Consider the following 71,850-nt stretch of genomic DNA (forward strand, 5'->3'; position numbering starts at 1 on the left):
GGGGGAAAATAGAGACGGGGGAGGGTACCATACAATCGAAGTGCAGAAATACCACAGAAGTCTCTGGAGCAGTGTCCATCACATGATTCTCGTGTTCAAGGCGTGAATGTATTTCTTCCCTGCCTCGTATAGAGCATGACACAAGTCTTGGCTCGAGTGGCTACAACTGCTAAACAAATGAATGCATGATAGTAAATGTGAATGTCTCATTCAAAGCTTGAAAATTCTCTAGTACACGTCTTTCTCTTTCTGTTTTCCTCAGGCAGCTAATAAGTACTTGAGTAATTCCCCTGGGAAGCAATGGGGTTGTAACTGGTGTTGGAGACACAGTTTGGTTCAAATCCCAGAATGACCGACCACATACTAGACTGACCATGACAGTTAACAATAAAAGTCCTTTTCCCCTACCTGCTCCATCTCCTTGTCTTGGGAATTCAAGTATAGTGGAGAACAAGGCTTTCCTCCAGGTGTTGGCTTTACCTCCCAACGTGGTCTTATTTTTAAATTACTATGTGCAAAGTATAGGGAGTTACTAATTCACAAGGATGAATTAAAACAGGTTTTACTCTACAGGAATGTTTGAGCATGGTGGCGGAGCCAGGCATAGATATCAAACTAACCTGTAAGCATTCTATTTATAAGACATAATTGTTTCTAAGAGGTGGGTAAGAATAGGGAGGTTTTCTGAAGGAAGTGCATTTGAACTGGACTCTGAAAGCAGAATTTCAGTGAGAGGCAAGGAACAGTTCGGGTCGTATAACAGTCTAAGGAGAGGTTTACACAAAGTTGGGAAACTATTGAAAAATAACATCATTAGAGATCTAATAATGTAACAATTCCTTGTTTTGCTCCTGCCTTTAGAAGCTTCTTTCAAGTTGAGTAAGGAAACAAGCACACAGACACACACAAAACAATACTCTTCAAAAGAGGAGAGATGACATTGTTTTGGAGATTCTTCTGGCTACAAAGTCCTCCTGTGGAATCCCAGCTAACAAGTGCCCCGAATCACTCGTTCGAATTTGATTAATAGGGGGCCTTAGCAACAGCAGAGGGGGCGGGGTTCAAAAGAGGAAAGAAAAGAAAATGATCAATAAGAAGACAGTACTTAAGAGGTCCTGCATATTCATCCTGCATATTCAATATCATGCAGGTTCAATATCATATAGGTTCAACATCAAATTACATAGCTTCTATGTGCCCTAGTTAACTTTTAAATAAAATAAGACTTACGTGAAATAATTATTAAGAATGACCCTGGATGAGGAATGCATGGCAAGCAGAGCACCAAGTATCTATGCCCTAAATTGTATATTTCATAAATCAGTGGAAATGTATGCGCAGTATTAAGTGTTTTCACCAGAGAGCACTCTCTCACTGGCTGCAAGCACTAGACCACACCCTCCTAAAGAGAGGCCCCGCTGCCCCAGTTTTTGCGGAAAAAGCAGTTCAAAACTTCCTGCAACAAAAGCACATAGTCTCCGCCCCCGCCCCACCCCACAACAAAAAAATCATTGATGTTGAGCGTGAGCACCTCGTGGTAAGGGCTCGATTTTTAATTTCATTTGAAATGACCAATCAAAGGCCGCAGCGCCAGTGCGCGGAAGCGGATTGGCCCACCGTTGCTTATAGCAACCACGAAAGGTTTGCCGGCCGCTCCGGTCATGAGCAGAAACCGGCGCGAGGGAAACGGGTGGCGGCCGCGGATAGTTTGAGTTAGGAAAGGGGCTCCGAGTCTCGGAGGCTGCACCGGAATCCGAACCTTTGAGGAGTGTGTTTCTTTTTGGGCCGGCAAGGTGAGCGTCCTGCGTGGGTCCCGCCACGGCGGCGGGCGTGGGGGAGGCGCTGGCTTTGGGCCGGAGGATACTGGCAGGGGATGCCTGTGGCAGTGCGGCTCCCTGACCGCCCCTCCTACCTGACCCGACTGTAGAATCCGGTCCAGGTAAAGCTGTGCTACCGCTAGTGTCCCGAGACCATGCTGGGTCATGAACTCGCACTTTGGGGATCGGTTTCCAAGTTTGTAAGGTCAAAGAACTGGAGATCAGCCGCTCTTTCCCGTAACAGGAACCAGTGGCTCCTATGGATGTGTGGACCTGGGTCCTTTGGTGCTTGGCGGAGCTGCCAGCTTGGATTTTGGTCTAGGCGGCGGCGGGTTGGTGTGCTTATTGTTAGTCTCGAGAGCATTTCTCTGTTGCCTTTCCTTTTATTTATTTGGACGGACCTGTGCGCCTGCGTCTGTTCTATTATGAGGACCCAGGAACAGACGAGCCGAGTCCTATCCTTGAGCGTGTTCTAGAGGAGCGGGCAGGTTTCATGCTCAGGCTCAGCCTTGGCACTCTAGGCAGCAACGCGGGTTTCTCGGCGGAGGTGGGGGATTCTGATGAATAGAAAGCCTGAAAACCGGCTGGCAGTGCTGGGGGGGGGGGGGGGGCGTGGTCAGACGAGTCACACCTCACACAAGAGATTCCTTGGGCACTTTACAGGGTTGGGTGATTCCGACCTGTTCTCCCTGTATCTGGGATAGAAAGAGCATTTTATGGAAAGGACAAAAGTCCTGTAAATCCTCTTTGGGGGAACCTTAACCTCCAGGGCTTTACTTCACCACGCCCCCGTGCCCCGCCCCATCCTGTGTCCCTTTACATCTTACTTTTTAGGTTTATATATTTTTTGGCTCTTTTTTCCCCAGTGGCTCCATACAGATTCTTGATGCCTTAATCAGTCGAAGTTTGTTCTAATCAAAATTAGTTTGGGTCGAGTAATTGCTTTAACCACTTCTTTATAGCTGTATTTTAGGTTGTGAAATGGAAAAGCATCCAACTTGCCAGCCTTCCTTGACAATTTCATAAGCTCATCTTTGTGTCTGTCTAAATCGCTCCTTTTTATATTATGTTGGCTGTCGTGTCTTGATGTAATAATTTCAGTGACCGGCAGAATTCTTGCAGTCAGTTCCACTGTGTGCCTCTGGGGTGCATACAGTCATCCCTGAATGAGCAAGCTATGGGTAGATTGGAATGGGCAGAGTGGTCTATTGGGACAGTGCAAATTGCCTATTGTAGGCAGAGAGGCTTGAGATGTCCTTCAGGAGTTTTTTGGGGCAAATCAGAGTGGAGTTTAAGATGCTGTGTTCAAAGAACTGATATCTGGGAGCAAAAAAAAAAAAAAAATTAAACCAGCAGAGAAAACACCGCTTTCCAAAGCTTGATATCTGAATTGTTTTCCCAGACCTTTGCTTCTCTCTTTCTCTCTTTTTTAAAGATTTTGTTTATCTACTTTTAAAGAGAGGGGAAGGGGAGGCAGAGAGGGAAAGAAATGTCACTGTGTGAGAAATAACATCGGTTGGCTGCCTCTCACACACACCTCGACGGGAGACCTGGCCCACAGTTGGGCATGTGCCCCAACCAGGAATTGAACCAGCAACCCTTCAGTTTGCAGGCCGGTGCTCAATCCACTGAACCACACCAGCCAGGGCTGCTTCTCTCTCTTAATAATTGAAAATCTTTTTTAATTATTCTTAGTACTTTCATCTACTATTTATTAGTTGTGCTGATAACAAATTTCACTGATGAAGTCAATTGAAACAAACCACTAAAATGGTTGTAGACTTCATTCTCATCCCCATTGCCAAAATAACTGGAAAATGAGTGCTCTTTTTGCACTTAAGTGCAATTGCCTTGCTTCTCTCCCAGCTGATTTAAATGTCCTAAGACGTGGCTGAGAAGGAGGTACCTCACTTGCCTCTTGGTGCCGTAGGTTGAAATAGAGAAATGGGAAAGCGTTCTGAGGCTTTAGGACACAGGTGGCAAACACAAGGCCCACAGGGCAGAATCCGGCCCTCCACCTTGTCTTATCTGGCCTGACACCGTGTTTCTACCTGGTGACAGTGCTGATTTCTCGCTTAACTGTTAAGGAGTAGTTACATTTATACGGTCCTAAAATTACATTCGGCCCTTTGAAGGCAACTGCAAGGCTGATGTGGCCCCCAGTGAAAATGAGTTTGACACCCGTGATTTAGGACGTTGCCACCGTAATTATCACCATTATGAAAATGAGGAAACCAAGGCGCAGAGCCGTTGAATAGCATGCCCGAGCTCACAGGTCCTGTAGGTGACTGAGCTGGGGTTTGAATCACTGAGGTTATGTGCCTGTTTCCTGGTCAATATCTGTGTGGAGCCTGACTTTACTGCATTTTGCAGTGACTTGAGTACTAACTGTAGTGATACAGCTTTGTTCATTCATGCATTGATTCAACACATGAAAGCTACTGGAAGGTGAGGGTGTTCTTGTGTCACGAGACACTGTGAGCAGGAGATGTGACCGGGTGGTGGACCTCCCAGAGGAAGAGCAACCAACAGGCAGTGGGAATTAAGGACGTGAAGAGGGGAAAGAAGAGTATTTACGGAAAGCTTGTGTATTTTATCTGTTTATAGGACTACTTCACCTAACACCTCATGGCCAAATAGTCATATTTTGTATAATGGAAACAAACTGATCCGTAGAGAGCACACAGTCCTCTAAGAAGTCAAAAATGGGAACTAAGACAAACAGAAAGCAAGGGTATGCTGAACTAGCCTGTGACACACTTCCCCATCAGTGTTATTGGTAGTCACCGTTCAGAGGATGGGAAGACAGATGTTATGCATACTTCATTGTGGTTTGAAATAAGGAGTTTTCAAACTTGATGTTAGAAATGGTTCTGTAGACTCTGAGACTTTTTTTTAAGATTTTATTTATTTATTTTTAGGGAGGAAAGGGAGGGAGAGAGAGAGAAATAGAGAGAGATAGAGAGGAAGAGAAAGATCAATGTGCGGTTGCTGGGGGTTATGGCCTGCAACCCAGGAATGTACCCTGGCTGGGAATCGAACCTGGGACACTTTGGTTCCCAGCCCGCGCTCAATCCACTGAGCTACGCCAGCCAGGGCTTGACTCAGACTTTTAAGGGTCCTTCTACTATAGTAAGACTAACAGTCTGCTTATTTTTTTTTTCACTTTATTTACAAATGTTTGAATGACAAATAAAAGAGAGCGAAATGAGCTGGGTGGTGGAAGAATGGAAAGAAGGCCTGCCCACCAGAGCTCTTCAGAAGATTCAAGAACTCGAAGGGCAGCTGGACAAGCTGAAGAAAGAAAGGCAGCAAAGGCAGTTTCAGCTGGAAACTCTGGAGGCCGTGCTGCAAAAGCAGAAACAGAAGGTAGCCGTGAAAAGCTGGGGTTTACAACCGTCCACTCGTTGTTTGTGTGAATTATTTTACCTTGGCCTGTTCAATTTAGAGAAAAATGGATTTGCTATCTTTAGGTGGTCATGATCTGTCTCCTTTTTTGATTCTTTTAAAAAAAATAGCTTTTATTTATTTATTTTTAGAGGGAAGGGAAGGGTGCAAGACAGAGCAGGAGAGAAACATTGTTTTGAGAGATAAACGTAGATTGGTTGTCTCCTGTGTGTGCCCTGACCGGGGCGCAAACCCACCAGCCAGGCGTATACCCTGACCAGGAATTGAACCCTAGACATTTTGCTTTGCAGGACAATGCCCGCCAACTGAACCACAGTGGTCAGGGTCTTTTTTGAGACATTTAATTTCATTTACCTTGTTTTTTCATCCTCTGTCCTCCTTTCTGCTTACCTGCTAGGATTGGAGGGGGACAGCATAGAACACTTTGTGGTCTAAATGGCTGTCACTTTTTGAGAGTGGGCTTTTCACCTTGATGTCCCCAGACCTCATCTCTTCAGGACTAGTAAAGGAAAACTTCAACAGTGCTTCCTTCTTACCATGTCATGGACCAGTATAGTAGTGATACTGTCACTGCTTCTGAAAGGTCTTTGCTAGTGGGGGGGTTTTCCTGTTCATTACACTCACTGGCTTTAGCAGTCCAACTTGAACATAAGCTGCTAAGGAAGATTTACAGAGCTTAATTTTATTTTTATTATTTATTAATTCTTTTTTAAAAATATATTTTATTGATTATGCTATGACAGTTGTCCCATTTCCCCCCTTCACTTCCCCTCTACCCTGCACACCCTCTCCTACCCACATCCCCCCTTTAGTTCATGTCCATGTGTCATAAGTTCTTTAGCTTCCACATTTCCCATGCTATTCCTACCCTCCCCTTGTCTATTTTCTACCTACCATCTATGCTACTTATCCTCTGTACCTTTTTCCCCTCTCCTCCCACTCCCCTGTTGCTAACCCTTCACGTCATCTCTATTTCTGTGGTTCTGTTCCTGTTCTAGTTGATTGCTTAGTTTGCTTTTGTTTTTGTTTTAGGTGTGGTTGTTAATAATTGTGAGTTTGCTGTCATTTTACTGTTCATATTTTTATCTTCTTTTTCTTAAATAAGTCCCTTTAACATTTCATATAATAAGGGCTTGGTGATGATGAACTCCTTTAACCTGACCTTATCTGAGAAGCACTTTATCTGCCCTTCCATTCTAAATGAAAGCTTTGCTGGATGGAGTAATCTTGGATGTAGGTCCTTGCCTTTCATGACTTGGAATACTTCTTTCTATTTCTTAATTCTTGAAAGAATGCTGAAGCCTCTTTTTCTATGATGGGTACCTGTAGGCCTGGGCAAAGATAAACAGTATGTGACTTTGTAGAACTTTTCTCTCTGGACACTTTAAAGTGAGGTCCTGAAAATGCCTGCATTCAGCAGATATATTGATACCTGGGTCGGTACAGCCCTTTCTCAGAAAATCGGTTATCCATGATAAGCTCAGTTTTACAAAGAGTACCTTGTAAATTCACAAAGTAAGAGAAACTCTTTCCTTTTGAACAACCCCCACAAGGTCGAGAATGAAAAAACGGAGGCCACAAACCTAAAGAAGGAGAATCAAGGTTTGATGGAAATATGTGAAAACCTGGAGAAGGCTAAGCAGAAGATTGCTCATGACCTTCAGGTCAAGGAGGCACAAATGAATTTGCAAGAAGGACAGCTGAGTTCAACCAAAAAACAAATAGAGAAATTGGAACAGGAACTGAAGAGGTAATTTTTTGAATGGTGTTTATATAGATACCTGTGTGTATATTCATCGGATACTTTTATCTTTTTCTTTAATGATGTAATTATACATTGCAATATTTTTTTTTCTAGTGGAAAAAACAATGATCTAAGGAAAATTGATTCTGACATACTTGAGTCCTTTCAGTGCATAACTCAGTGCAATAGAAATTTGTTGAATGGTTGCTCACTTCATTCTGTCTGTGTTCATTAAGTTTCATGAACCAGCACTGCGCTACTGTGTGATATCATACAAAATAATACCAAAACTGTCCTCAATCCTGTGAAGGTTGGACACCAGGGAGGAATTTCTAGTGGGACCCATCTATACAGCTGTATGATTTATTTTTCTTTAACATTTGGGGTATGAATGCTGAGAAGGTGGACAGGAGGGTTGATTTAGGATTGTTTTTGGCCAGGGTAATGGGACAGAAGACATGGAATGATTGAGGACATTGGGAAGAGAGTGATTAAAGTCCTGGATGGTGGCATCTGAGCAGGAAAAGGAGGGAGGGAAGCAAAGTCAAGAAGAGGTTCCTCCTAAGATTTGCATCTGAGAGGGAGCTTCAGCATTCCTTAGTGAATTTGCCAATTTCAGTGTCCTACTGAAGCAATAAAAAGTGCTTATTACTTACTTTTCCACTCACAAAACAGTAGAGGCATTATCAAAATATATTTAGATGGGCCTAAACACTGCTAGTTTATAATGGTAACTTCTTGTTCTAAGACAGGAGTTTTGTCCAAATAATGGGAATGATAGAAGCTAAACACAAAAAGTACTTGAGGAAATTGTTCCATTGTGGAGCCTGCAAATGTGCACCCATAAGTTTGAAAAAGAATCCTTTAAATAACAGTAGACTTACAGAAACAACTGTTAACATTTATACAACCAAGGACAATGACCAAAGCAGAAATAAACATTGATTCAGTGCTGTTAACTACAGACTTGATTAGAATTTGAATAGTATTTCCAGTAATGTCTTTTTTCTGTTCCAGGATCTGACCCAGGATTCCACATTACATTTAGTTGAGGCATTTTTAGGCTCAGAGATTTTTTTTTTCCTATTTTGTTTCCTATCCACGTAGGAAGGTGGCACGTTAGGAGTAAATCACTCCTGTAAATCACATTAGGAGTAAACTTGTATCTTGTTAGTTTTTCATTTTCTTGTTTATTATCCGACCTGCCAAATTCCATGAGAACAGGGATTTGGTCTATCTTGTTCGTCACTGTATCCTCAGCATCTGGCAATTGTAGGTCCTCAGATATTTCTTGAATGAATGAATGAATGAATGAAAGATAAGTCATTCATTTTGAAAAATAGGTGCTAGGAAAGTAGGAAGCTCACCTCAGTATGCTGGAATATTCATTTCTTTGGAAAGCATATTTTGGTTGCTGGTTTTAGAAGTACTGGTTTTAATAACTTAGTCAGAAACGCTTGTATTTTTAACATGTTAGGGCAGGGCACTTTTGTATGCATTCCTATATTTCATTGCAAAGTGCTTTGGCACTTTGTGGGATTTACACTGCACAGGGTTGGACGTGGCACAGAGCGACTGTTAAATGCCAGCGTTACTAGTATCGTTGTTATCCATTGTCTCCATCTTCATGGGGTTAGAAAACCCCTGTGGCACACTCAGTTTGAAATATTCGTATTTTCTAATGTGGATATAGATGTTCCTAAAAGTTTATAAGCTATATAAACTTCAGACTGTAACAACTATGAAGAGCATCGCTGTCCTGAGTGTAACAACTGTTAAAGAGTGTAAAAACAAGACCACAAAAACTGGTGAGTGTAGAGCTGAAGTTCTCACTGATAACCTTCCAGTGCAAGGCAGGAGCTTCTTTTCTCCATCAATAGCCACTGATTATGTTTCAGGAACATCTCCACCAAGTTTGGTTCGACCATTTGAAAGGTTGATCAAAAACTGTTGAATATGGTAACCTTGTGTCGTCAAACCTAGCCAAAAACAGTTTATTTTAGTGCTTTTTCAGTGGTAGTGGTTTGTGTCTTTGTCCCTAAGAGAAAGGAGAAACAAATGTTTATAAAGGAAATAGTAGCACTATGTACTTTTATTACTTAAAATAATAAGCTATTTAATAATCCATTTAAAATAATAATTTTGTTTTTTAATGAAAAATAGGAAAAGTGGGGGTAAGAGCTGAATTTTGAAAGGGAAAAGAAACCTCAGTTATGCAAGACCCTTCGAAATTCATTTCCGAGACTTCCGGCCAAGATGGAGGCACACGTAGATACACTTTGCCTCCTCACACAACCAAAAAAAGGACAACAACAAATTTAAAAATTCTGCAACCAGAATTGCAGAAAATCAAGCTGTATGGAAGTCCAACAACCAAGGAGTTCAAGAAGATACATTCATTCATACAGGTGGGAGGGACAGGGATGGGCAGCTGGCCGGAGAGGGCACACGGCAGGATGGCAGCTAGAGGACCTGGGAGTGGGGTGGGGGGTGATGCAGTGGGTGGCGGTCCCACATTTGCATCCAGATAAACCGGGAAGAACAACTGGGGAGCCAGATGGTGCAACCCAGGGTTCTATCACGGGAAAAGAAAGCCTCAAAACCTCTAGCTGTAAAAACCTGTAGGGGTTTTAGTGATGGGAGAAAATCCCAGCCTCATAGGAGAGTTGGTTGGAGAGGCCCTCGGGATCCTAGAATGTACATAAACCCACCTACCTGGGAATCAGCACCAGAAGGGCCCAATTTGATTGTGGGCAGCGGGGGAAGTGACTGAAAACCGGCGGAGAGCAGAGCAAGCAGCACTGTTCCCTCCCTGACCCCTCCCCCACATACAGCATCACAACGCAGCCACGTGGGTTGCCCCACCCTGGGGAACACATGAGGCTCCACTTCTTAACGCAACAGGTGCTGCAAGCCAAAAAAGTACGACCCAAATGAAAGAACAGATCAAAACTTCAGGAAAAGAACTAAGCGATGAAGAGATGGCCAACCTATCAGATGCAGAGTTCAAAACACCGGTAATCAGGATGCTCCCAGAAATGGTTGAGCATGGTTGCAAAGTAGAGGAAGAAGTGAAGGCTATGCAAAGTGAAATAAAGCAAAATATACAGGAAACCAACAGTGAAGGGAAGGAAACCAGGACTCAAATCAACTATTTGAAGCAGAAGGAAGAGGTAAACATTCAACCAGAACAGAATGAAGAAACAATTCAACAAAATGAGGAGAGGCTTAGGAGCCTCTGGAACAACTTTGACCATACCAACATCCGAATCATAGGGATGCCAGAAGAAGAGGAAGAGCAAGAAATTGAAAACTTACTTGAAAATATAATAAGGGAGAACTTCCCCAATCTGGCAAAGGAAATAGTCTTCCAGGAAGCCCAGGAAGCTCAGAGAGTCCCAAAGAAGTTGGACCCAAGGAAGCACACACCAAGGCACATCATAATTATATTACCTAAGATTAAAGATAAGGAGAGAATTTTTTAAAGATTTTATTTATTTATTTATTTATTTTGAGAGATGGGGAGGGAGAAAGAGAGGGAGAGAAACATCAATGTGTGGTTGCCTCTCATGTGCCCTCTTCTGGTGGACCTGCCCCACAGCCTAGGCATGTGCCCAAGACTGGGAATCGAACTGGTGACCCTTTGGTTCATAGGCCAGCATTCAATCCACTGAGCTATACCAGCCAGTGGAGGAGAGAATCTTAAAAGCAGCAAGAGAAAAGGAGACAGTTACCTACAAAGGAGTGCCCATAAGACTGTCAGCTGATTTCTCAAAAGAAACCTTACAGGCAAGAAGGGCTTAGAAAGAAGTATTCCAAGTCATGAAAGGCAAGGACCTATATCCAAGATTGCTCTATCCAGCAAAGCTATCATTGCTAGAATGGAAGGGCAGATAAAATGCTTCCCAGATAAGGTCAAGTTAAAGGAGCTCATCATCACCAAGCCCTTATTAAATGAAATGTTAAAGGGACTTATCTAAGAAAAAGAAGATAAAAAATATGAACAGTAAAATGACAGCAAACTCACAACAATCAACAACTGAACCTAAAAAAGAACAAAAACAAAAATGAACTAAGCAGACAACTAGAACAGGAACAGAATCACAGAAATGGAGATCACATGGAGGGTTATCAGTGGGGAGCGGGTAGGGGGAGCATAGGGGAAAAAGTACAGGACATAAAAAGTGTAAATGGTGGGTACAAAATAGACAGGGGGCGGTTAAGAATAGTATAGCAAATGGAGAAGCCAAAGAACTTCTATGTGTGGCCCATGGACATGAATTAAGGTGGGGGGATGCAGGTGGGAAGGGGTACAGGGTAGAGGGGAATAAAGGTGGGAAAAAATGGGACAACTGTCACAGCATAATCAATAAAATATAATTAAAAAACAAAATAAAATTCATCTGTGGACCTCCATTGTCCAACGTGGCAGCTGCTGGCCACAGGTGGCTGTTGTGCCCTTGAAGTGTAGCCATGCAAACTGAGATGCACACCAAATTCTGAAGAGTTAATAAAAAGCAATACAAAACATTTTGTTGATTATAAGTTGAAATGACGGTATTCTGAAAACTTCAAATTAAATATTAAGGTGAAATTCACATATTTCTTGTTACTTTTTTCATGTTCGTAGAGCACTTTTATTGGACAGTGCTGTTACCTACAGTGAGCTCCAAGGTGATGCTGTGGTTTGCTGAGTGGCCGTTGTCAGCCCGGGTATTGCTGCTTCTGAGATCAGATTTGGGGCTGGGGAGCTGGGGCGCTCAGGCACTGTCTTCACTCTCTCCTTGGAGCACTGCGTGCATGCCAAAGGGAGTGGTGCACGTTAGCTGTTCTAACAGGGTGCTCGTCGTATTTCTATATTAAGCTAAAGTCAGATATTAAAGGCTTGCAAGAATTGAATCTTCTTCCAGGTTGTTTTATTCTGAAAGGTGTTCAGAACTTAAATGGCAGGGATATTCTGTATGTATTTACAATATGTAGCTTACTTCTCCCATTTCTTTGTACCTGTTTTCAGCCATATATTTATGCATTATGTTAACTTGATTTTTATATGTGTTTTAAAAATGTTACCTGCACACACACACAAAATAAATAAGTAAACAAATAAATACCATAAATCACGTGGTACATAGATCAAGTCTGTGCTTTGTTACGACTTAATAACATAAGTAATGGCATCTGGTTTTGTGATTTTTTTAGCCTGTGCCTCAGAGATACCAGATATTCCCTATGTTTCTGAAGTTCTGGGTTCTTTTATACCCCTGTCTCTCTCTCTCTGGCTTATAATATAAAATTGACTTGGAATATATCCCTGACCTCCCAACTCTTTCTTGCACTCTGTGTGGCTATTATAGGTGTTCATTATAGCCTTCATGACATTGTAATTATTGGTTTATTTCCGTTTTCCTAACTAGTCTAAGTCCCTTAAAGACAAGTCACTGAGCTTATGTCTGTCACATGTGTATTGGGTCAATGAAGTGGTAAGAGTTCTGACGTGGTGAGTTTCGTAAGCTGAGGCCTCTCTGGAAACAGTATGGTGTTGCTATTCTGTTGCTTTTGCTTTGATTTGGCATCATCTCGTTTCCTTTTCCAACAGCTGTAAATCTGAACTTGAAAGAAGCCAGAAAGCCGCGCGGCCTGCAGATGTCTCTGGGAGTGCATATGACTCACCACCAAAACTGTTCACGACTCCAATAACTCCAAGTCAGTATTATAGCGGTAAGGAGTTTTCCCCTGCATACCCACAGTTCTTCTAGGGAGATTTCAGTTGTGCCAAAGAAATAAATGAATTCAGCTCTGAACTCAATTTCTAATCTGGGCACACAAAAAATGCAACCACTGGCTGTCACCTGTACATCAATACATCTGTTGAACTCCATTGAGCCATCAGGTTAGTAAGACTATAGTTTTCACTGATTTTTTTACTTACATTTAGATATTCCACCAAGTTGTTTGGAGAAGTTCTAGGGAAGATTGAAAAATGTAGGGCATGCCTTAGGAAAAGGCATCCCACCACGAAACTTTCTTGTAGCCATTTTCAGGGACGTTAATGACTTCGGTGTCTTTACTCTTGCCAGCCTTTTCTGAATTTCTGCTGTAACTCATTCAAAGAAGCAGACTTATTGGCCAGCCTACACTTCTGGCTTTATCCTTCTGTGGTGTGTTTCAAAAAGAATTTCATTTCTAAACATTCAAAACACCTGTGTTTCCATGGATTTTGATCTTTGAAGAATTTGACCAATATCTGTTGCCCTAACTGAAACGTTCTTTCTGCTGTACTAAGATACTCATTTCTGAACTACCTATTTAATGATGATCTGTGAGTTGACAAAGTAAATAATCAAAGTAAATCTGTATCTCCTTGTCTGTGTTTAGTTTCCAAATATGAAGATCGAAAAGAAAAATATAATACAGAAGTTGAAGAACAGAAAAGATTAGAGGCAGAGGTGAAAGCCTTGCAGACAAAAATAAGTTAATTATAGGCCTTATAGCAGTGTGCAGTTGCGAAAGTGCTTTCATATAGGCTACAACAGCGCTAGAGAAAAACCCGCTTGACATAGAGCTGGTGTATTTTTCTTACACTGAAAAAACAAAATTCCTTATGCATTGGTTACGATATTTCATTCTTCCCTCCTTCTTTTCTCCCCCTGTCCCTCTTTTCCTCCCTCTGGTCCTCCCTCAGTGTCTCCATCAGTTGCTCTCCTATATACACCCTGAATGGGGGTGGAACCTGCCACCCAGGTATGTGCCCTGACCAGGAATTGAACCTGCAACCTTTTGGTGAATGGGACAATGCTCCAATCAACTGAGCCACCCGGCCAGGGCTGGTTATGATATTTCTTAATTTACGAAATAGGGAAAGAGTGAATACAATAGGGTGGGGAGATTCCTTTATCTCCCCAATTCTTTTAAGAAGTAAGTTGCTGGCAGGGGTTTTAAAGTCCGTTTCTATGTGTGTAAATGAGCAGAGAGAGGTAGACGAAGATATTTGTTTAATGTCAACAAAATAAACAAAATGCATGTTTTAGACACCCCTCCTTCTTGCTTAGGGACTGACTCTGAAAACACCTGGTATCTATAGAATTTTCCTTGACAGTTTTGCTCCTATGCTATTATTTGTTTAAAAAAATTCATTTGCGATTTAGTGGTGTGTTTCCACTAAACAAGAACTTGATAAGATGGCACAATTTCACAAAGAGTGGAAGGCAGAGTTTCCAAGTAGATATGTTAAATATTGAGGCTCAAAAGTCCACATCAGAGATTGAACAATTTTAATTCTTTTTGTGTCTTGGACCCTTGTTTTGGAGTCACCAGGATTTTCATGGATGACAAACGCATTGCTTATTGTGATGAATAAAAATTAAACAATAATTTCTTTGCTATGACCTAGAATTACCTTGTGCTTTGTTATCCAGTTAAGTCATTTGTACCAATTCTGCCCCTGACCTTAATTCCAAGAGTTATTTAGTGGAGGAACCTGAGTCCATAACCCTTAAACCTCTCCCTGTGGCAGGAAAAGCACTTAGGTAAAGAATGAAATGTAGCACCTCCAGCCATGTCTTGTCAGAATGCAGATGGAAAGAAAAAGAGAAGAATTCAAGACATTAAAGAAATCCACAAATGTCTATTATGTAACACAAGATAATTAATAGGACATTTGGTGGGGTGTGGTATGGTGGAAAGTGAGATTCTTGCACGAGTTCTGTAGATTAATATCAAAAAAATTTAAGATTTCATTCATTTACTTTTACAGAGAGGATAAGGGAGGGTGGAAGAGAGGGAGAGAAACCTCCATGTGTGAGACATAGAGTGATCGGTTGCCTCTCGCATTCCTGCAACCAAGGCATGTGCCCTGACTGGCAATTGGACCAGGGACCTTTCCATTCCCAAGCCAGTACTCAAGCCAATGAGCTACACCAGACAGGGCTGGTATTGAATTTTGATTCTCTTTGTGCAAAGCTATAGAGGGTGGGAGTTTGGTGGTGACAAGCGGCAGGTAGAGGAAAAGCAAACTCCATGATTCAAATTGGCACTTGTGTCTTTAATGGAGTACTTGAGGGATGCAGAATAGATACAAAAACTGAGCCCACATGGAACAGATTGGGCCTCAGTAGTGCTGGCTTCACCTTTCAATGCTGAAGTCTGACCAGAAGAAAATCTCCCTGGGCCTTGGGTCTTAATGGTTCCCTTGACTGGATGAAAGTCCTTTCCTGGTACCCAGTGGGAATGCTAACCTGTTGGCATGGCTTTATGTTCTGCTTGAAAAGAGTCTTGGATACTATGATTTCTCAAGGACGCTAAAGAGTTTCTGTCTTTACAGAAAGCCAGCCAGGTTATTCCACAAAACACCATGAATCACCGGGACATCGCCCGACACCAGGCCTCCTCCTCCGTGTTCCCATGGCAACAAGAGCAGACCCCAAGTCGTCTTTCTTCCAATGCTCTACAGACTCCCATTAGGAGAGGTTCCTCCGCATCTCACTTTTCCCGGGAACAAGAAGCAACTCCGAGTAGCAGATCAGCTTTGCCAGTAGGGCAAAGAGGTGCTGATAGCAGCTTCTGTGATAATGCTAGCAGTTCTCATCTTTTGGATCAACTGAAAACCCAGAATCAAGGTAATTTTTTGAGCTCAATCAGGTTTACATTTTCCGGAGATAATTTGAGAAGTCATTCCAGGCATTTGTAGTCCTGGAAAGTGCTTATGGGATTTGTTAGCCATATCTGTGGTCAGCAACCTAGGCTGGTGATGTGGAAATACTGCCTTTTTGAGGATGAGAAAAGATATCACAATTTTGGAGGGGTACCTTTATTTGTCCTGATAAGCTGGGACCTTGAAGCTTTCAAAGGTAGAATGGATGCCTTTGACTTGTCCTGCAGAAGCAGGGTGAGTAGGTTGGTTACAGTTGACACTCCTCACCCTTCTCCTCTGGCTCCTTTTGTGCCCCATGAAACCAGCCTGAGTCTGGCCACTTTTGGCCAGAGGTGTGGCATGTGTGTGCAGAACAGCTTTGCTCTGCGCTGCCAGCTTGTCCATATGGAAGCAAACCTGTGACCTTGGCCACTGTCCCAGGCTGCATCTGGCAGCCAAGGGTACCAGGTGGTGGTTTGGACTCTACTCTGCAGACTAGGATCATTTCCACTGCTATGATATATCCAACATGATCATCGGTGTTCACTGGTGAAAACTCTCACCTGGTCAGTACCATTAGGACCAATATTGTGTGTGTGCGTGGGGGCGGGGCATCAAGGATTATGTGAGGTGAACTTTGGCAGTAGAGGAGATTCACACTGCCTTGATCTTTACTGGAGACAAAGCTACTGGGATATGTGGAAGGGTACATTTTTCATGGCTCATCACTTATTTCTTTGATATCCTCAGAAAACAAGTATTAGTCTGCCAGTGTGAAACCAACTGGTGACTGAAGAAAGGTTTTATAGGTGATGCACTTTTTGCACCCTCAGTCCAATAATATTCACAATTTTAGGAAAGCATTCTCTTCCTGATGTTTTCTATGATAACAAGAAAATTGGTTTCTTCTGCTTCCTACAGGGCACTTGAGTATAAATAACAATGGAAACTACACATTGAAATTAAATCCAATAAGAGTAGCTTCTGTGTTTAATGTGCTTTGACTTCCATTTGTCTGATCAAAGATTTCAGAGCAGAGTAACCTGAATAATAAATTCTGGATATAGTTTTAAATTTGATGTGAAAAGCAGATGTTAATGGAATGCGGGTTTTGTTTGCTATTTAAGCGCTAAGGAGCCAGGATGGTGAGTTGGAGCTACAACTGCCAGGACACAAGAAAGAAATGAAAGCCCAAGTGAATCAGTGGCCAGAACTCCAGCTCCAACGGGACAAAGCAAACATGGAATTGAATGAAAGAGAGGAAGTTTTGAATAAAAGTAGGGCTGAACTGACAGCACAGTATGACCAGGCATCAAGCAAGGTACTTGACTTTTCATGATTTTTTTCAAAATGTCCACTTTTGTCCATGCACTTTCTGGGAAACCATACTTGATGCTTAAATTGATCAGGTAAATGGTGTAATGAGCCTTCTTCATGTATCCTAGGCAGTATTTGTGCCGTAGAACTGGTAAGTTCTTTCAGAGCTGGGGGGACGAGGGGTCAGTCCTGGACTGCATGTTTCCCATCCAAGGGACTTGAGCAGATCCCTCACCTCTGACATCTGAGAGGGTGAAGATTAACGGCCATGGATATGCAGCACCCAGCACATTTTCTGGCCTATATAAGAGACTTAAAGTCATGGAGCTTTAAAAGATGTTCAGGAATTATGATAGAATGTAATCAATTGATCTGTTCTTGAAATCCCGTATCCATGCAATCTTAAAGCTCCAACAAAGGACTGTTATTGTAGGGTATTTTAGGGGGATTAGGGGGAATGGTTGCAGCTTCAGCCCTGACCTATCTCTCTGCTCTTCTATTTCCCCTATTCATTTGTTCACAGACTCCTTTGACCAACACATGTAGACTGCTGAATGTGTCAGGCCCTCTTCTAGACCTGGGGATGGAGCAGTGAGGGATCAGACAAAAGTCAATGCCCTCATGGAACTTCATCCTAATGGGGGTGGGACACTGATACAGAGGTCACAGACAGCATGGTGTATTGAGGACAAGTGCAGGGAGAAAGGAATTATCTTCTGGGGCCACCCATACCTATTGGATATGTCATGAACCTAATCTCTCTCTGATCCCAGGCTCCTTCTGCTTGACATACTCTCCTTCTGCAATGCCCTTGCCATGCTTCTCTTCCTGTGAGCCCCTTCCCTCTTCCCTTTTCTCCAGGCATCCCCTTGTCTGTGGGGTTCCCACACGTGGCTCATTGTCAGAATCACAGAGAAACTTGCAAACTTAATCCTGTCAGACTTAAGGAATTGACTTCTCATAAACTAGAAATTTCTGAGGCAGAAAGTAAAAACCAATGTAGTATATACACCTACCTTTATGTCCAGTTTATTTCTTGTGGGCAGATTTTTTCTGTCTTTTAAAGAAATTAATCTTTTAAATTTCAAGATAATTATAGATTCACACATAGTTTTATGAAATAATGCCTTGTCAATATGGCTGATTACACCAATTGCTTGTTAAATATTTGCATGAGCTTTGCATCCTTGGAATAAGCACTACTTGGAATGGTGTATAATTCTTTTGATATAGTTCCTAATTTTATTTGCTAATAGTTTGTTAAGGATTTTTGTGTCTATATTCCTGAGTTATATTTGTCAGCTTCTTGTTTTTCTTTTTTCTGTCTTTGGTATTTGTATCAGAGATCATTACAGGAACATTAACTCTGTAAAATAAACTGAGAAGCATTTCCTCCTCTTCTTTATTTTAAAGAGATTGTGTAGAATTTGTGTTATTTCTTTATATATTTTGTAGAATCTTCCATGAAGCCATCTCGAGATCTCTGTTTTGAGAGTGTTAAAATTACAAATTCAACTTTAAAATATTGACATTGCTATTAAAATGACTTATTTCATATTGAATGAGTTGAGGTAGTTTATGTTTCTAGAGGGAAATCGTTAATTTCACTGAGTTGTCAAATACATGTATGTGGAGCTCTTTGAAGTATTTTCTTATTTTTTGATGCCTGTGTGTCATGTGCTACTCTGACATTTGTGTCTCCTGTTTCTTCTCATTGTCAGTCTTCCTAAAGATTTCCCAGGTTCAGTGTTTTTTATTGATTTTTCTAACAAATCAGCTCTTTAGTTCATTGCTTCTCTTATTTTTCTGTTTTCCATTTCATTATTCTTTATGATTATTTTCACTTGCTTGCTTTGGATTATTTTCTTCTTGTTTCTCTAGGTTGTTGAGGTTGGGTATTTAGATGGTTAATGTGAGACTTTTCTTCTTTTCTCACAGAAGCATTTAATGCTATAAATTTCCCTCTCAGTACTCCTTTAACTGTATTCTACAATTTGGATATATTGTACTTTAATTTTTTTTCAGTTCAGTGTGTTTAATGTTTTTTTCCTTGGACCCATGAATTCTTTAGAAATAATTTGTTTAGCTAGCTAGGTGCTGGAAGCAACCTAGATGCCCATCAGTAAATGAATGGATCAAAAAACTGTGGTACATTTACACAATGGAATTCTATGCAGCAGAAAGAAAGAAGGAGCTCCTACCCTTTGCAACAGCTTGGATGGAGCTGGAAAGCATTATGCTAAGCGAAACAAGCCAGGCAGTGAAAGACAAACACCATATGATCTCACCTTTAACATGCACCTAAACAACAAAACAAAGAAACAAGCAAAATGTAGCCGAAGACACTGAAATAGAGGACAGACTGACAATGTCCACAGGGGAGAGAAGAGGGAATTTCAGGGGAGAATGGGAAGGGTTTACGGGAACAAATTTAAAGGACACATGGACAAAAGATAGGGGGAGGGTGGTAATGTGAAGGAAGAGGGGAGGGAAGAGGGAAGAGGTTGGGCTGGACTGGGAGTAAAAGGGAGAAAACTGTACTTGAACAATGATTAAAATTAAAAAAAATTTTTTTTTAAAGAAATAATTTGTTTAGCTTCCAAGTGTTTGGAGATTTTCCTTTTTCCATTAGTGATTTTTCATTTGACTCCATTATGTCCAGAGAACATACTCAAGGATCTCCAATCTTTACAATTTGTTGAGGTTTGTTTTATGCCCCAGGATATGGTCTATCTTGATACATGTTTCATGGGCACTTGGAAAAAAATGCATATTGTCATTGGGTCAAGTGTTCTAAAACGCAGTATCTCCTGTTGGTTGATGGTATCGTTGAAATCTAAACCCTTGCTGATTTTCTGTCTAGGTCTATCAATTGTTGAGACTGGGATGTTGAAAGCACCCCATTATTGTTCCTTTGTTTATTTCTCCTTTCAGTTTTATCAGCTTTTTCTACCCATACTTTGTAGCTCCATTGTCAGGGGCATACACCTTTAGGATTGCTATGACCTCTGGGTGCATTGACCCTTCTATAGTACCCTTGGTGTCTCTGGCAATTTCCTGTATTCTGAAGTCTACCTTATCTGATAGTAATATAGCCACTTTGGCTTTCCATTGATTAATGTTGCTGTGACATTTAATTCTGTCTTTTTACTATCAGCCTATTTATATTATTATACTTGAAGTGAGCTTGATGTAGATAGTATACATTAGGGTGTATTTTTGAATCCACTCTTTGACTATCTTTCTTTTCATTAGTGAATTTAGACTATTTACACTTAATGTAATTGATAGCCCATGTTTAAGTTTGCCATCTTACTTTTTGTTTTCTATATCTTTTCATTTTTCATCTGTTGTCTTTCTTCCTGCTTTCCTGAGGGTTAGTTGCATGTAATTTGAAACACCATTATTGTTTTGCTATAGTGTTTTTTAATGTACTTTTTGTAGAGCCTTCACAGTGATTTTCTAGACATTCCATCATGAGTCCACACAGCTTATCACCATCTATTGGTGTTGTCATTCTACCTGCTGTAATAAATTATAGAAAATTTACTTCTCTATTCATTTGTTATCTTACTCTGTTTCTAATGGAATTTAAATATTTTCTCTACATATATGTGGAATTGTATCAGACAACATTTTCATTTTTGCTGCAACTATCAAACACAGTTGGCAAAACTGAAGAAGGGAAGGAAAACCCATTATATTGATATATGCTTCTGTCCTCTTCTTTCTCAGTTCCCTTCCAATTCCTTCCTTTCACCATTTCCTGTTCAGAGAACTTCCTTTAACTCTGCTGCCGGCCACAGATTGTCTTAATTTTCCTTTTTCTGAGAATGTCTTGCTTTCCTGGGCATTCCTGGAAGGAACTGCCTCAGGGTATTATTGATATCCATGAAGTTTTCCCCCGGGCCTGAAGTCTGCAGTCAATCAGGCTCCTCTCCTTTTAGAGCTTGCTTATGCCTGTTTTGATGCAAGGGCCAGAGTTTCTAGTTGTTCCTGATATGGAGGAAGAGGGAAATGCACATCTAGTTTGTCTGTGGATGTGGTAGTGTGGGTTCATTTTCAGACCTTCTGCTAGTGCAGTGCTTTGCACAGAACAACTCTTGAGAAGTACCAATCAGATGGATGAGGGTGCAGTGCAGGGCCAAAGGGACCGTGGCCGGCCTTGAGCAATATATGCATTGTCTTGTGCAGTCTGAGCTGGTTTTCCAAGTTAAAGAGACTTGGATTTGAGTTCTGTCTCTCCCACATCCCAGTTGTATTGCTTCTTAGAGCTATATCCCAGTTCTATGGTGTTCTGAGCCTCCGTTGCCTAATCATTAAAAATGTTAATGAAGCCTGTGTCATAGGATCGTTGTAGAGATTGCAGGAATTTCCATGAAGGCTTAACATAGTGCTTGGAACAGGTCAACTTATACTGATATTAGTAGTTACTGTTACACTGAGCTCTTTGTCCATGAAGCTCATTTTCAGTTGCGTTCCCACCAACTCAATCTTTCCTCTGGATGAGAATCATACTTATCCTTTCACCTTTTGTGTTGTTGCTTTGATGGGACAAGAACACTGAATCCTTGTTCTAGCTTATATACCTGCTGAAGTCTCTTTTGACTGCATCATGAATCCTAATACATGAGTAGGACAGTGCTGAGTGCTGAGACCACAGCTCAGCTTTCTTTCTCTTAGTGGCCCCTCCAGGTTCTTCACACTTGCTCATTCAGTGCTTTATTATTTCATTTGTCCCTGAGCTACAACCCACCTAACTAAAAATTCAGTCTGCCTTTCCCTGTCTTGCCTGTAAGGACAATGTGACCAGGTCAAATCAGTTGCTGAAGTCAAGTTGTGCACTGTTTATGCTCTTCCCTGGACTACCATTACAGTCACCTGTTAAGTGAAATGGAGCTCACTGACCCAAAGTCAATGCCATGTTCTTCAGTGAACATCTGCTGCGACTTGAATGCTTCTTTCCCACCCATGTTCCATTTATGAGCCACGTGGGACACAGAGCTGCTGAAGTCACACAGAAACAAACTCTTGGGGCTTGCAGCAAGCCTGGAGTTCACCACCCACAGTGACAGGTGACGGCCTCAGGCCCAGAACACTGAGTGCCAGGGTCCCGTGGTGCATATGTTCAGGTCCTTGAGCCCTGGACACTCTTTCAGAATGTTCTGGCACATCATGACACCCAGTGCTTAGCTACTCAGATGTGATTGTGCACCACTAATATCAGGGTGTCATTTTTAAAATTTTAATTAAAGTGTACATAAAACCTCCTAGAAGATCTTGTTTAACCCACTGTTTCTAGGAAGAAAAAGTTGATTCTGGGATCCTTTCATGGAGTGACTTGCAGTTTGAAGAGGGGCCAGCAGAGGGGGCCAAGTGCTCATTCATGTACCACACCATTTGTGGGGTTTCCCCCTCACATTTGCTGCAGTCCAAAATGCTGGTCTGAGTGGGCAGTGATTTTCATCTGAATTGTTTACTGCTGTATCCCCAGTACCTGGCGCATTGTTGGACGTCTAGCAGGCATACAATCAGTGTTTACTGAATCCAGGCCTATTATAAATAATGTGTTGTACTACTTTTCCTTGGTGATTTGAAATTCAAGAAAATGAAGGGTAATGACAAAGGTGTCTTAATATCCAAGGCAGTGGACATTAATTTGAACCACTGGGTTTTTATATTAGGTTTTGAAGTTGACATTTTGAAATTTTGATACTTGTAAAACTCTGTGGTCATTTATGATCAGCTTTGCTCTTTTAATCTTTGCTTAGTTCATGATTGGTGTTTGACTGGTGTTCTGGCAAGGTATTACATAGTGTTCTCTTTTCTAATGAATTTTCTCTTACATCCCTACTATTTGTAATAGTTCTAAAGGGGACTATGATGAGTCTCAGGAGAATACATTAGTAGAGGGATTTGTCCCATTGGGCGCATTTTGTTCTGGACCAGGCAGTTCTCTCCCACGCACAGGACCTGCTCTGACCCCTCCTTGGGCTCTCAGAGTGGTTTTGTGGGTGCAGTTTCAGGACGTGGGCACCATGGGGAAGAGAGAGGAATGGGTTTCAGCACGTGAAGATTTCAGACCACTTGGTTCCAATTAGTTTGAGAAAAGCATCCTCAATTTTGATGTAGTTCATGTTTAAAGGACAATTTTAAGGAAGAAAGGCTCTGTGAAAAGACAAAAGAAGGTTCTTGGTGTTGCTCATGGCAACTTGGTTAAAAACCAGGTGTCATATTCCCTAGAGCGCTGTGAATCTCCAGAAATTTAAAATGGCAAAGCGAGAGCACTGTGGAAAGAAGCCTTTTAATATTTCCAGTTTGTCACAGAATGTATTATGCTTGAAACAGACTACCCCTTGAGAGCAATGGGAACCCTCTGATTATCTGACAGCTGTAACTTCCACGACCATCGCTGCATTTTAATCTGTCCAATGCAGCTAAACGTTTGATGAACTTGCTTCTGACACACCGAGTTCCTTTTTACAGTGCACATGAGGAAGGATTTCAATGGTCTAAGCCTTTACGTTCTTATTTCTATTTCTCAAACATAAATGTTATATGTACTAAAATAACTATTGTGGTTTTCTATATGGCTAATAGTTAAACCCAACTTTTTATGAAATAAAAATGTCAAAACACAATGGTAAACTTGAACCAGAACTTGGGACTAATTTTTCTAATGTCAGAAATATGACTTCCTTCCTTGAACACTTTGTTTTCTACTGTGCATTTTTATTTGCTGTTAGAGCACTGCACTGGAACAAAAACTGAAAAAACTGACCGAAGATTTGAGCTGTCAGCGACAGAATGCAGAAAGTTCCAGGTGTTCTCTGGAACAGAAACTCAAGGAAAAAGAAAAAGAGTTTCAAGAGGTAAGGTGCACGGGTCCATGAGGTGTTTGTCTGCAGTGTCTCATGCCCTCAGTGAGAGGAGGAGCCAGCGCGTGTCATCATGTGGGAAGTTCTGCCAGGGAAATGCCGTGTGAGGAGAAGGTCCCTGTATGTCCCTTCATACTTTGAGTCTTTCAGGTTTTGATTGGAGAAGGAATTAGCAGTGAGAATGTTCCTTTTCATCCATGTTTTCTGCTTTGTTTGAGATTGTTGTTCTCAGTAGGAAGAGGTCCCATTTCTTCCTTTGAACCCTTTCTGTTGTGAAGGAAATTGTATAATATTCTGTCTGCTTTGAATGCCTGTGGGCTGGAAAACACTTTAGAACAGTAGTCGATGAAGTAAGTGGGGAGAGACACTGGTGACAGGTTAGGGCTGAGGATGCTCCTGTGGAGGGACAGCTGCCAGCAGGAGGTAGGTTGGTCTGCCAGTGTGTCCTGTGGTTGGAGGGTCTGTGGACTTCCACTGAGAGTGTCTGAAGCTCAGAGCTCATCTGGGTGTGACACGGCCTCACATACACACTGACTGTCCACTACTTCATGGAGTGTCTCACGGAAGGACTTATACACGGTGGGCAAGAGGCAGAGAATTACCCAGAAGGAAGTCATTCTGCCTCCTGGAGGAATTATCACCAATTGTGCATTTCAGTATTTTTAAATTTAATTAATATTCTGCTTTCATTCCGGTTGACATTTAGTATTCCCTTAGTTTCCGGTGTACAGCCTAGCAGTTAGACACTTATATCACTTACAGAGTGACCCCCTGGTGAAACAAGTATTGAAAGATGGCAGCTAGTATTTCTGGAGCAACTGAGACACCACGCATCCTGCTAGTTCCTGGGTGAAAGGGGGGACTTAAGACCATGGGTTTTATAGTCTAGAATGGCAATTGTGAGCTGGGGTGAATTTGTTTTAACCTCATCTGAGGACACACCCATTGATTTAGAGAGAGGGAAAGGGAGGGAGAGAGAAAGAAAGGCGAGAAACATCTATGTGAGAGAGAAACACAGATTGGTTGCTTCTTGCATGTGCCCTGATTGGGCACTGAAACCGTCACCTGGGCACGTGCCCCAACCTGGAATCGAACCTGTGACCCTGTGGTTCACTCACGGGATGATGCTCCAACCAACTGAGTCACTCTGCCCAGAGCAACTGGGGTGATCTTTTTTTCTTCCCAGGGGATATTTAGCAATATCTGGGGACATGTTTTATCATCACAACTGGGATAGGGGAGTTGGGGGCTACCAGCATTTAGTGGCTAGGGGCCAGGATGCTGGTAACCATCCTATAATACAGGACAGTCCCTTAGAGAAAGGCATTATCCCCAGTCCAAAATATGAGGAGTCCCAAAGCTGCTCTTACCTGGTGTAGCACTAGGGTGGTAGAAAAACCAAACCAAACCAAACCAAACCAAACCCAGTAACAACCAAAAACACACAAGCACACTTACATGTCAAAGGAAAAGCTACTGCAAATGTTACTCTGGTGTCCTTATGCATTTATCCAAGTTCATTGGTGACATATACTTGGCATCATTGTCAATCTGGAATGGTGGCTGGTATTTGAAATTTTAATCTCCATTCTTGAGTGCGTTTGATGTCTCAGCTAAACTGTGATGGTTGCAGCTCAGCTGTACTCTTTTGCCCCTGGATACTTTAAACAGAGGTGACTGATTTCACAGCGGTGGTGCGGTCAACAGGTGGACTCCTGTCCTGGCCCTCGGAGACCAGGGTTGGATGACCGGGACCTGTGCTCAGGCTGCTGATGTTTATCACCAAGTGGATGGTCAGCTAGGCCCCCTGTTGTCTCTGGCTCTGCCATCACATATCCTATGGGACAATCGTGTCACCCTGGAACCTGCCTGTGAACTGTCGTCAGTCCTAAGAGTGTGTCTTTTGCTTTTCAGGAGCTCTCCCGTCAACAGCGCGCCTTCCAGATTTTGGACCAAGAGAGCTCGCAGGCAAAAGGCAGACTCACGCAGGAGCTGCAGCAGGCCAAGAACACTCGCAACGTCCTGCAGGCAGAGCTGGATAAAGTAGGTGCTCCTCACCTCATTCCCTCTCCCTGTCCTTGGACATGTTAGCTCTGTCCCGCAGCTGACCTGGGATGTGCTGGAGGGGAAAATGCTGCAGCCTCACACTCCCACTTTCAAACAGGAGAACAGACGGAACCTGTCTGGGTCTGGCTTCTCTCATCTGGAGAAGAGGACAGTGAGTGAGTGAGAGAGTGAGGAGTGAGGTTCTCGGGTGTCAGGGCCTGTGGAGCTCTCTAACATTCTGGTTCTTGGTCAGATAACCTGGTGGGATGTCTCCAGGTGGGAGCTCTCCCAAGTCATTGTGCCCTGAAACAGTCCAAGCACTGAAAATTACGTCACCTTGCTTGTTTAGCACTCAATTCAAAAACAATGTGTCCAGCTGTGTGGCTTTAGGTTTTCTCTCTGTGGCGATGGCTGCCATGCTCATATCTCCGGCCGGGGCATCGGTCCTGACCTTGAGACTCATGATTGTGCATCTGACATTTCCGCTCAGCATCTCTAAAAGGCATCTCGCACTTCACATGTCAGTCGTGGAACTGGAGCTGCCAGTTCAGTTTCGCTCCTCCCCTGGACTGTCTCATTCCAGGACATGTCAGCTGGGGTCTTCACATTGCTCAGGCCAAGTGCTGCCTGTCATCTTCACCTCTCCTTTTTCTCTCATACCTCAAAGTGAGTCATTGCCACTCAGCTGAGTCTACCTTTATCTATTTACATGCATGCCCTTGTGTGTATGGGTGTGTGTGTACACATGGAAATTTCTGTGCATGTGTGTATGGGTGTGTGTGTGTACATTACATATAGCACATTCAAACTCTTGTGTTGAAACACCATGTATATAGAATAAATGTTTAACAAATGGTTTTCGGGCATGCTCTCTTATACCCGTTATCTGTTTGGGGTAGAGTGTCGTCAGCTACCCCAGGAACCCTTCATGTGCTACATACCTCCCTGCTGAGAACACACCTGGCTTTATGTCTGCCTGTGTTTTACATGGAATGTGACGACTTCCACCACCTCTATGGCTGTGTAGGGCCCCAGACCATGTCATCTCCCACCTCGGGTTACTGTTCTTGCCTCCTACTTGTCTCCCTGCTCTGTACTTCTTCCTCAGTGTCTACAACCATCAGCCACATGGGTCTTATGTGGCAGTCACATCATGTCACTCTACTGGGAAGCCTGCAGTCGGACCCGTGTCTTTCACAGCAAGAGTCTCAGCCCAACCTCGATGGCCTCAGTTCTTGTAGTCAGTGACTGTTGTATTATAGAAGACGACATGATGATTTCCAAATTAAGCAACAGAAAACCAAACTTGGCCTTGTTTTTCTCTCTGTAGGTCGCATCAGGAAAGCACCAGTTGGAAAGGGAATTGGACGAGTTGAAGCAACATTTCAGCCAATCCCAACAGGCCTTCCGGGCGAGTCAGACCGCGGAAAGTGAGCTGCGGAGGAGCAGTGAGGTGAGTGCGGGGCAGAGATGGGCGTTTATCAGCTTCTGTTCCAGATGCGGTGACAGAGAATCTCTACACCGTTTTGCAGTAGCCTGTCACGACCGTATCGTTTTCTGTTTTATTTGCCAGAATTACTTACGAAGTATTTGGTATATAACCTATGACATAGAACATGGTGCTTTTTCCCCCACTTTCTATTCTGATTTAGTTACTCTTTATAGCAATTACAGGAAAATATAGCTTGTATTTAAGAAGATATACTACTCTTGTTATAAAGGATTGTTTTAGACCCCCTAGGAGGTGGATGAAAGTAAGAAAGCAATGGATTTTCTAAATGGAAAGAAACAAACTTGGTGATGGGATGGGGGATATAACTTAAATCCTTTTCCAAGGGTTGCTTTTGAGTCATCAAATATTAAAATCCTGGTGGAAAATCAGCGATTTAAGTGAGCAAAAGTAAATGTCAGATGAAGAGGTTTTAGCTTTCAAATTCTTATGAAAACATCAGGTAATTGTAAGTTGTGCGACCCTGGCCTCACAAGTCAGCCTTAGCCTGTGCATTGAGCATGGTGGCAGTGTCTTTGCAGGCTCGCTGCAGGGCTACCCTGACGTTGCTCCTACTGAGAGCATTTTGTTGGTAACTTTAATTTAGCTTCTCTCCAAGTTTATTTAGTGGCCTGGAGTTTATTAGAAAGGGCTTAATTAAGAGTCATTCCGGGACACTCAGTAGAGTGAAACAGTTTGGATTGAGCCATGAATCAGTGCTGTACTATGAGGAAGCACAGCAGAACGGAAGTTTCTTGTCCATCACATGTCACAGGAAGGCCCTGGCCAGGTGGTTCAGCGGGTTGGAGCATTATCTCGATACACCAAAAGGTTGCAGGTTCGATCCCCAGTTGGGGCTTGTACTGGAGCCAACTGATCGGTGTTTTTGTCTCACATCCATCTTTCTCTTTCTCTCTCCCTCTTTCTCTTTCTCTAAAATCAATAAACATATCTTCAGGTGAGGATTTTTAAAAAGTCACAGAAAAGAGAACTTCCAACGTATTCTTTAAATATGTGGCAGTTACTTTTTGGATTGTAACAGTTTTCTTTTTAAAAAATTCTCTACAAAAAGCAGTTATTTGTGCAGGCGAGGAGAATAGAAATGTACTCACCCCCCCCCCACCCCCCATCTTTGATGAGTGTAGCATTACTGTAAAGCCAGAGTGTCTGACGTAGGAAACCGGTGACTGTCAACCAGCCAGCCTCCAAGGGGTCGTAGGGCTGGAGACAGGTGGCCACAGTTCCAGCACCTGAGGGGGAGGAAGCTTCTTCCCAGATGATGGTGTCCTCAGTGAACACTTTAAAATGGAAGTGTTTTGTTTCGACAAAACAAACATTTGCCTTTTGGCCAGCGGGGCCCAACCAGCAGATGCTTTGGCTAACATTCCCGCCAGCAGACTGGCATGGAACTCCTCACTCTGCGAGCTCCCCTTGCAGCCAGGAACTCTCCCGCAGCTCCACTGGCTGCCTGGTGGGGGCTTTTGTGAAAGCGGTCCTCTGGTTGAGAGGGTTCAAAGGCTTTTCAAAGGGCCCGCTTGGCCAAGGCACAGCAGTGGGCGGGGCATGGTCTTGCAGGTGATTCCGAAGGTCGTGCGTCCCCACAGAGTCTGGTGGGTCAGTTGTGGGGCTGTCTGCCCCGAACTCGTCTAGACTGAGTTCAGTGCCCACCGTGTTGCACTTCCACCAGTGTTTCATTGACCCCTGTGTCCAGTGAGGGCAGTCGTGTGCAAGGGCCTAGCCCAGGGCCAGGGAGTTCACTTAGTATCTGTCTTCATTGTGTGTGTGTGTGTCTGCTTTTGACAAGAAGATGGAAGAACTCAAAGGATTTAGCTGGCTCTTGTATTTTCAATTGGCATTGGGATCAGAAAAGTGATTTACCCAGTTCGAGCGGTAGCACAATTCACGAGGAAATATTGATGGCTCTCTAGTGAGTGATACCTGAAATTCCATTGCTTTTCTGCCACCTACCTGCAAAGTGACCTTGGGACAATGACTTTCCCGTGAGTCTGACTCTCCTCATCTGCATATGAGGATGAATAATACCCCTTCCTTTCCAAAGCTGGATTGACGGTGAAGTTCAACACTGGCCAGCACAGTAGTGCTCAGCAGATCATTGCACCTCACCTGCTCATTGCCCTGCTCTTTACGACTGTTATGACCTGTTTGCTGTCACCCATAGCACAGCAGGGGATGAGCCAGGGGACAGAGCATTTGGCGTTGGACACATTTAGAAGGTTGCCTGTTCTATCACTCTGGTCTCTTTCTGTTACTAATTGTGAGTAAGTACAAACAAATGTAGCACAGCGATAGGTTTTGCATGCCAAAATCACCTGACGGTTGTATTGAAATTCTCCTTGCTTGTGTTCACAAACTAATGCAGTGCTCACGATGAGAAATTGTCAGTAGTGGGAACATGATTTAACGGTCTGATCAAGGGTAAAGTTAACATTTCGTATCAAAGTGAATGGAGGGTTCAGATAAACTGCTCTTGCCCCATCGGCAGCCAGCCCCGGAACACTGGGCTTACGCCGTCATGCACCAGCATTGGACAGCCAAGACCGGGGCAGCACTGGCTTGGGGACCTTCTGGGCACGAGGGTGTATATTACACCAGGTCCCCTAAGGAGCCTGGTCTGACAGGCAGGAAGGGTGAGGTAGAAGGGAAAAACACATCCTTTGCCTCTGTCCCTTGTACACCAAACAGATTTGGCCCCAGCAGGGGACATATTAAGCTTCATTCATGGATGGGATCATGAAACAGCACACAGGAGCTGAAATCTGTTTTGTCTGGCCCTAGGAAAGGATGCCTCCCTTGCCGCCCCTAAACAGAAGTGGATCAGGGTGGAATAGCTTGCTAAGCTCTAATGCTGGCCTGTGGCTATAGAGATTTTTGTTACATTTTTCCAGACTTGGGTCCAATTTTGCAAATCATGTCAGGATGCAAGAGTTGCCTAGGAGAATATATTCTTGTGTGCTTAACTTGTCATCGATAGTCAGCTACCCAGTCAAGTCTTGAGTGGCCCTGGCCTCACAGATAAAACCACCTGCTCATGGATGGCAGCCCACAGCTCCATTTTCAGATGTTCCTTTTCCTGATTCTGGCCTTTTCAAGTTCTTGAGATGGTCGTAGCTGTAGCATTAGAGGTGTGCTGGGTTCCAGGGTTGGCTGAACATTTCTTCGCTAGAAGCATGTATTTATGGAGCTAAGGTCAGAATAGAGGAAGACATGTCAACCTTTCCATTTAACTTCCCACTCATGTTAGTGTCTCTAGTTATGGACAGAGGCAGATGGAGAGCAAGAGACACCTAAACAGGAGTTGTCCCCTCCGTTTCCGGGGCACACACAGCTTTGCACATGAGGCCTTCTCCACTTTCTTGCCACCTCCAGCTGTAGATGCCAACTGATCTGATTAATTTTGTAGAAAGAAAGTATTTGATAGGTCACAAAGTAAGAATGCTAAGTCAACCCAGGTGGTTAAATTCCAGTCACTCTCTCTCATGTTGAACTCATTCAGCTGGTCTTAGCACTGATCCTGCAGATCTGACTGCTCTTAGGTTTTGGGAAGAAAGGCTAATAATGCCTCGTTGTCCTTGTTGGAGTGCTTTTGGGTGCTTTTCCCCTCACATCTGCAGTCTCTTCGTGGTGGTTTTCCGGAGTTTGAAGAGCCGCCAGGAGACTGTGGTGTCTATAGTTGAATGATGCTGGTGTAAGTCAGTAACATCCTTGCGTCTCAATGATCCTTCTTTGCACACTTGAACACTGCCTTGTGTGAAGGTCAACCTCTCAGTCTCGGGGTCAGATGGAGCAGCCCTTCCTTTCTGATTGATGTCTTAATTTGCCAACATGGCAGGCAGGCAGGCAGGCAGGATTAGGACAAAGACAGGAGTTGAACTCCAACGGGCTCTGACTTTTCTTGATGACGAGATGAACACGTACGCATGAACAGAGCTGCTGCCAGCAAGGTTTCAAGTGCTTCCTCCTAGCCACATTCCCCCTCTTCGTGAACTTGGCTTTGCTACCTCAGTACCCATCTGCTGACGGTAACCAGACTGATCACTGAAGGCAGCTGTCCAGCCCCGCACTGCCAGGGCCATCTGTTTTCTGACGGCGCGGCAGGGCTGGGGAGGCCGGCGCTTAACCGTTTCTTTAAAAATGTCCCCCTACTCCTCACAGGGTTATTTTTTTTAGTGCATTTTTTAAAATTTTTTATTTCTTTTGTTGTCCAAGTACAGTTGTCTCCTTTTTCGCCCCAGCACGCCTGCCCCCCACTCTGCCCATCCCCACCTCCCACCCTCGAAACTACCCCCTTTGGCCTCGTCCACATGTCCTTGATGCATGTTCCTTGATGGCCTTCCTCTGTTTTCCCCTGTTACCCCCCTCTCCCCTCCGCCTCTGGGTTACTGTCAGTTTGTTCTTTATTTCAGTGTCTCTGGTTATACGTTGCTTGCTTGTTTTTTTTTAAGTTAGCCTTATGAATTTTCCTCTGAAGGATGTGAGGCCCTTAATTCTGTGATTGTATGCCAGTTCTCTGTGGTCCAAAGGGAGGCAGAGCATACAAGCTGAGATACTTTTGAGCTACATCATCACGGAAGGTTGGGAAACAGGTTGAGGAAACAGAGGGTTTATGATAGTTTGTGTCTTCTGTGGTTAATAAGCAATAGCACTTTTATCAGGCATACAAATATTACTGCTTTTAAGGTTCAGAAAATTATACATGTCACCCCAGATAATACCTGGGGGTGTGTCTGTGTCTCTGATACTTTATTTGCCCTCTGGTGCACGGACACTTCATTGGATCAGGTGCCCAAGGACTCTGTGTTCCCTGTGAAAGCTTTGACTCCTCCACGGAGAATGGAATCCTGCTTCTGTGATACAGCCTGGTTTCCCACGGCTCACGCCCCCTCTCCACTCATTAGTACTTGCCCGTGTTAGTAAGTGATGGGTGTCACTTCTTCCAGAGGGCGGAGACTCTTGTCTTTCTTATATTACATCTTGTATAATGCCCATTCCGGCTAATGGCTCATTGCAGATTTTTTGATAAACACTTACGCAAGGTAATTTACTCATAAAGACATCCCTGTACCAGTGAACCTTAAGGTGGTTTTCGAGTGTGAAGGAAACATTTTTCCTGTGAATGTTTGTTGTTCCTCAGCACATCAGACTTCACAAAGATACAGTTGATCATTCAGGTGTGATAAGAAGTTGGAGCTTATGTCCTTGGGGATCTTTTCAACAGGGTTTTCCATCTGAGCGAACCCTTTAACAAGCTTAGAGACAATGAGAAAGTTCAAACAGATAGTTTTCTGGAAGCAAAACGCTTACCATCAGATTTGGGTTTTGTGCTTTTGTTTTAACTTCTGTTCATAAAATCATTTGGTTTAATTCAGAATGTCTAATTGTAGAAAGTACTCAAAAGGAAGGTGTGAATCTTCCCCGCTGTGAGATACACCACCACTTCCATTAGGGACTCTTGCTGAGGCAGAAGTCAGAGTTTGCTAGAGCATTTGTTCTGAGTATAACCACGTAAACTTGTGCTTTAGGAAATGAAGAGGGAGAACAGCTTCCTCAAGAGTCAGTCTGAGCAAAGTGCCAGAGAAGTCTGCCACCTGCAGGAAGAACTGAAGAAGACCAAGCAGTGTTTGAGTCAGAGCCAGGATTTTGCGGAGGAAATGAGGGGTAAGTAAAAGCTGGTGATGTGGAGTGATTTCCTAAGCTACTGTACGGAGGAGGGTGGATGGCCTTAGAAACTTGGAGTTTTTCCATCCAGTCTCCGAGAAAGATGCCTGCAGAGGATGTGCAGAAAGTTTTCTCCCTTCCACTGTTTAGATTCTAGAGTGAGAGTTGGACACTTTTATTTTTATTGGAACCCATAGAGCCCCCAAATGCCTGTTTTTAGCACGTAGAAACTGGAGGGGTCCATGTTTGGCACACAAAAGGAAATTGTCAGCTCTGCCTGTCTCCCAGAGTGCTGTTGTCCGTCCCCTGTGTGTTTATTCACGACACTCAGAAAGCTCCTCTCCTCACGCTTTCCCTTACCGTGGAAACTCCCTGCATGAAGTGCGTGTTGTCCCAGCCCTGAATGACCATGGTTTTTGATGACTTACTTCACTGAATGCTTCTGTCTTTACTGTAGAGCCGCAGAATTCTGCTGTACACACCAAATGAATCCGCCGTTTGTTACCCATTTTTAGGTGTACCATATGTCTTGTTGCATTTCTTTTTGTCAGCTGGGGTAGGTGCACATCCAGGATTTCTCTGAACCTGGCCCTGTGGATCATGGAACTATGGATCACACTTCTCTCTGACTGTTTTCTTTTTGAAATTCCTAAGTCCCCCAGACAGCATTCAGTTTTTCAACAGTAGTGGGTAGAAATGTCAGCCTTTCATGAAAGAAAACCAATAGAAAAGTGAACGTTTGGGCATTTTCAATTGTTGGCCACCAGGGTCATTTTCTCAGGTCCCCATAATTATGCAGAGGAGACTGATAGCCCTTGTGGCCTGTGGAGAGCCATCGCTCAGTAGGTAGACTGAGATTAGTGGGTTAAAACAGCATCTGGTTTCCACTTACTGTCACCCCTGCATTTAGAATACATGCTGCCGTCATCATCTGCTATGGAGAACTCCTATTCTCCCTCAGTTTATCTGGGGAGTTGGAAGGATGCCTATCGCTGCTGAATGAAAGCATTGGGGTTATTCCCAACTGGGTGGGGCCAGGAGGTACAGGTGTGTCGCTGGGCAGAAAACCAGGTGGTAACAAAGTTTGAAAAAGCTCCCAGATGATTCTTGGATGCGCGGACACCAGTTTTACGGTGAGTAAGTGGGACGTGGGTGATACTTCCTCAATGATACCTGTACAGAGGCCTCGAGAGGTACTGATATAAAGCATCTTTTCCTCTTTTGTGTTAAGCCCGTGGAGTGTGGCTAAAATGAGGGAGCAGTTACATATCCATTCTGGGAAATCAGAATTACTCCCCAGTGAAGGGAGTATTTCCACTTCAGGGCTGCTCTCTCTGAATAATTATTTCATAAGAGGTGAAAACTCCGGGCACACGTCAGGGGTACGGCAGGCTCGGTTCCACCCAGTGCAGTAAAGTGATTATTACACAGTGAAGTGAGTTGTGACCTTTTTGCTGGCGGAGGGTCTGGTGGAGGGCCTTGCCTTCCATTTGTCAAACACACAACATCTGGGAAGCATAATAAAACAGCTACTTCTGTCCACATGTACACAAACACAGAAGAAAAAGTTTCTACTGCTTAGAGAAGTAATCTCTTGGTATTTTATACAACACTTTCTTAAGCTGCCTAGAAAGAAGATGGACAAATGCATTAGCATGCCTAACAGGACCATGTGTCTTATTGTCTTTCTGGAAGCTTAGATGATTGTCTGGTGATCTACTTTGCAGGAGGTGTCGGGGCAATCATGCCAATTTTTGTAGGGCTGAGGAGTTGTTAGTGTGTTTAGATTTTCTTTTTTCAGTTTAGAATTCTTACAAAATGAATATTTAAAATATTCACCATGCTTTTTATTTTTTATTTTTCATAGCTAAGAATGCTTCTCAGGAAACCATGTTAAGAGATCTCCAAGACAAAATCAATCAGCAGGAGAATTCCTTGACTTCAGAGAAACTGAAGCTTGCCTTGGCTGATCTGGAAAAGCAGCGTGATTGTTCTCAAGACCTTCTGAAGAAAAGGGAATGTCACATTGAACAACTAAGCAAAAAGTTAAGCAAAGCCGAGAGAGAGTCTGAAGCTTTATCGAGTGCTTTGGAGTTAAAAAAGAAGGAATACGAAGAACTGAATGAAGAGAAAACTCTATTTTCTCACTGGAAAAGTGAAAAGGAACAACTCATAAAACAGATGAAATCAGAAAATGCAATCTTGCAGAGTAAAGTCAATCAGTTGGAAACTTGTCTGAAGACACAAGAAATGAGGAGCAACGAATACAGCGAGAGAGTCAGCGCGCTGGAGGCGGAGAGAGAAAGCCTGAGTGCGGAGGTGAGGGACCTTCGCTGTGTCATCGATAACAAGACAGTGGAGGTGGAGACGCAGAAAGAAGCGCAGGCAGAGCTCCAGCAGAAAGCCAAGTTGTCAGACCAGAAACATAAGAGGGAAATGGAAAGCATGTGTTTGAAGGTTTCTGAGCTTACCGAGCAAGTTGAAGATCTAAAGCAGAAGCTTCAACTGCTGTCAAATGAAATAACGGACAAAGACCAGCGTTACCAAGACTTGCACTCTGAATATGAGAGGCTCCAGGAGCTGCTAACGCCTAGTGATTCCTTGCTGACAGATGAGGGTCATCACCAAAGTCTTCTGGCTTCTGAGCAGCAGTCTGAAGTAAATAATTCCTTTGTAGATATGATAGGTTTTCAAGGGCATAAAAAATATTCTCAACTGTTCTTAAAAATACAAACCAGTACTTTAGGAACAGGAATGAACCTTTTGGGGGAGCTGAACTTCTACAGTGATTACATTTAAACACTCTAATATGGGGAATTAGTGAAGATGTGTTTTAAAGTCTCCTGGACAAAATTATATTGTGGAGTCAGAAGAGTTGTATTCAGGATGTCTATGTTGTATGTTTTCATTCTTTGTGAGTTAAGAAAGTACACTTACACATTCCCTCAGAGCTTAGGAATGGGAATGTGATGTGAATGTTAACATCTCTAGCCCTTTCTGGCTATTTTTTTATGTTACAGAGTTATAGTCCTGAAATAAAAGTAAGAGCTTATTACAGATTACCGAATCATTTTCTAACAATTTACCCTGATACAAATCTGTGATTTGATATCAGTTGTTTAAAAAGACATTTCTCTCTTTATTGAATGTGAAATTGCTTAGTCACTTATGACTTTGTCCTTGTAGTCTACCAGCTAAACTGCTAATGCTGTAGAGTTGAGGAGTCTCACTTCATTCCCTCTGTCTGCCATTGTATGATGGCAATGGCAAGTGGTGAGGAGGCAGCAGGAGTAGTCACAGCAGCTGATCCCTGTTTGACAGATGACAGGAAGGTGATGTCCAGACACATGGTTTCTCTCTGAATCCAGTTAGTAAGTGCAGGCTTAAGTCCTTGGGCTGACAATCTGGTCGTGACACTTCACCTCCTTCTCCTATTGAAGAATATCAGAAATGCTAAAGATGGAAGCTGGGCAAGCTATGTGGAATTGGTTAGCCTCATGTCTGATAATCGCAAAGGAAAATTTGTATTTTGGCTACCTGGACTATTCCAAGAGAGAAAAACCATTTGAAATTTAAGTGTGTGCCAGTGTGGATGATCACACAACTAGAGGGTTTGTCTTCATGACAAACAGCTTGCCAGTGCCTTGCCCTGACAGGATGCCTCCTGAATGTCTGTTTAACTGTGTTGACATTGGGATGGAGAGGGGAGAATGTGGTCAGAAATAAGTCATTTGAAGAGATGTGCTTAGCAGGGGCAAGAAGCCAGTGTCTACAAAGCAATAGTGAAGCCTGTTGAATCTTTTCGTATTCTTCCTGAAAAATAATTGCATTCTCATTATATATTACAACCACAGGCTCTCCAGGGCAGAAGCGACCGCTGTGACACAAGTGGATCAGAAGAACGTGCTTTGGAAAGTGGAGACAGAGCACCTGAGCAGGATCTTCGTCCCATCTGCGACAGAGATGTGCAGCAGGACCTCAGCCCAGAGATGGAGAAAGTCACCAAGACTGCGGCGGTCATGCTGGCGGGAGAAGGTTCTCAGGGGCGGTCCCCAGACACCAGTTCCGATCCCCTAGTGGAGGACAAAGCCCAGGACTTGGCAGGGTGCATTTCCGAACTATCGCTTTCTGGTCCTAATGCTTTGGTGCCTATGGACTTTCTAGAGACTCAGGTAACCATTCAGAACCTCCAACTGCAGGTAAAAGAGACATCAAATGAGAGTTTGAGGTTACCTCATGCCATAGAGGAAGGTGACAAAAATGCTGAAACTTTGCTAAGTGAAATGAAATAGTTAGACTCAAAACTCAACAGGAAGTATAACTAACTGCCAAGACTGAGACATGCAGAGAATTGGGGAAAACAGTTGAGGAACTTAGGAAAGAAACACCAGACTTAATGGAAAAATTGGAATCCTTTTCTTGTGATAACCCGGAGTTCTACCAGGGGGGTGAAGGTTCAGCAGGCCTCAGCGCTAGTTTAGAAATGGGCACAGCTGAATTGTCAGCTGGAGTTACCGCAGATAATGTAGCCGAGGTGAACGACAGTTGGAGAGAGAGGTTTCTTGGTGTGGAAAGCGAGCTGGAGAGGATCAAGTCCGAGCAAGGCAGCATTGAGCACCGTGCCCGCTCTGTGGAAGCCGACTTAGCGATAGTTCAGACAGAGAAGCTGCTTTTAGAAAAAGACAATGAAAATAAGCAGGGAGTCATAAGCCGCCTTGAGGAAAAACTGTCTGCGGTCACCAGGGAGAGAAACCAGCTTCATGGAGAGGTAGATACTTTGTCAAAGGAAAATAAAGAGCTGCGCCTGACGTCCGAGAAGATGGAGGAGAAAATACGAGAGCTGGAGTTTCAACAAGGAGGATGTCTGTCTCACATGGATGTGGTGGAAGCTGAGGTGAAGGAAAAGACACAGCTCCTTCAGACCTTGTCCTCTGACCTAAGCGAGCTGGTAAAAGAGAAAGCCCACCTCCAGGAGCAGCTGCAGACTTTGGAAAAGGACTCCCAGGTACTGTCTTTGGGAAAAAATGAACTGAAAAACCAATGTGGACAGTTGAATAACGAGAGAATCGCTTGTAAGGGAATCCAAAAGCCTGTGGAACAAGTTACATGAATTGGAAGAGGAAAAGCTGACTGTCACTAAAACCTTGGAGGCTGCAAGAATGGAAAAAGGCAAGGTCTGTGTGAGGCTGAGCTCAGTGCAAGATGAGCAGCATCGGCTGAGAAATGACATGGAGACACTGAGGGTCAGCATGCAGGCTGATGAGAAGAACGTCTTGGAGAAATTGAAAGAAAGTGAGAGTAAGAATGATTCATTTCAGGATAAAGTTGAGAAACTTGAAAGCCAATTGCAGATGGCTGGAGAAAACCAAGAAATGGTGATTCTTCAGGCTGAGTATTCTGAAGGAGACATGGAGACCCTAAAATCACAAATAGAAATGGTGAAGGAACACCTGAGAGCTTCAGAATTGGACCTCATCACGATCAGGTCCAAAAAAGAAAATCTGACCCAGCAGCTGCAAGGCAAACAGGGTAAAGTGTCTGAATTGGACATGTTACTCTCTTCACATAAACACCTCTTAGAAGCAAAGAAGTATGAAAACAGGCACATGCAAGAAGAATCTAAAGCTGCAGTGGAAATGCTTAAAACAAAATTGAAAGAGCTGATGAAGGAGGTGGCAGCCTTGTGTGAGGACCCAGGAACCAGGAAGATCCAGGAACATAGCCTTGGCATCCCAATGCAGGGAGTGCACTGGCTGAGAAATAGCATCAAAAAGCTGAAAGTCCAAATAGATGATGATGAAAAGAAGCAGATGCGAGTCTTAGGAAAACAGCATGAAAGTAAGAGGCAGGCAGATATGCATAGGGATAGAGTTGAGAACCTTGAAGAAGAACTAAAGAAGTCCAGAAAAACCCACGAGCGTGTGACTCAGGAGGCGGAGGACTCCAAAGCAGAGGTAGAGGAGCTAAGAGCCAAAATAGAGGAGATGGCCCCACATCTGAGAGATCTGGAAGCAGATCTTGGCAACCTGAGGTCAGAAAAAGAAAATCTGACAGAAGAATTACAAAAAGAGCAAGGGCGCGTGTCTGAATTAGACATATTAAAGTCTTCATTTGAAAATGGATTGCAAGAGAGACAGCAGGAAATCGTTCGGCTGAAAGAAGGATCTAGAATTGTCGAGGAGAGGCTTCAAACACAACTTACAGATCTGCAGGAGAAGCTGTCCCTCTTGTGTGACGACCAGGGGACCTGGAAGGCCAGAGAACAGGATCTTCGTGGTCAAATAACTAATCTTGAACTTGAGAAGTCTCAGTTGCTGCAAGGCCTTGACCAGGCCAGAAGTGATTGCATTACTTTGCAGTCGTCTGTGAACGGCCTCATTCAAGAAGCAGAAGATGGCAAACAGAAGCTCGAGAAGAGGGACCAAGAAATCAGTTTACTGAAACATCAAATCCAAGACCAAGAACAGCTTGTCTCTAAGCTGTCACAGCGAGGAGGGAAGCCCCAAGTTATGAAGAAGGAAAGAGCAGAACTGAAGAGTCTGACCATGGAATTGGAGCAGAAGATTCGAAGGCTGCAGTTCAAAAGTGACACTTTGCAGATATTATTTTTTTGGAACTATCATCTGCTACAAAGTGCTGGTGAATTCTTACAGGGACCTGGAGAAAGAGCTTGAATTGATAAAAATGGAAAAGTGATCCTATGTTGAAAGAGTAAGTGTCTTTTTCTACATTTGCATATGTTGTCAGGAGGGAGGGAAACCACTGGGTGAATGATATTTCCTTCTGGATGGTGTTTGCAGCATTGGACCAAACTTTGTAAAGGCTTGATGAAGCTTATGGGGTCTTGAACTTGGGGGATGTTGAGTTGCTTCCAGGAGTAGTGACGCACTCTTTGCTCTGACACTCATTTCCATGGGAATCTTCTATGGACTGGCCCAGGTAGTCAATGCGGCACCTAAACATGGGAAAAGCTCTGGGTTATGCACAGTTCCTGGTTCTAATCACACTTCTCTTTCCCACAATGCATCAAAATAGTAGCTTCCCCAGGCCCAGGCAAGAACCAGTGCTGTGGAGGTTATAACAGGTACTAGTAGGATCACAAGGCATCTCCTTTGTCTTAGTTCTGCCTTTATGGCCTTCAGAAAAAAAGAAGTATTAAAGATGGTGATATAATTGTCACCAACAGAACCACCATGGCTCCTAGTGTGTGTCTTGGGGATTCTGCGCTTTCAGCCCCACTCTTGCACCTTCTCCTCCTGCAGCCCTGTTTTGTTTGCTGATGATTAAAGGGAAGGCCTGCCATCAAGAAGCTCATAAATTAATGAAAAATTAAATTTTTGCTCTTCATGCTTGCTTACTGATCTAAGAAATTGATTCCTTCCAATCCCATTTTTGCTGGACAAACATTAAAGTAAAAACGTTGTGGCAAGAAAAATGCAATGAGTCAGAACTCTATTTCCAAGTGTTTTGAATTTTTGGATGACTTGCAGGACGTGGCAGTTGGGTGGAAATGATGAGAAAAACTACACCCCACTGTTTCAATGCAAAGGGACAAATGCAAGCAGTAGAGTCAGTTGGCTCTAACTCATCATAGCCATGTGTCTTGCCTCTGAGTATGGCATTGGAGGGTTACTAGAGATCCAAAAAATAAAAATCTAAGATGCTGCCTCATACCATATTCTCTGATGTTTAAGTTGAATTCAAATTCATGCCTATATGCAGGGTTTTGATACTTAGTAATGTTATCTTTCCTTGTCATTCTTTCCCCTATTGCTGTCCTTTCTTGAATCCTTGCTGCAAACAAAAGTTTGCAGTGAGTCCTGTGAGACCCGAGCATGTTGGTTGAGTGATGAGTGAAGGGAGGGTTAGACATGGTGCATTTTCTCACTGGAGCCTGAAGTGAAGTGGTCACGACTGCTGTATCACAGGGATACAACATGCTCATTTGGTCAACATGCACAAGCAAAAGCAGCTCTAATGAATGATTCCATTTCAGGTGAACTCCTTGACTTCAAGGGAAATGGAGCTGCAGAGGAAAGTGCACGAGATAACACAGAAAATGACGGACTTGACAGAAGAATTCAATAGGGAGAAACATAGGCTAACTGAAGAATTAAATGTAATGTTGGAACAAATGAAGCACAAAGAAGTAAGTCCGTCTGTGACAGATCAGTAATTCAGTGTGCACATTCTCCTTGTTTGTTTCTGTAAGACCTTCTGCACTGTGCCAAATGTTACTGAGCTTTTGAGAAAAATCACTGGAGCGCTCCTGTCAGGATCAGACAAGCAGCGATCTTGGCAAGCCAGCACTGTTGTGGGCCCAGATGGAGCCTTGGGCAGCCACAGGGCACAGGACCAGTCCTGTCTTGGAGCCCAACCATTTGTGTGTAGATGAGGACCCTGTGCTCTACTAAGTCACATCAGAGGTAGATTTCATGCAGATTTCAATAGGCTGCTTTCCTAGCCTGCCAGAGGCTGCCAGCCAGAGTGTTGCTACAGGCAGATCCGCTGATCTTGTGGAGAGCTAACAAAATAACAGAAAGAAAGTTCCAGCAAAATGTAGGGTTACAGCAGTCTTGGGTGCTCTTTTAGAAGAGGTTCATGGGGCAGATGTGTAGCATCTGGGCTCCCTCTCCCCACTGCTGTTCCCATAGTACACTCTGCTGATTCCCATTGCCTCCCGTTCTCCTGAACCTCAAGACTGAGTCCCAGGAGCTGCCACCTGCATGCAGTGTTGCTAGGGGCAGTGAAACCTGTTTGCCACACCCAGTTACATGGTAAACCAGGATGGTTATTCCAATAACCATCCTGTCCTCATGCAGCTTCCCTCCAACAGAATCCTTACAAAAGGGCAGCACAGAGAGTTGTGACTCTGACCCAGAATAAGTACAAAAAGGTTGAAATGATATTTGTAGTAGCCTGTAGAAGAAGCTGGGGAAATCTGTACTTTTCTTCAAATACAGTATGGAAGTCGAGGAAAATTTACAAGTGCTGGCATTTGTCCTGGCCAGGTCGCTCAGCCGGTAAGAGAGTCATCCTGATAAGTCAAGGTGATGGGTTCCATCCCAGGCCAGGGTACATATAAGAATCACCAATGAAAACATGGATGGGTAAACAGCAAATTGATATTTTTCTCTTTCTCAAATCAATATTTTAAAAAAATGTAAAGTTTGGGCATTTAGTCTCAGCAATTGACTTGAGTGAGTTTTGGGCAATCCTGCGTGGAAGGAGTTGCTACCGATGATACATTGAATGTAGCATCTGCTGAAATCTCCTCTGGTACTCAGCTGCTTGGGGGCTGTCCCAAATATGCTGTTACTTGAATTTCATTTGTAGGCTCTGCTAAAAAGAAAAGCTGAGTGTCCTCAAGTTTATGCATTGGAGCGTGTGAGCTTGTGGTGACTTCATTCACTTATTCATTCTGTAAACAATAAGCACTGCCAGGGTTAGGCTGTAGAAGGTTGAGCCAAAGCTCTCCTGTGTTGCTTGTACTCATAGAGCCTACAGTCTAGGCACGCAATAGGAAGCACAAAACACTCATGAACTGCTCAGTGCTACAAAGGATACAAATGAGATTGGCTATTGTAGAACAAGTGGGAATTGGGGAGTGGGTAGGCATTAACCCAGTGTAGATGGGGCGGTCAGAGAATGCTGCCTGCTTGATAGGGAGTCAGGCCTACAGAGAACCCAGTACAGGATGGAAGCCTCTGGGTCTAGAGAGCAGGGTGGTCAAGTCTTGGAGATTAGAAAGATTTTTGTACTTTTTTTAAAAAATGGAAAGGAAGCCCTTGTGGCTGGAATCAGATGGAAAATGATATGAAAAAGAATGGGAGAGGAAGGCCGTGGTCAAGTGTTAGAATAAAATCTGAAGTGACACATAATCACAAGACTGCAGTTTAAAGGAAAGGTCTGGAGTGGCTATATGCATTCGGCTAGTTTAGAACACAGGTCATAATTGAAGATGATGTGGGTGGTAGAAAATACAGACCAAGCCAGGGGACCTCCAGCATGGAGGCAGAGAGGAGGGAGAAGAGCAAGCAAAGACACTGAGAAGGTCGGATGGGCCACACAGGGGAGTGCCGTGTCCTAGCAGCCAAGGAAGAGGCTCTCTCAAGATGGAGGAGTGGTCAGCAGCCTGGCGACCTACTCAGAGGTCAAATGAGAGGTCAAAGACTGAGTAGTGCTCCCCGGATCTGCATCATGGAGGTGTATGACAGCATGGAGCTGATTGAGAAGGAGCTGGTGCAGGAGGAGCTGTGGCGAGGGCTGGTTGGAGTGGGTTGAGTGAATGGGAGATGAGGAGGGGGACATGGCCCGTGTGTATACATGCATGGGTAGAAGCAGCTGTGTGGGATCTGGCACAGGGGAGGCAGATGTCTCCAGGGGTGGGGTTTTGCCTGTCCTGCATAGAGAAGGACAGTTGGGGGAGAGTTCAGGGCACTTGGAAGGAAATTCTTACAGTGATAAAACTCGGCCTCTGAGCTGGTCAAGGAAGAAAGTGCCACTGTGGAGGGGCTGGAGTGTGAAGGTTGTAATGGTGGTGCTGTTGATGAGGTCAAAGAATGATTGCCATGGAAAGAAATGCTTAAAGAAGCCAGCCCCATAGCCTAGGAGGGTAGAGTCCCAGAGTGGATTAGTTGAAGTCAGGTTTCAGAGGTTTTGTGGTCCCATAGCTGTGACCTTGGTGGGGTGGCTGGGTAGAACAGAGGAAATTGTCACTGGACGTGAAGTTGGAATTTAAAGTGAATGCATTGCTAAGGATCGTTCCACTATTCTGTATAGATTTTTATCTTGCTTGTGAAGTAGTTTTCCCACCTTGGTACTAAGTATTTCCTGAAGATATTATCAAGGTTCTTAATTACTTTCCCATGATTGTATTACTTTTCTCATTAGGGCCAATTGAAGGAACTCATACTAGAAAATAGTGACTTGAAGAGGAGCTTGGACCGCATACACAAAGACCAGATGGAAAAGCAGGAGAAAATGAGAGAAGAAATAGCTGAATATCAGCGACAGCTTCAGGAAGCTGAAAAGAGACATCAAACTTTGCTTCTGGATACAAACAAACAGGTGAAACGTAGAGTTTGGTACCTGGGGGAGCTGGAGACTGTATGTAGACCACGGTAAGGGGACATTCGTTTTGCAAGAAGGTCAAAGTTCTGCGTTATTATTATTATGCTCTGAGACTTTAGGAAGGGTGTCATCATATGAGCTGCACGATCTTTCTCCCAGTTCACCGCACATGCCTCATTAGACGACTTCAGCTGTGAAACTACATTTGCATCTCAGAGTAGAGTAGTAGGAGAGTGGCAGAGTCCATTTGAAATGGTCCTTGGAACAGCAGTTTTCTTTGGGGTTTGTTTTGCTGAAATAGCATTTTTCTGCCCTAGCATGAAATGGAGATCCAGACATATAGAGAGAAACTGACTTCTACAGAAGAATGTGTCAGCTCGCAGAAGGTGGAGATAGACCTCTTGAAGTCCAGTAAAGAACAGCTCAGTCATTCTTTGAAAGAAAACACTGAGCTTTTAGGAGAATTGATAAAAACCAAGGTAAGTTTCCTTCTCATTGTTTCATGACTTAGAACAGTTTATACAGAATTGTGGTTTTAATGGTAGTAACTTATGAGATTTCATTTTAATTTTTATGAAAAAGTGTTGTGTAGTTATGAATAATATCACTCAGCAATTCTGCTGAGCTCCTTTTAAAATCAGTGGATGGCCTATAGACTCATGGCTTGAATGAACTTTATTGCTCAGTGAATCCTCATACTAGAGGATGTTATAGACCTCTGGACATGGACATGAAGATTAAAGCAATAACAGATTAGGGCAGGCCCCTCAGCTATAGGTAACACTTTGGTGGGTAATTCCAAACTCTTGCTTGATGGGTGTCCCAGTTCCCTGCTGTCACCAAACCCACTTACTTTCCTCTGGCTTCCAGGAAGGTCAAGGTGTGGCAAAGCATTTGGCCAGGCACTTGGCATACGTATATACCTACTCTCCTCTTCCTCTCCACAGAGGGACCACAAAGCTTTCTTGGCTCGGAACAAAAGGAGGCGGGCCCTAGTCTCAGGAATCTGAGACTGGCGATGGCACTTCTGTAATTCTCCTTGGAAAGGAGGCTCTTTTGACTCCTACACAGATGTTTTTATAAAATAACTGCCACCCAGAAGGTACAATAATGAACCTGGAAAACAAATACTTTCCAGTAAAGGTCTTTACTAAAAGAGGATTTATATTTTTAAAATTATGATATTAATTGTATATTGAATATATTCTAACAGAAAACGAGGTATCAGCTTCTGAGGCTTATTGCTCTTATACACTGATCAGGAGGAAGGAAATATGCCAATATAACAGACACTCATGAAATTCACAATAATATGAATGACCAATGATGTTCTGTTCCATGAGAGATATTGGGTTTCATAACAGAAGGATGTAGCTTTGGGTCTACTTTTTACACACTTTGTGCCTTTGTACTCTTTGACAGTTTTACTGTGGGGAATATCTATTGGTATTCACACCATGTACAGAATGGTGCATTTTTGAGTCTATTCAGACCACCTGTAATTTTAATGAGGTATACTTGATAAGCATTCTTGCAATTGAAATAATCCATCTCTAATCCAATTATGGTTGGAATCAGAAATAGAAAATTTCGCAAGTGCCACTCTATTGCAACATTGCTAATGATTTCCAGATGAAATCTACACCGGATGAAATCACTAGTAACGTGAATATAGAACTCAGGTTTTGTTTTGGTTTTCATAGTTTGGTGTGCTTTTATATATTTATGATCTCCTACCAGAATCCCTTAGAGCTAAGTGGTTTTAGAATTCTGCATCTTTAGATGCTACATCAAACAGTGCAAGTGCCACATATTATGGAATATTCTAGCAGGATGTAGGGTAATACTGCCTACCAGTTCATATTTCTGTACCAAAATGTGTGAATATTTTGACAAGGTAGCATAAATACACACTCTAAATACCGTGATATCAGGTCCAATTTGGCCTCTCAGTCATTTGCAGTGCTTTTCTTTTTGGTTAAGGAAACATGAATTCTCCCACCTGTCTACTCACGTTCTAGTTGAGCTACTTACAAAATTCAAATTGGTATTGTGAGCCATAATAGTGTTTAGCCTTTACCTGGTGTGACTAGAACAGATGCCATCTAAGGGATTATGATTCTGTATCAGCACAAGATTACAAATGAAAACATAATTCTCAGAAATTTTAACCCATGAAGAATAAGTCCATGGACTCCCATCCCCACCCTCCTAGTCGTGATTCCCATTGGATAAACACAGGCAGAGCGAGCCACTCAAGAGCATACTCTTAGGAATGATGCTTTGTGTTTGTGGATGCCAGGAAGGGGTGTCAGAAAACCAGTGTCTACCAGGGAGACTTAGGAAACTGAGGAGAAAAGGTGAATTGTTTTATTCTTAATTAGATGTTTTAGTGTGAACATAATAATTCTTATATTGATAATATATGATTCTTAATTATATCTCATAATAATTTTTTGTTTTATTTTTTATTTAAATTTTTTAAAAATTTTCATTGTTTTTTTAGAGAGAAAGGAAGGGAGGGAGAAAGAGGGGGAGAGACACATTGACGTGTGGTTGCCTCTCGAGTGCCCCCTACTGGGGACCTGGCCTGCAACGCAGGCATGTGCCCAACCCAGGAGTCTGACCAGCAACTTTTGTTCCAAGGTCAGCATGCAACACGCTGAGCAACACCAGCCAGGGCTCGTAATGATCTTCTGTGTGCTTATACAAAGAAATCAAAGGCTTTAAATTCAAGTTTTGTATTGCAGATGGACAATCAAACCCATATAAAGGAAAAGACATGTGCCCAGGGGAAGATCGATATTTTGCTCAGACACCATAAGCCGATGGAGGAGGAGAAGGAGCAGTTGCAGGAGGAGCTGTGTGAGCTTGAAGAAGCTGCGCCAGAGAAGCAGAAACCAGGTGGGGTGAGCTGGGCAGGATCCTGGGCAGGGCCCTGTACGCAGCCGGCAAAGGCTGGTGTGGGCACAGGCAGTGTCTCCATGCTGCACTGTCCTACTGTGTGTTGATTCTCGGAGTTGTCTATTTTCCAATTTCCGATTTTTGTGCTCGGTGTCAGATCTTTCACAGGATTCAGAGGGAAGCCTGCATTTTGAAATAGAACAATCACGTCTTCTGTTCCATAAAACATACACAAAAACGGGCAGCACTTTTTGCTAATGGGCCATTCCAGGAAGAGTTGTCCACGTGATGTCCATTGACCTAGATGGAGGGGAGCCATCTGAGCTGGCACTGCCAGTTTGTGGGCACCTCATTCTGGTTGTCCTTGGCCCACCCTTGTGTGTCAGCTACGTGGGAGGGTTGGAGGGCTCTATTTTTGGGTCTGAAAGTAAAATAGAAAAGACAACTTTTCTCCACTTATTCCCCAGTGGAATGCTTCCTACTGTGTGGAGAGATGATGATAAGCATTGTAGCAGTGGCTCTCCTGGACCAAGGCTCAGCAGGGCGGTCCAGTGGTCTTTCCTGCTCAGAAGAGACCTTGGAGTGTATGGGGCTCCAGGGAGTTTTTCTAATGCATTTCCTGCCAACCACAGCAGCTAAAAGTTGAACAAGACTCCCACCCTGATTGTCCCCCAAACTTTTGTCCACCACACCCTTCATTGCTTACAGATGGTTTTCAGAGCTTTTGTGGACCTGCCTTGTCACTGGCCCCCTTCTGCCTCCCAAAGCCATTACAATGGAGACTTCATATTCTTGAATGACTTATGTCACATTCATTCAAGTGAGTGGCAAGAATGGACAGAGAACCTAGGAGATGTGCTAAAGTAATCCATTGGATGTCATATGAACAACTACACGAAAGTTTCATGGGTTAGGTGCAATACAAGTTTGAGATTTGGGGGGCTTTTATTTAAGCTGTCCTAGTAAGACTTACATAATCTATTAGAGTAATTACCCTGATATGACCCCTCCCAAACAAGGGTTGTGAGAACTCTAAGAACATGCACAGATATAGCTCCTCCATGTCTACCAAGAAAAAAAATTAGAAAACAAGTCTCAGGTTTGCTGCTTTATGATGTCCAATGTCAATTAAAGAGTGTCATGCTGTGATTTTTGACAGGTGCTCTTGCGGATGCGCGTGTAGATGAGCTGATGACGGAGCTGAAAGAACTGAAAGAAACCCTCGAAGGGAAAAGCAAGGAGGCAGAAGAGTACCTGGACAAGTACTGCTCCCTGCTTATTAGCCACGAGAAGCTGGAGAGAGACAAAGAGATGCTAGAAACACAAGTGACCCGTCTGAGTTCGCAACAACCTCCACCGACTGTCCAGGTTTCCCCTTTGCTAAAGTCAGTTGACCCAGAGTCGCCTGCCGTCCCTTGTGTGACTGAAAGGAAGGGATCATCCGGCGGAAGGAAAGCCTCAGGCAAGAGGCAGAGGTCCAGTGGCAATCGGGAGAATGAGGGAGGAGCAGCGCCTTCCACACCACACACGTTTCCTAAAAGAAGCCAGAAGGCGGCCAGAAGGGGCGTTTTCCCTGCCGAGGATGCAGAAGACACTGAGTTTGAGCCCGAGGGACTTCCAGAAGTTGTAAAGAAAGGTGCGGCATAATTTTGAAACAAAATGATCTGTGTTCTTTTGAAAGTCCACATGGAATTTCACATGCAAAAAGACACAGGAAGCATGGAGGATGGAGTGTTAGGTTATTGTGCAATTGTAGGAATTAACATTCAGAAAATATACCTTCTAAGATGTATATTTTCCTTTCTCTCATAAGAGACTGAATAGGATCTAGTGACTCATGTCACACTATACATTGTGCTGGTTGCTTTGCAAAATGAGTGTTAAAATGCTCTTTTGCATTTGATATTCCTGTGCTGAAAAATCCCCAAATCTAGGACACCCTTTAAGCTTTCCTGTCTGTAATCACATGTGACTCAGGTAGTAGGTGAACTGGAGGAGGGGTCTGATAATACAGTCCCCTGGCTGAAGCCACACACCACTTTTTCTAAGCCCCAGTGGTCCTCAAAGAGTGGCCCAAGGACAGGGAATGGTTGTTACTGGTTCATCACCTCCCACACCCCCAAAAATGTCCAGAAATCAACAGTAAGACTTCAGAATTTTCATAGCAACATGACATTGTCTCAGCATCCCAGCACATGACCATTGCCCTGTGCATTCCTTCTTCCTGTGTTATACAAAACTACCATTCCATAGCAGATGAGAAATTACCCCATCCCTGCCCCTCCAGAAAATGATCAAAGCTGATCCTTTGCCATCGATGGTTTGACAACCACTGTTCTGAGTAACTCTAGCCCTTAGGAAATCCAGCCCCCAAAAAGGAGCCATCTCTTCTCATTGCTGTGTGTTATTTGTAGTTCAAGAGTTAAAAACCAAAACAAACCCAATGTTGCTTTAGTTAGCCATTAATGCAGCTCTGGGGTGTGTGTGATACCCTGTCTTTTAAGGTGCTTGGCATTAACTTTCTCCTCTTGGGCCCACAAGTCAGGTCAGTTCCTTCTCTGGAAGGAGGTGGTGTATGAGGGGAGTGAAACTGACATTAGTCTCAGGGAGGTGAGATCTCTTTGGGTGACAGTGGTCACCCAAAGGAGCTCTTGGCATTTTATATTTTCCCCTATAAACAAGAACTGGCCTTTGTTTTCCTTATTTTTATTTTAATTTTTTCATCTCCCCCTGCACCAGTCCATATTTTACAGGAGGATTTGCCTGGTGTGCTCTTCAGATCTTAGAAAAACGCAACTTAAGACATCTTCATAGAAGAAGCAGGAAACATTTTTCTGTTTGATGTTATTTTCCCATTGTGTGTTTTTTTTTAATGTTTCTAATAAGGGAAAACCTGTTAGTTATTCATTCAGTTTGATAGCGACCAGGGTGACTCTGAATTTTATCCCTGTCCATTGAGGCTGGGAGAAAGGTTTTTTGCAGCGCCACGTAACTTGGTTAAAACTGGACCTCATGCGTATCGTGTTCCTTGTAGATAGAACCGGGCCTGGCAGTGCTGACAGGCAGCTGTCTTTGTTCCTAGGGCTGGCTGACATCCCAACGGGAAGGACAAGCCCCTTCATCCTGAGAAGAACGACCATGGCGACCAGGACCAGCCCCCGCCTTGCGGCCCAGAAGTTAACACAGTCCCTCTTAAATATCCACAAGGAAAACCACGCTGGGGCCTCCCAGCCAAGAGCTGCTGGCGGCAGGTCACAAAAGGTACCTCCTGTGAACACGTCTCTACACTTGGAAATCCAGGAAAGGACAGGGTTCTCTGGGGCAGTGTGTGACACTGTACCCTCTAACTTGGGAGCTCTTGAAAGTCTGTGGTTCCTCTCCATGAGGGACAAAGAGGTCGGTGGTGAGCAGCCTTGGGGATACATGTTAAGTGATCCAGCTGCAACCTGGCCCTTGACCCAGCAGGCCACTTAGACAGTTTGATGGGGAGTGGCCTTGTTCCACAGAATTCAAAGGGCTTGGAAGAAAGTTTCAGGCAACAGCACTGAAGGATTGGAAGTGGTACTTCTCATTTTGGCACAGGCCTTGGTCACGGTAATTTGGTGTTTTTCCTCTCCCCGCACTGTCCATTTTTCACTTTTTCTTCCTCCTTTACTTTCTGCCAAAAGCACACACTTCGCTGGATGTCAAAAGTAAGGAGCTGTTTATGGATTTCGCTATTTTGCTTGTTGAGGGCTAGGGCCTTAGTAATCTCTGTGTACCTTGCAAAGAGCCTGGTAAATGTTATTTAAAGCATAGAGAATATTTGCTTAACAAATCTCGTAGCATTTCTAGAATCCACCACCTGCCGCTGTCATTGATGTACACATAGTGTGTGCATTGTGTTGAACGTTCGCGTTTTACTTTCTCACTGTATTGAACTCTGGCTGTGAGTACATTCATAACAGGATGAGGAAAGAAAGACTCAACTATTCAATGCCCAGAGTGAACACCTTCTCTCTCTTGGTGCCACAGTCTTGCTGTTCTCCCAGTTTTTGCAAACTAGGGATCCCAGACGTATAGTTGGATGCGGCTGGAATAGCATCAAAATTTAAAAACTCTTGTGATTTTTTTTTCTGCTTGTTGGAGTTTAAGTTTGCAACCTGATTAACTTGAACCAGCAAACAAAATTTTCCAAGTGTCATAACTGTTAGTCGTGCAATGTAAGCATTCTTAAGTGAGCAGGTGTTTAGGATTTTGGATACCAAACTATAGTGAGGTTGGTGATTAGCTGAATCAAAACAAGTGCGTAGTTGCAAACTTGCTTGCTGATGTATATAAGAGGTTTTTAAGTTTTATGGAATTTATACCTAGTATTAAGTTTGTCCATAACGTAGAATAACGTTTTTAAAATTCTGGGGTGAGGAGGAAAGGCTGAAATTTTGTTTCACTCATTAAAGCCAACCGTCCATTACTTGTGCTAGAAATATGCTAGCATTTTGTGCAGTGTTTTTCCCTCGCTCATCGATTCCCCCGTCCCTCCCACCCTCCCGACCTCCCTCCCATTTACATTTCACTTCTGGACTCTGGGAACAACAGAACACTGAAGAGAGTGCACTGGGGCAGCTCCTGACATTGCAGTGACCATTAAAACAGTTTCTTTTCCATGAAGCAACTAGTGCCTCCAAAGGGTGAAGCTTCCAAGCTGCACCAAGGCTATTAACCATAAGATAACCCCTGACCTCCATCCTAGGAGTCCAGTTTAGGTCCCAGAGGAGGCTGGGCCTTTTCCTCGGGTGGCTGACCGGGAGCCGCTCCTTACTCCACAGTGCATGCCAATGGCTGTCTGCTGGTCTCACACTGACAGGGATCCAGTGAGGTATTTGAGTCTGAAATAGGACATCATGACCTAGGTAGTAAGTACCCTGCACTTCCATTATGTCATGCCGGCTCACTTGATTGTATTTACTTGCTTAAAAGTGTGCCTTCTCAGTTGCAAGATGGGTTCCGTGAGGTTCCTGATTGTTTGTGGTTTACCTGTGTCCTGTCTAATGCAACGTCTGGCATTCAACTGATATTTGCTGAATGTATAGATCTGCTGAGGTTGTCCTGAAGTGGCTGCAGAAAGAAATAGATGTTTGAAAAAAGTGTGTTAGGAAATCATGTCTTGAAATCAGCACACGGGTGTTCTTTCTCTTCTTTTATGAGGAGGTGATGGTAAGTGGAGTTGCATGTGGAAGTCAGACTGATTCTCCAAGAAAAAAGGCTTTGCCCACTAGGGGGCGTGCTCTCCACACTGCTGTTCAATGCCCTGTGCAGGGAGTCCTAACCACGGTTTCCTGCATCTTTCCGATCGCTGTCTCAGCTGCAGGCTGCAGGAGGCCCCAGCCTTTATGAATTGCTAAACAATTTTGTGCGTGTGAGCAATTGAAGCGGGGTCCTTTGGACAGGAGGTTATAGGAGACTGCGTGATTAGATGCAAACTTCAGAACCCAGCTTCCCGAATTTTAATTTAACTCAGCATTTTCTGAGTCGCCTTATAAAATGCTCACCTCATCGGTTAAACATATTTCATCATTCAGTTTGAGAAATATAGAGCAAGGCATCATTTTTCTAAAGCAGTTGCTTAGAAACGCAGGATTGTCGCCTTCACCTGAAGTGGCTGGCTTGAGTTTTGAGCAAGACAATGACACATGACAGTGACAAGTTCAAGGGGAAAAGAGGTGAAAAGCAGGTTAGGTGAGGACCATTCTCTGTCATGTCTCTGGGAGGAATAAACCCAGGAGCTCCTAGGTGCTGGGGACAAGGGAGTGTGATGTGTGTAGACCTGATCTGAACCTGGGGTTGGTCAGTGCCGGCAGATGGGACACTAAGGTGTAGAGGAGGATGATGGTGACGCCCTCCCCACAGCATCTGTCAGTCAGTAGTTCTGTGGGACTCTGTGCTTTTTCCTTACTAATAAGGTTCGTTTTCACGGAGCCATCCACATCCTCGCCCTCTCCCCACTGTGAACACTGACGTATTTGTAAGACAGGGCTTGGGTGAACCTGAGAGTTTAAGGACCTGCTGAATTTGACCTCACCTTGTTATCAACAGGTCTGAGCATAAGCAACCAGCCTCAGGGTCACATCCATAGTTTAAACCCAGGTCACCGACTATAATTTCCTCAATTCGCATTAGAGAAATTGAACCTAGAGGTGCAGGGGAAGTCCAGGGATGGACTTTGGATATTTAATTAGGGTTAGGAAAGAGTCTTACTAGCTCCAATTCTCTTTCCCCATGGGATCTCCCTCTCTCTCTCTTTCTAAGGTAGCCTAAAGATTTGGTTCCCCAGCCTCTGATGGGTTCAAGGGAAATGCCTCTCCTTTGTATCACTTTCCACTTTAAAACAAAAGAAAGAGTACTAGTAAAAGTGTTTTTCCTATCAGTGTTCCATGTATGTTATTTCCCATTCAGTCCTCATCCTGACCCTTCAGGGCTGCTGCCCCTTTTAAGTGTCCTACACGTGGTCTGAGGTACAGGCAGGCTTTCCGAGGATGTGATCTGTTGGCCAGATTTGCTGTGTTTTCTGTTATGAAAAGTATTGAGCTGCCTTTTAAAACCACATACTTCCTATGGAAGGAATATAAATGGAGAAATAACTTCCATTCTTTCTTTTTGCTGCTTCGCAGGGAGGTCATTGGCAGCCACTTGCGCAGGAAGTGACCTGTCACAGCGCTGCCTCTTAGGGCCAGGATTGAACATTCATTGCCCTTGTCGGTGCCTGTCCTCTGTTTCTTTGTGTTCCATTTGGTTTGGTTTCAAAGATCTTCTTCCTGCCATCTCTGCAAAACTGTTACCTTTACCTTTGGCTAAGTGAAGCCTTTGTGTACTTTATCTGCCTTGTTCCTCTTTCTCTTCTGACTGCTGTCTTCTTACACTAATATGCAAACCTCCAAGAAAGTCTTGACTCTCATCTGCTTCTTAAAGCCTTACATTTTCTGAGTTCCTTCTTTCTCCTTAAAGGCAGGCCATCAGAAAGGGGATGGCCATCAGAAAGGGGATGTACTACCCCCTGGCTTTTGTATTAGATTGCTGCCCTCTGCTATCATCCAGATCTGACCTGGAAATCACATAAAAATGACCTGACTATGATTAATATGTTACACAAGGACAGGAGGGAGGTCTTGTCAATATTGTAAACAAGGCTCACATCCTACAAAGGTGGTGTCACTCATTTGGGTTACATTCATTTGAATGACAGTGGCAGCTCCAGTAAGATAAATGGAAGCTGGTTTGGGTTCTCTCTTAGGTGTATGTTGAAAGTTTGCTAGGTAGTCAGGGGACACAAAGGTAAAGAGGCCAAGTCCTTGCCCTGAAAGAGCTTGTGTCTGGTGCGACAGTGTCACACTGGCCTGACAAGGAGGTCTCTGGCCATCAGAGGTGTCCAGGAAGGTTTGCAAGGTGCTTCGTCAGGGGTTGTGACAGGTTTCTTTCTAGCTCTTAGGTGGGACCTGTCCTTAGGTAAGAAGAAAGGGTACCACTGTGTACAAGACGTGGGGAAGAAGAATCTGACTTCAAGTTTGATGACAAACTCGCTGTAGGAATGTGAATGTGATTGAAGCCTCTGACAAAGATGCTTGTTTTGCAGGTTAAGGTGGCTCAGCAAAGCCCCACGGATTCGGGCACCGTCTTCCAAGACCCCTCAGCAAGACCTCTCTCGGCCAGTAACATCCCTAAGAGACAGTGGGCCGACAGCCCCAGGGAGGGCCTGAAGTCCAAGCGAGGCTGCCCCGCGCCCAGCTCGGAAGCTGGCACCGAGTCCCAGGAAAACTGTAGGATCCAGTAGAGGGGACCTTGTGTGTTGGGGCCCCTGGCAGGTGGCCACAGTTGCGGAGAGACCAATGTGTCCACAGGGGCTTGTCTTTACTCAGGGACACATTATCAGTAGGAAGAAAGCAATTTCTGTAAAATGTACATACACTGTACTCTTCAGATCTCCCACTGAAAACTTTGGAAGCCCTGGTCACCCTCCTATTTCTTCCTGATGTGCCTCCTCCGTGCTGTGCTCCACAGTAGTGTAGAAAGCATTTTGGGAACGTTATACTGGAGAGGCAAGCACTGTATGATAACTTCCGTTTGTATGTGTGGGTTTTAAAGATGCAAAACAATTTATACTTCCAATTAACTGCTCCTAGGAAAACGTAAACTTGCCTCATGCTATTTCTGACGTACTATTCCTTGTACTAGAAGTGAAATAGTTTTAGAGAATTTCTTAGAGCTGAGTCAAATGAAGGAAGGCCCTGTTCTATGTTTTTAAGGAAAACGTGCTCAAATATTCCCTGTGGCAGCCTGGTTGCTGGTCCCTCAACAGGTAATGTATGAAATGTTCTGTTATGGTGATGGGTTCTTTGAAAAGGCCAGTTTGGTGTGCATTCCCCCAAACAGTGATGTTGTATTAAAACAAGGCATTTTGTTCTTGTAAAACTTACCTCTGTTTCTGTAAAAATGATTCCTAAACCTAAATGCACTATGAACATTGGGACCACTTCTTGCAGGGATGCGGTATTTTCCAGCTCACATCCATGACAGGGTTCTGAAAACATGCAGGTATTACGAGCCATTCCAAACCTAACAATTCTGCAGCGAGTCCTTTTGTCCTTGAATCAGGGAATCAATTGTTTCCAGGACATGAGTGAGTAAAAGATGACTTGCTCTTGGCCTTCAGTTCAGACCGATGTAGACAACTTGACCAGTACTCTCACATACTGTTTAAAACTGTGTTCTGTAAGGTGGACTCTATTGTGGTCTAATGCTTCGGTAATATGAAAGTACTTAGTATTCATCTACTGAAAGTCGATATCCTTGCTTTCTTCCTGCTTCTTCAGTCACTTAGGATTTTGGAATGATGCAGTGATATCCATGTCATCAATCCTCCCAAGGCTGCCATGAGGTCAAGGGTGTGGCCCGAGCACACAGTGCTGGGACCAGGGCATCAGCTTTATTGGCTGTCCCCAGTTACTGGAAGGTTGCACTCACTAGGTCTGGCTGAGTAGTTCTGTGGGACCTGGAAAACCTCTTCGTCTTTGTTGGGGTGGACTGTAGCTGCTGCTCCTTCCTGGTTAAAGGGAAGACTCGGCATGCCTTCCATTTTCAAGTTCACAACCTTATAAACACACAGGCAGGACATTACTCCTTTCCTCGAGCTAACAACACTCATAGACTAGAAGCTGAGCTGCATATACCATGAAAAGTAAACATGCTGCAGTCCCGGCTCTGATATAAGCAGTGGAGTCACAAGTACCAGCACAGCTGACACATGGAGGGGGAACCAGACCAAGTCCATACAGGTCTAGGAATCCAATTCTCCTCTGTACAATGTGGGGTTGGCTGAGACTATGTGTTTCGTCTTAAATATCCTGCAGGAACTGAGATGGTTGTCTGTTTTTGGGAATAATGAAGAGTCCAAAGGGGCTGCATCTTCAATGAGAAGGAAAGAAAACCCAACATTTCAATGTAGCCAGATTTCCTAAGAGTCACCCCTGCACACACTTACCTTCTTTGAGATTTCTTTGTGGTGTTTCTCAGTTGATGCCAACCCCTGTTGTTGGAACTGTCATTTGCACAGATTTGTTTGGACCTGAGAGGAACTCAGGGCACATCTTCCCAGGGCTCCCCGGACACTAGGTGGGGAGACATGTGCTGCTCCCATCGTTCTGAGTCCTGCACATAGCATGAAAGAACACCGATCCTACCATTTCCAAGTTCTTCCAAACTCATTCAGGTTGTGTCCGTTTGTCTTGAAAATAATTTAAACGGGAAATAAACTATGATCAATCATTCTAAGTCAGAAGCTGTACGAGTCATTGCCTTAGAGTTCATATTTCTGTCTTGTAGTTGAGAAAGGGGATGCTAAGTCCTGGAGTTGGTAGTGGAGGATAGTCGAGCTCTGCTCTCCCTGCCACTTGGTTTCGTGTCATAGCACAGAGGAAGGGCTTTGTGCGAGCTTCCCTGACTGGAGAGAACAACTTGAAGGGCTTCAGGACAACCATCCTAATTAGAAAAGTCTGAGGACCTCGAGGTTGTATCCTACCTCCTGGAACACTTAGGTATCTGATGCCACCACTCCCCTGAGCTAGGGATCAACTAAAAACATTGTGTGGAAATTATATACATTTTCCAAAGAGTTTTTGCATTTTTGCTCAAACCTTTCTCCTTTGGAGCTAATGGAGACATTAGGTTGTGCATTTGATAGGCTGGGACTAAGAGACGCAGGTGGAGCTGACTCCTGGGTCTGGGGAGACCATGCTCCTCACTATAACGATGCGTCTCAGCAGTCCTGCAACATGGCGATTATCTTCCCTGGAGAGAACATGAAACAGGGTCAGAGAGGCGAACTGTTCACCCTCAGCTTTGTGAACACGGAGCCCCCCATCTTGTGCCTCTCCAGACGCTGGCAGCTCCCGGGGAGTCTCCATGGGATAGATACTGGGGTGACAGAAGCATTTGTATTTTAAGAAGTGTTTTTAAACCTTTTTAAAATTTATTGATTCTAGAGAGAGAGAAAGGAAGAGAAACATCAATTTTGTTCCACTTAAAAACTTATTTTTATTCTTTAATCCTCTCCCTAGGATATGTGTATTGATTTGAGAGAGAGAAAGGTGGGGGTGGGGTGGGGTGGAGAGAGAAGTATTAATCAGTTGTCTGCTGTATGCACCCCAACCAGGAATTCAACCCATAACCTAGCTATGTGCCCTGATTGGGAATTGAACCCACAACCTTGGTGTATCAGGACGATGCTCTAATCAACCGAGCTACCTGGCCAGGGCTGCATTTCTACTTTTTCTGTGCAATATAGATCTCCTTAAGTGTGGGATGCTGCCGTCTGACATGGTATTAAGTTTTCTACTATTGAATTTGCAAAAACATGAGATTAGCTATAAATTTCAACTGCTAAAATTATTACCAACTTAGTGTATATGCATTATTTACTTTGATGAAATCCTTTTAAAGCATCTGTTTTGCAAAACCTTGGAAGATCTAAAAGATTTGTGCAACTTCGAATCCAAAATTTTGGTATAAATATAGATATGAAAAATGGAAATCAGGTGTTAAAATGCCTGGGCTCCCCATGTGACCTCAGGTAAGTTAATTCACTATGCCTTGGATTCCTGTGGTAATATTGGGAATACTGGTAAGACTCCCTTGAGGCTTTCACATGGATTAAATTAGTTCATACTTAACTAGGCCTATGATTTTGTACTCACTAAAGTGTTGGTTAGTCTCTACAGATAATTGAACACAATTAAAAAGATTGCAGCTTAAAATTGTTCGGTAAACCTCTTTGCCTAACAGAACACATTCATTTCAGATTCAGTTGTGTCCTAAGAATGTTTTCTTATCACTCTCAGTACCATTAATTCTTATTTTGTGAGTTTCATCATTATAGATTTGTACATATCATTCAATTGCTGATGTTACAAATGCACTCCCACAGATTTTGGGTTTTTTTGTTTGTTTGGCATTTTAAAATTACCCAAAGAAAAACAATTATTGCAGCAATTACAAGTGAATTGTATTGCTGAAGTTTGTATAAAAATTGCTCATTTACAACCCCGAATACATTTCTCCTTATAGAAACAGCATTGTAAATTGTGCCTAAATTTAAGTCCAGAAAAGTCAGTTTAGCTTATATGTTCCAGTGGCCGTGAAGTTTGGTTCCACTCTACAGAACTTCTACTCATGGCACTGTTTGTCTAACAAAAATATACCGTAAGCATTGGGCTACAAGAAGCTCATTTCATCAACCATTTTTCCAGTGTCGGGTCTTAAATGGGAACAGATCCTCTTGGCGTTGAAATCGTAGGTGTGTAACCTAACAGAGCATTTCCTGGCTGGATGCTCCCCCCTTCCCGCTAGACCTTGGGCAGGCCACGTGAGGGTGTTGTTTGTCCAGGACACCACCTGCTGGTGGTTTTATCGGTCATCTTCTCGGACTTGGGCCCGCAGAGGGTCATGAGGGTGCTCTGTGCTAGTCCATAGCACTTGTTCTTCTCTGTGCCATTTATGGGCAGCCTGAATCCCATGCCTACCCAGGGGGCTGTGGGCGCTGTCCTTACAATAACAGACACGTGGGGAGGCTAAGAGGCGCCATGCTGTGATTTCTAAACAGGCTCAGGGAGTGCACAGACTATTTCCTTCTGGAACAGCTAGGATCGCAGCAGACGGGTGAGCCACCTTAGTGGTTTGAGAGGCCGGACATCCCTATGAGACCATCAGGGCCTCCCTCCATGTGGATCCAGCAGATGAGTATAGATGTGCATTTAACATTTTTCTTTTTTAGGAAACTTTTCTTCTTTACCAAAGGATTTTGTTTTTATTGATTTTAGAGAGAGAAGAAGGGGAGGGAGAGAGAGAGAGAGACATTGATGTGAGAGAAAAACATCAATCAGTTGCCTCTCACACGCTCCCCAACAGGGGATCAAACCGGCACCTAGGTATGTGCCCCAACCAGGAATCAAACCCACAACCTTTTGGTTTACTGGACAATGCTCCAACCAACTGAGCCACCTAGCCCGGGTGCATGTAAGATATTGTAATGGAAGAGATCTGTCATTCCTAGGATTTAAAACCAGTCCTTTCTGAGATTTACTTCACATTCCACTTACCAATCTATTGTCCCGAAAACCAGAAGCCCAAGTTAGTGTCCTAAATTTTGCTCAACATATATAACCAAGTTAGCTGTTTTCCTTCTTTGAGGTGGTCAAAAACTCTTTGAAGGAGGGACTGTGTTGCTTTTTAAGAATCACATTGATTTCCCTGCCCTGGCTGGCATAGTTCAGTGGTTTGAGCATGGGCTGCGAACCAAAGTGTCGCAGGTTCGATTCCCAGTCAGGGCACATGCCTGGGTTGCAGGCCATGACCCCCAGCAACCGCACATTGATGTTTCTCTCTCTCGCTTTCTCCCTCCTTCCCTCTCTCTCAAAAAAAATAACAAATAAATAAAATCTTTAAAAAAAACTTAAAAAAAAGAATCACATTGATTCCCCAAATGTGACATACATCAAAGTCAATGGGTATTTATTTTTTAACCAAATTCAGTCAAATGTTTTTGTCATTATCCCCAGACAGAAAAATTTGGTTTCCGTGGTAGAGATGACTGATCACCCACCCGACTGTCACTTCTACTTTCTTGTCATTAGAAACCCCCTTTGTGTCCAGATGTTGGGCAGCATTTGCTTGAGAAACATGACCCTCTTACCAGGGAAGGAATAGAGTTAGCATAAGCCATATGGTCACACCATTCTCTTTCTCCAGGACTGGTTATGATGACCACCTGCAGTAACTGATTCTGTGACCAAAACAGATAGAGCATTTCCAAAACAGGGTGCCCCGCCAGAAAGATGGGTCTCATAACTTTTGTTTTTTTTTAAGTGAGTTTTTTTTTTTTTTAAACGATTTATTTATTTATTTTTAGAGAGGGGAGGGAGGGAGAGAAAGAGAGAGAGAGAGAGAAACATGAATGTGCGGTTGCTGGGGGTCGTGGCCTGCAACCCTGGCATGTGCCCTGGCTGGGAATCGAACCTGTGATACTTTGGTTGGCAGCCCACGCTCAATCCACTGAGCTACGCCAGCCAGAGCCTCTCATAACTTTGATAAGCCTCAGAACCAATCTTGGACTTCTTCTCCTATGAGAAAATACATCATTATTTTTTAAAGCAACTTCCAGATGGAAATTCTGCTACTTCACCCACAACCTTCTCGATGCAACTGCAAAGTCTGTTCTCTGCTTATTTTTTTTAATGTTTTGTTCGTCAGCAACTATACTCTCCACACCTACACTTTCTTTGAATTTGGCCTGCTACCTGAGCAAGAGAGCCACTCGACATCCATTTGCTTAATGACCTTCCTTCTTTCTCTGCCATGAAAAGCAATTCTGCTTAAATTGGTAACGAGCACCTGTCTGAAACCTAAGTTACACAGGGGGAAGGATGCAGAAAATACATACTTTCTAATGCCTCTCGATGAACATCTACAGTTAGTCATTATTCTGCCTATTGTGATTTTCCTGAACATCAAGTACTTTCAATTCTAACAGCTACGAGTCCAAAATCAAATGGCTTTTGGAGCATCCCTATTTTCCATGATAACAATATGATTTAATTATGTAGGTTTTATCACTTTGAAGATGAAAAATTGAGGTTCTGAATAAAAAATCATTTCCTCTGCATCTCACACTATATTGTAAAACCTAGATCCCACCTGCCCAGAACGGTGCTTTTAAAAAACAGAGCATCGGGGCTGGGGGCAAATGGAGACAATTGTACTTGAACAACAATTGAAAGAGAGTTTCAAAAAATAAAAATAAAAAAATAGAGCATTGGGTCAGTCAGTATGAATAATTATTCACACATTTTTCATAGAAATCATCATTCACAGAATGAGGAGCAAGTCTGGACTGCAATCACAAAATTGGGTCCAGGGTTCTGTGCAGAGGGCCAACCCCTTCTCTCTCTGTCCTGACCTTGGAGACCACTGACTTTGCTTGGAAACCCCAGTAGGGAAGCCGTGGTGAGGTGGCCAGCCTCAGGCGATGTAGCTTCTTGTGTGCAAGGTCATGGAAGAGCAATGGGACAGACACATAGAGCATGACACCCAGAGAGGCTGGTGGCAGGATCACAGAGCTCCATCTGTCTCACCTGACTTTTCCCCAAGCGAGCGCCCACACTCCCTGCCACTGTGTGTGCTCTGTTAGTAGCTCTCAAACAGGGCAGTGTGTGCCTTTTACACAATTGGGGCTTTACATTTTTAAAAAAGTCATCCTCAGGTATAACCTGTCAGAGTTTTAAGGCTTCCTCCTTTTTTCTCCCAGTTTCCTTCCCTTCACACGTACAATCTACTTGAATTCGATTCATTGTACGAAATCACAAAATTGGAGGAGCATGACCTTTCCAAATCATTCCCAAATATTTTCTTTAAGTAACACGGGTGGGAGACCCACCATGTAACATTAGAGACAATTGACCACTTGGCGGAGAGGCTGAGTTTTGGAGAGAAATTGAGTGGGAAGGTGAGTTAGAGGGCCCGGACACGGAATCAGACATTCAGACTCTGCAGTGGTCACCGGAAGAGCAAAATACCTTCTAAGTCATTGTAATATTGACAGAAAACTTAGGAAAAAGAGGGACATGTTGTTTACCAACTCACCCTAACTCAAAAACTCTTTTTGTCTGTAATAGACATACTGAGGAAACACATTTTTGCTCATGTAATTAACTTTCCCCGACACGCCCACAGGGAAGAGTCCCTAAGCACAGGCTTGCTTGCTCTGTGATGGTGGCTGTTTGCCAGGTTTCCTCTGGACTTTGTGCTTTCTTCCTTATCTGTTCTTTAAGTTGAAAAAAAAAAGAAAAACAATTTAAAGTCTTGTTTTCTGGTTCGTATATTCCCACTTTAATGGGTTTCTAGCCTCCACAATACTTTTTAAGGTTATTGAGGTCAATGGGCTCTGGGGCCCTTTAAGACTGGTAGGTCTAGCTACCAGGGTCAACTGACAGTAACTGAGCATGAGTGTATTAGGGGTCATGAAGGGGCAGGAAAGGCTGAGAGGTGATGAACTGTGAGGGGGGAACACCTAGGGAAAGACAAGGCCGGCAAAAGGAACACTGAGCAGATGGGAGGAGCTGAGGGCGGGAAAGGAATGCAAGGTTGGGGCCTGAGCACCCCTGAGAGGCGTTTGCTGTCCTGCAGTTGCAGCTCCAGAGCTGGCGGTTCGATGGCCTTGTGGAGGATGGCTGACCAGGCAGGGGGCCCCTGGACCTGGGTCTCACAGCCACTCCCTGTGAAGGTCTCGGTTGGGTGGACGACAGGCTTACGGGGCTACTTCTGTGCTCTCCTTGCTACTTCACCCTCCCCACCTGTTTCCCAGGCATGGCCACACAACCTCAGCTTATTTACAAGAGGCTGGTATAGAACCCCAGCGCGATTATTCCCACCCTTAACAATAGTTTTAGCTTGTCCCGCTTGGGTTTGGACCAGCAATGTCTTGGACTGGTTTGCATTCCTACTCCCTAGCCCTACGTGATCTTGGAAAAGAAGTTCCTCCATGACCACCCTCTTCATTCAGTCTTCCTTCTGCCCAATCTCCCATAGGCTAGGAGACAATTAGGAGAAAAGTCAAAAGATATAGCTAATCCCCAATGACAGAGAAAAGTGATCTCGGCCAGCTTAAGATAAAACGTATTGTGTTCCTCTTTACTTCCACTTCCTATTTCCTTAGTTGATCCGCTGCATCGTGCCTCGGCCACTCCTCCGGGCAGATTTCCTCTCCATCACCTTGAATTCACCCTCACTCTCCCACCCTCCATTCCTGCATCACGGAATGCCTCATTTAAATGTTCAAGGAGATATTTTATGGCAACGTTTATGTCACTGACTGTAAATTGTCCCTGATACTCATTTTTCTTCATTGCTTCCTTTTTTGTTCCCGAACTCCCATTTCTGGCGGGGCGCATCACTGCCATATTCCAAGTGTGTTCCCCACATTTCAGTACTCGAAACCCAGCGGGCGGCACTGTCTGAACCCCTGATTTCCGAGTGACCGCCCACTGCTTTACATTTTGATTGCTGATCTTCTTCAGGGCAACTATCTCGAAGAGCACTCACCCTAAAGTCCTTTGTAGACTCGGGAACCCCTCACGCAGGGCCCTGCACGGGAGCTTCCGGCGGTGGTTCCTGGTCACTCTGTAGCTGACTGATTGAAAAAGGAGCAGAACTATGATTGCACACAGATTTCTTTTTTCCAGCTGGAAACATCAAAATTGCAAAGGTGATCTTTTAGATTTTTACAAAAGAAGAAAACTCCAGAGTTCCGTGAGCTTTATTTCTAAGGCTGCAGTAACCATGGTCACCTTTCAAAACTTTTTTTTTCACTCTGCCTTAGAGGAAACACTCAGTGCATGCAAATTAAGGGGTTTAGGGAGCCTTAATCCACCATTCCTGTTCCTGCTCCCACACTCGTTTCCACCATTTCTTGTTCTTTCTGATCGCTAGGCCTAGCCTGTCCTGCCAGGCCCAGGGAAAGCCCTGCCTGTGTGCGGCCTTCCCCGACCAGGCTCCTGGGTCACTGGCTCCTCCAGGCATTGACTCACTGACTCACTTATTTGGCACTTCAATGCAACAATGTCACATATGCTGTATGTTTATGTACATCGCTATTTCCTCTTCTAAATTCTAGGACTCCCTGGGGACAAAGAGTGCCCCCGTGCAGTTTTCTTCTTCCAAGGCAAGCACAGGGCCCAGCCTAGGAGTACTCAGTGATGGCTATCACCTGGAGGCCAGCTGGCTTCTCCCTTTTATCAGGACGTGGAAGGGGGAGAAATGGACAGAGGTGCACTGACTTCCCAGCCTCAGCCCTGCTGGTACCAAGAGCCATCCTTTTGGGCTTCTTTTTCACAAAACCAGACCAAATGTTTCTTCATAAACAATCAGATGTTTGCCGACAGCTCTTGCAGCTGATGGACTGGGTGAGTGTCTTACGGGAAATTCCCACGAGATAAACCTGTCTCAGAACACACAGAGCTGGTCTGCTATCCAAGACAGTGGTACCCAGAAAGGCAGTTTCGTCCCACTAGGTGGCTAACTGTGTACTTCCAGCTCCGTTTCCATCTTTCCTAAACATAAATAAGGATGGCCTGCAGTTCGAGGATCGTATCACAGAAAGGCCAAGAAATCGAAGCTCAGGAGGTTTGGATGTCCTTCATCTTCTCCCTGTGACTGAGGTGGTCTCATGTGGTCCCCCAAGTGCGGCACAGTGGACCCGAATGGATCCTCTCCTCCTGCATTTGGAATCGGTGAAAATGTCAGACTGCTTTCCATCGGCCTCGTCAGGGAAGAATAGTTTTCCAAAGGTGTTTTAAAAGATATGACAGCTCTCAGGAGGAAGGTTCAGCCTATTGAACTTTTCAAGTTTACTTTTTAACACTCTTTTCTTTGCTTACAAAACTTTCCTTCCTTTCACCAATGGTCCTTGGTAGAAGGATCCCTTATAAGGTGGTTTTCTCTTGGCCTCACACCTGCTTCCCCGTTTGCTTTGTCATAAGGCCACGGGTGCTCCTGATGCCAGATTTCTGCTTTGCCACAGGACTCCCTGATGGGCTCAGCTCATGGGTGCCCGAGGGACCCTGGAGAGTTGGCGGAGGAAGGGACGCGGTCCTCCCAGTTTGCTTGCTCCCAGCAAACCCTGAGGCTCACTCCTCCTTCTGGCATGTCACTCTCACTTCAGTAGCAGCATGGGGATTCAGGTGACCATTCCCCCAACACTCACCAGCCTCGTCAGGCTCCCGAGAGAACCAGCGCCAGCCAGGCCTGCCTCCAGGTTCCATCAGTTCAGCGATCTTCACCTTTTCCCTACGTGCCTAAGCCTTCGCATGCCAACTGCTTCTGCTCTGTGAATGCTTGCATTCTTTTTCTTTTGCTCCTTCGGTTCCAGAATACCTAGTTAACCATACTTGATTCCATTCCTTCTGTCTAAATAACTGGTGTCATTTCTGTCCCTTGACTGGAGCCTGACTGATACAGATTACAGAGGTTGCCTTATGGGGTTGGAGGTGACACAGCTACTTTAAATACATTTTTATCCAATATTTTTCACCTTTCAAAATTTCTACCAAATGTGTCTGAGTGCATGACATGTTCTAGAAACCATTTGTCTCTCCGCCATAACCTATTGACCAGGCTTCATGCTAATACTTCAAGAAAAAAAATAATCTACACATTTCAGTTTCCAGCAAGTGAGAGTTGATATTGTTCTGAGTTGCCCTGTCCCCACCAAACCCCGGGAAGAGGGGCGTATCCAAGTCAGCCCCGCTCTTGTGACACCTCACAAATCCCGGGAGGGAGCCACACAGGCCAGGGTAAGAATCGGCACCCCCGGGCAGGGGGAGGAGAAGCCCCAGGGAAGCAACAGAATTGATTGACTGAAACATTCTCTGCGACCTTGCCCAGCGTGACTGCTCATGGGTTTTAGGGGCGGATGCTGTGGCTCGAAGTTGGCTGCTCCGAGGTCCCAGGGAGAGGTCTCCTTTGAGAACTTCTGTGCTCGAGGTGGCCCTCGGTGTCATCCCTCATGGGACAGCTGCTTCTGCTCCTTTGTCATACTGTTGTCTTTGCGCAATGGTGTTCTTGGCAGAGCTGAACTTTTTCATTTTAATGAAGTCTAATTTAACACATTTTTCTTCCACGGATTATACTTTTGGTGTTGTATCTAAACCCTCATCACCAAGCCCAAAGGTGTTTTTTCCTATGGTTGCTTCTAGAAATTTCTTCTAGAAGTTTACAATATTGTGTTTTATCTTTAGGTCTGTGATCCATTTTGAGTTGACTTTTGTGAAAGATGTGAGGTGTCTGGATTTTTTTTTTTGGCATATGAACGTCCAATTCTTCCAGCAGCATTTGTGGAAGAGACTACCTTCTCTATCGAATTACCTTTGCTCCGTTTTCAGGATCAGTTGACTTGTTTATGGTGGGTCTATTTCTGAGCTCTCCAATCCTAGAATGGAAATGATTGTCCTAGGTTCATTCATTTTCCCAACAGTGTTTATTAAGCACCTACTATAGGCGTGAGGAGCATTCTGCTTCGGCACACAGAGGAAGAACTAAGTCACTGCTCTTCGATCGCGCTTGCTCCTCGTTATCAAAGCAGGCATTCATCGTGCAGTTTGGTACCTGCTACGTGGATGTATGCCACGGTACGAAGGAGTTTCCAGCACACAGACGAGCATAGCATCTGACCATTCCCTCCCACCTCTATCGTGACTGTCTCCATCAGGGTCCAAAGCACGGTTATCTGTTGTCTGGATTTGTTTTTTTAAACCCTTTGTTGATTTTAGAAAGGAAAGGACAGAGGGAAAGAGAGAGAAACTGATGCAAGAGAAACTTCAATCAGTTGTTTTCTGCATGTGCAGTGACCTGGGATCGAACTCGCCACCTTTTGGTGTTCGGGAGGATGCTCCAACCAACCAAGCAGCCCAGCCAGGGCTTACCTGGATTTTTACAGTCAGCTCCTAACTAGGTTCTCTCATCCTGTGCTTGCCTTCCCTTTAAATAAAGTGGAATTACTTCATTTTTCTGCTCAGAATCTCCAGTGGACCTCCTTCTACCTTCCGGTGGAAGTCCATGTCCTCACAGGAGCCTTCGTGCGCTGACCCTTCGTGTTCCTGACACATCTACTCTCACCCCCACCACTCTGTTCAGGCCTCTCTGGCCTCCTTGCTATTTCCCAGAGGCGCCGGGCCCCTTGTCTCAGGGCCCCTTGTCTCAGGGCTTTGTGCGTGCTTGGCCCTCTGCCAGGGAAAACTTGCCAGGTGATGGCATGTCCTCCTCCCTGCAGTTCCTTTAGGTCGTGACACTCTGTGCCATCACCGCTCATGAGCTCCTCAGTGCTTTTTAATCTCCCTCCCTCTGCAGCAAGCCTCTGAAGTTATGGAGTTTTGTCTCCTCTCTGCTTCCTCTGCCTCCTGCTCTTTTTTCCTCCTAAGCTGCTTAGAAGAATGCTTGGGATATAGTCTGAACTCATCAAATATTTATGAAGCGAAAGCATGGAAAAGAAACAGGGACACTTTGGGGGTAATCTTAGTAAACTGTCAGCTCTCAAGGACAGAAGAACTTATAAAAATCATCGTTGACTCCCCAGCGCCTGGGCATGAAATAAATGCTGAATATATGAATACATAAAATACAATGAAGTAAAAGCTGAATACATGAATAAATAAAAACAATATGCTCAAATGCCCATTTTACAGGTGAGAACACGGAGGCACAAACCTTACCTGTTTCCCTACCCTCACGCACCCCGTTAACAGCATACATGACATTCAATAGTGTAGAGTTACTGTTTCTTTTTTCTCGCATTTCATCCTTAGGAAACTATAATCACTAAAACAACATGAACTTATTGGGCCAGGAGGGAGGCTGTATGGGTCAGAATATTTCTCAGTGGGACTTTGAAGGGAGAGAGGCTCAATTAAAACACAAGGAAAAAGAGTTCTCCCTCCCGGTGCTGGGACTTGGCCGAGATGTGCGAATGCAGGAGTGTGCACCCGAGGTGCCCGGCGGACGGCAGCGTCCACAAGCAGTGTGGTGACCTTGGCTTACCAACTAAAAGAGGCGAAGGCAGGAAGGAGCTGAATGGGCTTAACATCCCAGCAAGGTCTTTTGTCATTTGCATGGAAGGCACAATGCTGGAGATTGGGAACACCTGAGGCATCTCAGAGGCAGATGCAATTTTCCCACACCAGGGCCTGTCTCGGGGCGCACCGGAGACTTCCTGGAGAAAGCTCTTCTTACCAGTGTTCTCAGGGCACCTCCCTTGGGCCCCAACCTGAGATCCCCGCCCCAGCTCAGGCCTTCCAGGAAAGCCTGGGAAAGAGGCGAGCTGGCGCTGACGCTGCTCCCAGCATCCTCCGGTGCAGAGGTAGGCAGTGGGGGTGGGAACAGTCTGGGTCAGCAGCTCCCTGAGTTCAGTTCAGAAGCAAGGGGCCCTGGCGCTGCTGTAACGACGCCGCTGATGTTCTCCTTGGTGCTTGCGCAGGCAGCTGGGCATGGCTGTGTCTCTCGTCTCTCCATCAAGTGGCGTTTATAGCTTCGCTTGGTTTGTATGACCTGTTTTACTGAAAATGTATACCATTAGAGAACAAATAATACTGACTTGTATTTCCAGATTCGTATAACTGATTCCACATGGCTCTGACAATTCCATCATATTTTTAGACAGTCACAAAAGGTTTTTCCTTTCATGGAATGTCAGGATAGTAACTTGGAAAGCTGAGGTCTGTCTTACGAGGAATGGAAAGACTGGGAAGTCAAACAACTAACTTCATGTGTTACTTTACCAAAGCTGATCTAGGAAGAAATGAGGAGAAAGATTATTTTGGGATAACATTGAGTAAAAAATGCTGCTTTTTGTTTAAGACTGCTGTAATTTTTTTTAGTTATTATCTATCAGTCAATCATACTGTGTTTTAAGTATGTTCAGAGTTTTCTCTTTAACTTTGCGATGCTAACCCTTGTTCATTGTCCTCGATTGCAAGTTGGCTTTTGGAGGCCCTGGCCAAGTGGCTCAGTTGGTTTGAGCATCATCCCAATACACCAAGGTGGTGGGTCGAATCCCCTGGCAGGACACAGGTAAGAATCAGGCAACAAATACATACGTAAGTGGAAAAATAAAGGTATGTTTGTCACACTCTCTCTCTCTCCCTCTCTCTCTCTCTTAAAATCAATCAATAAATTTTTTTAAAAACAGTTTGCTTTTGGAAATTCAGAAGCTTGAACTGGATTCCTTATTCCACAAAGTACAAACAAGAAAGAACAGAACATTTCCCCCCCCACAATCCACAGTTTCCTGTTCTTTGGTTTCCATCTCTCTCTCTCTCTCTCTGTCTCTCTGTCTCTCTCTCTCTCTCTTTCCCTTTACATCCAGTATTATTTTGTGTGAGTTTCAGATGTGCAGCATGCTGTCTAGACATCCATATAACTTACAAAGCAGTCCATCCCCTGATATTTAAAGTGCCCTTCTGATGCTGTAAGAAGGGAACATTTTTAAAATTGATGTGTTGTCTTGTAATTTTATGGTTTTCTACCAGTTGTAAGAGAAAAAAAGAGTTTTTCTCTTTAAGAAACGCATCATGACACCAAACCTCCTCATCTAATATTTCCACACTTAGGGCCATGTCTATCAGTCGGTTTGTCTCTAAAACCAGTTTCGGGGATAGAAAGAGTGACTTCATTTTCACTGTTCAGGGTCTGACCGAGAACACTGAATTTTTCTTTGCATGTGGATACATTTTCTTGTACTCACAAAGAGAAAAAAAATAAGCATGGAACTCTTTTCATCCCCTCAGAGGGTTCTTCTCTCTCTCTGCCTCCTCCATTCAGCCGAAGGAGCAAAGATAAATGGGAATGGTTGTGAGAGGGTCACTTGTTGCAAAGAACTGATTAGGGTTTGGACCAAGTCAACAGCTGCTGCTTGCCAGCCGCCCAGCAGGGCTCTGATCACGTTAAGTTGTGGGTAATGAATTTATTCTAATACAAACCATATTGAATGATTGAGGTTTTATGCCTTCTTCTTTCCTTTAAACAGCCTCTGAAGCAAATGCTTATTATTTTGTAACACAGCCAAACTGTGGCCACTACGGGAGTCCGGCATTAAGATGGAGAGCCTAGTCTTCTAGATATTTTCTTTGCTTGTGCAGAAAATTGGACAGAAAAATTACATTTCGGATTTTATTTTGTATCTGCTGATTATTCACGTTTTATTAGGAACGTGCCGGTAACCTTTTCATCTATGGGATTTTTTTCTGTAATAAATAAAGCCTTCCTTCTCTTGCTTTATTTTTGCCTCAATTTTAGGTAAACAAAGAGTACCCCAAAATCTAGGATTCAGATCCAGTAATAAACAGCAACCGTGGGGTGGGTGGAGGCCCGGAGACCGCGGACACAGGGGTCCTCTTGCGGGAAAGGTGTCCTGCAGGTTGATGACCAGCGAGGCAGGGGATTAGAGAGGCTGAGAGCGTGGCGTAGAAGCTGCTCAGGCCCTCCACGGGAATGGGGCTATAACAAGGCCACGTTCTAAAGGTAACATAGGCCGAGTATTTTGAACTGTACGGGGGAGCGGAAGAAAGAGAGGACCTCCAGATGAGCACTTATGGATGGGGTGGAGAGGCAGCAAAGGTTTGAGCAGAGGTGGCAAACGCAAATGCCTGCCGGGCATAGGCAGGTGACCTCAGGCAGGGATGCCGTTAGTGATATTTAACAAGGGATGTGGTGCCAGCACTTACCCGTCAGAGCAGATGCTGGCCATAGGGGTGGAGCACGGTCCACTAGGCCTCTCTGATACCTGGCATTTCTCCTTTACTTCCTGGGCCTCGGGGGGATCTGGAGGATGCTCAAGGGAGAGAATGGGACGGCTGGAGAGGCAGGGATACATTTGGAAGGCACACAGTAATGTTGGTTGATCAAACAATATAGAGTCCCTTAACAGTCTAACTAGTCATTTGGACAAACTGTACTGGCGGGTTAGCCCTTCCCATGTGGGTAAAGTGGATTCTGTGAGTGGTGAAGGCAGTGGTAAACTGGAGTCTCTGTTAGTTACAATCCAGTGGATTTTACATACACTGGAAATTTCCTTTATAAAAACTACTCTTTTACCCTGTGGGAGTAAAACCAACCACGTCTACGGGGTGATCATGGGCATTTGTCAGCACGTGGGACTTTAAACTGGGGTTCTGTCTCAATAGCTGGTGCAACACCAATGTTTCAGGCAAGAAACCTTGGCTGTTTTGAGCTTTTTATTTATTCATTTCTCCATTCCTTCACTTATTTATTTGACATTCCTGAAGATCATTTTTGTTCTCCATGCTTTGTCACTTATTTCTAAACATCTTTCTTAGGCTATCCATCTCCATCTCCCAAGAGTGAGTGTCTTGGAATACAGTAATTCACAAATTTACTTGTCTTTTTGTTTATTTATTTAACATTTATTGGACCACATCCACACACCAGGCACTATAGTAGGTGCTGATATAGAAAGACTTATGGTGCATTCTTTTCTTGTTGCTATCAAGGAGCTCACCATCTACCTCAACCCAACCATCCACTGATGAAGTACCATTGAGATTCTGGTTGACACTGTCTGCCTCAGCCCTTCAAGATACTGATCGAAGGCCCTTTTCTCTTTTTGTTTTCCCACCCCCTCCCCTTCTCCTCCTGCTACCATAGTGGTTTCCCCAGCATCTCATCTCACTTTAGGGCCTCCTTCTTGCTCTGTGTCTCAAAGTTCTTATGGAGCTACCTTGGCAAACCTCATCTCTCCAGTCACTTCCCACGCTTCTCCCTTTCCTTTGTGGCTTTCCAGC

The 71,850-nt window shown here is 44.0% G+C and overlaps 1 protein-coding gene and 1 long non-coding RNA gene across 2 annotated transcripts; one reads left to right on the forward strand and one right to left on the reverse strand.

The window, feature by feature from the left end:
- The first annotated feature begins 4,926 nt into the window (after positions 1–4,926).
- On the forward strand, positions 4,927–55,451 carry CENPF (centromere protein F). The gene is given in 22 exon segments (XM_036015838.1): positions 4,927–5,186; positions 6,779–6,975; positions 12,566–12,687; positions 13,345–13,436; positions 15,290–15,584; positions 16,726–16,919; positions 23,662–23,787; positions 25,708–25,836; positions 27,170–27,292; positions 32,869–33,004; positions 34,872–35,662; positions 36,859–37,312; positions 37,315–38,065; positions 38,067–39,612; positions 39,614–39,715; positions 41,001–41,153; positions 43,898–44,074; positions 44,395–44,556; positions 46,828–46,981; positions 48,141–48,617; positions 50,064–50,242; positions 54,591–55,451. Coding segments are annotated over 22 exon segments (6,720 nt in total). The 5' UTR covers positions 4,927–5,024; the 3' UTR covers positions 54,789–55,451.
- LOC118498244 lies at positions 39,389–56,633 on the reverse strand. Its single transcript, XR_004900770.1, has 2 exons — positions 56,496–56,633; positions 39,389–39,959 (listed from the first exon to the last, which is right to left on the reverse strand). It is a non-coding gene; the product is annotated as an uncharacterized LOC118498244 (long non-coding RNA).
- Positions 56,634–71,850: the final 15,217 nt, after the last annotated feature.

This window comes from Phyllostomus discolor, chromosome 14 (genome assembly GCF_004126475.2).
Source record: "Phyllostomus discolor isolate MPI-MPIP mPhyDis1 chromosome 14, mPhyDis1.pri.v3, whole genome shotgun sequence".
NCBI lineage: Eukaryota > Metazoa > Chordata > Mammalia > Chiroptera > Phyllostomidae > Phyllostomus > Phyllostomus discolor.